Here is a 71,215-nt window from a genome sequence, read left to right as displayed (position 1 = left end):
CCTCTTAATTACTGCTTAATAACAAAAATATGTATGAGTGGGAAGAGAGTGACATTAATGATAGTCAATTTGCCCTATTGATTAAAAAGTTTGGGTTCGGCTTTTAAATAGAAAAGCCAGGGGTGAGACATGACAAAACCATGCAGTTTGTACCCGGCCGTCACAAAGACAAAGAAAACGTTTTCTGTGTCTGCTGAAAGTGTGGCAGCTCAAACAAACAAAGGTGAGCTGTCAAAAACATCTTCTCCAGCGGTAATGATAATTAAACTTTCTAGAAATGTGGAACTTTGCATAGCAGAAGTACTTAAGCCTATGGTAGGCAAATCACGGAATTTTCAGGTTGGAAGGGACCTCTAGAGATCATCTAGTCCAACTCCCCTGCTAAAGCAGGATTGCCTAGAGCACATTACTCAGGACTGCATCCAGGCGGGTCTTGAAAATCTCCAGAGAAGGGGACTCCACAGCCTCCCTGGGCAGCCTGTTCCAGTGCTCTGTCACCCTCACTGTAAAGAAGTGTTTCCGTGTATTTGAACGGAACTTCCTGTGTTCTAACTTGTGCCCATTACCCCTCGTCCTGTCACTGGGAACCATTGAAAAGAGCCTGGCTCCATCCTCCTTCAACCCACCCTTTAGATACTTGTAAGCATTAATAAGGTCTCCCCTCAGCCTTCTCTTTTCCAGGCTAAAGAGTCCCAGCTCTCTCAGCCTTTCCTCATAAAGGAGATGCTCCAATCCCTTAATCATCTTAGTTGCTCTTCGCTGGACTCACTCCAGCAGTTCCCTGTCCCTCTTGAACTGGGGAGCCCAAAACTGGACACAGTATTCCAATTGTGGCCTCACCAGTGCAGAGTAGAGGGGGAGAATGACCTCCTTCGACCTACTGGCCACACTCTTCCCTATGCAGCCCAGGATTCCATTGGCCTTTTTGGCAACAAGGGCACATTGCTGGGCCATGGATAATTTACTATCTACCACGACCCCCAGATCCTTCTCCTCCAAGCTACTTCCCAGCAGGTCCGCCCCTAACCTATACTGGTGCTTTATGTTCTTCCTCCCCAGGTGCAGGACCTTGCACTTGCTTTTGTTGAACCTCATTAGGTTCTTCTCTGCCCAGCTCTCCAGATCACGCTGGATGGCAGCACGGCTCTCTGGGGTGTCAGCCACCCCACCCAGTTTGGTATCATCAGCAAACTTGCTGAGGATACACTCTGCCCCCTCATCCAGGTCATTAATGAATATATTAAATGCCTGTTGGGAATGGTTTTATTGGAACTGACTCGCCTGATAGTGGGATGGGATAGGTTGCCTAACAAACTTCCTCCTCCTGTTTATCCTCTACTCTTGCAAAGATAACTTGGGCTTCATGGCCGCACAAGGGACAGCCCAATCTCAATAATATTTTATTTTTTTCTTTGGAAGAACTTGAATTCAAATTACCTAGCCTAAAATCATGGATTGAAAGAACACTGATCTTCAGCTTAGTCAAATGAAGGCTTCAACAGCTAGCATGCAGTCACCTGTCTGGTTGTGCCAGGTTGTTTTACAGACATGAGGTAGAGTTACTGTAAAGTGTGGTAGGAAAAATCCGGTTTTCACAGATAAAAATGGAGATACCAATTAGAGATTTATGACTTTGATAGAGAACAGACAGGGCTCTGGACAACCCCTGTAAGCCCTGTAAAGCCACGTGTCAGGAGAGGAAACGTGACTTAATCCTGTGCCTCTTAATTTTCTCACACATGCAGCCTCTTGAAATAAAAATGTATTCCAAACTATGTGATAGTTTTATTGAAAAGCGGGGACTTCTCAAGTTATAGTTGTACAATCATTCATCTGACTTGGTGTTTTAGAGGTTGTCACAAAACACTTGACTTTGTGAGATAAAGATGCGTGAAGAATGGTAATTGCAGTTGCCTTTGCTGTGTTCACGATGTAGTGTTCAAGGTTTTGCATTGTCCCTGATGGCTTTTGTTGACCTGCTGGAGGGGACACCTAGGGCTGGAAGTTAGGATTCAGCCCTATGGCCTCTCTAGCAGACCATGAACCAGTAATTTAATACAGCGTGTGCCTCAGATCCCCGTCTCTGTAATTGGGATAGTATTTCTTCTCAGGGAATGGGGACAATAAATCATTAAATCTCAAATGTTCACATGCCAGAGTGATTGAAATTTTCTCTACCCTTAAAAAGAACAGGATTCAGTTTACAGATCTCTTCAGCTCGCAGGCTAAAAGCTAACTCTTCAGAGAATTTTACTGGGTGTCTTCTACCTAAGAAGAGTCTAGATCAATATTTTCCAGGCAGAGAGGTGTGCATTTTCTCCTTTATTTACCACTTGAGAAAGAACTGAAGCTGCAGCAGTCTCTGCTTTGCCAAGACACCCTGCCATTAATCAGAAGTGGGATTATTAAAGCACTTTTCCCTGCTAGCAAAAAAAATCCACTTATAGAAATACAGTTTATAAAATACAATTTGTAACTGTCTCACCTAAACAGCTTTTTTGGAGACAAACATCATTAGTGCTGGAACTGCCTCACCGGTCGCTGGTGGTGACTCGATGCGATCTCAGCTCCAGATAACCCCCACAGCGCCTGTCCCTCGCCCGCCCCAGCTGGGGTGATGGGCTGAATGGGCTCAGAGGAACTGACTGCTTAGGAGATGGTGGTAAAAAGAGCAAGAAATTCTGAAGAGAAAATTGGGCTAAGGAATGAATGAAGAGAAGCGATGACAAATAGGCTGATAAACTGAAAGCCCTTCCTTTCCATGGCTTTCCCTTCGCACCTCAGCCTGTGTGAGATGCTTGAAAGAGAATGTAACGCTGCAGCTTTCTCCCAGAGATGACAGATCATGTGCAGTTTGGGCTTAGCCTGTCCAACTGCCTTTTCTGGGGACAGAGTTGGGTATAGGCTTAGGTTGGAGGAGAGAGCATATGCAGGGGAGGGAGTGCCCAGTGCAGGGTAAACGCTCCTCTGGGTACGGACATAACCTTCCAGTTTCTTATAAAGTGGAAGAAAGGTTCTAAGAAAAAAAATCCAGTCTTGAAGCAGGTGAGATTTGCTACCACGTTTAGGTCAAATTTACTAGAAGAGGGGAGGCAGCGGGCCTGTCTTGCTTTCCGCTTTACGCCGGAGACTGTACCTCCCGCAGGGTGCCCTGCTGCTGCCGGGGCCCTGCAGCTGCCTGTGCCTCTCCTCCTGTCGTGCTGACCCCGCACACCGCTGCCGCAAATGGTTTGCTGCCCGGCCTCTAGCTTTCGTTAAGGGCACGTGAGATATGTCGTTTCCCGGAAAAGTACTCAAAATACACTTGCTTGCAATCATTTGAGCCTTGATCCATAATTTCAGTTCATCAGTTAATTAATCACTTAATCAGTTAATAAGGATAATCACTCTTCTCTGGAAGATGTTCATGAGAACAGCCAGGATAAATTGCTCCCATCTGGTTTTCCGTTCTTGTCTCCCACTTCTCTGGTTTTGGGCTCCGTGCTGGTGTTAGTGGATCGTAAAAGAGGGGCTCGTTCCAGCACCATGGCTGTTCCAGTCCAAAACCTTCACCGCCATCAGCCTCCACCGCGGTCTGGGGCTTGTTGGAGAGCTGTCACTGGCTCTGTGTTGAGTGTGGACAATAGGCAGCTCAGGCAGTGTCACCAGGTGTTTGCTAGGTTAAAATGAAGGAAAGCGAATCCAAGCTCCCCACTCATCAGGGTCCTTTCCTAGAAAATAGATCACCTCTGCCTTGACTGAAGATGCCTTGGAAAGCCGTAAAGCAGGGGTTGCTTTCCAGCTTGCATGACTGTACTTCCACTCAAAGAGGCAGCTGAGGATTGGAAAACGAATGTTCCAATTAAAACACTGTTTTCCAGTAGTTCCTTTTCTCATTCTTATAACAAATGCATCAAAAATAGCCAGTTGGGTTCTTTTTCCTCACTAAACAACAGACACACTGTATGCCTGTGCCATATGCTTAGTCTCCACTGCCCTGTGCTTCTTGACAAACCCAGAAACCAAGGGAAATAGTTTTCAACCTCAAATCCTTCCACCTGCGGAGAAGCCTGACGTTTACACATCTCTGCAGTCAGACTCTTCTTCTGAAGAGATCGTCAGATCGTCAATGCCTTTAAAGCAGCAAAACTCACTGCTGGCCCCTGGGCTCTCATTGCAACTGACCTTGGCCATATATGAACTGGCTCCTGCCACAGGCCGGTGTTCACAGGCTGGGAAGCCCTCCGTCCTTCCGTGGCCTTCCTCTTCACATTCCATCTTTCCCATTGCACTTTTATCTGACATCTCGGTCTGCTGTTCTCCCAGGCCAGATTCTTTGCTGCAACGCGTGGCATCCTGTCCAGCACCTTCATCCCTCTCCCGGATACCCTGGAGGCTGAACTATAAACCTGCCCTCCTCGCGTGGCTGTTGCTCGCCAGCTTTGTCAGGGAAATGCTTCATTGGATTTTCAGGAACTCTGGAAAAACAGCCATAAAGCAACTTTACAGTGCACGTGCTGTGAATCTGATTTTTAATTTGCTGCCTGTGCGATCTAGCGGGTCTGGGAGCAGGTGGCACCTGGCAGATTTGCTGCGTGTGTCCAGACCAGACGTGTCCATACAGTAAGGTCCACGCAGGAAATGTGCTGAGTTTATTATTCTCGGTAGCAGATAGCGCTTTCACTGTGAGGCTTTCTCCCTCTTCCTCCTCCTGCCATGCCGAGCTCTCCCCGCGGCTGCTGGGCTGAAGCGTGTCGCCCTCAAGGACAGACAGGAACCTGGCAAGGGCGGGCTTCCCCTTCCTAAATCATGTTGCTTCTGTAGGCTGGGCTCAGAGCCTGGCCTTGCATTGTCTGCTCCTTCCATGCTACCAGGAAAAGCCACAAATTTATGGTGCACGCAAAAATTGTCTTTCTCTGAATTAGTGCTGTCTCTTGCCCGGCTTTGACCATTTTTATCACCAGTGTCAGATCTCTCCCAGGGCTTCTGTAGCTTTGACCATCAGGGCCTGGACCACATGTATCATGGAAGAGGCAGCATGTATCACGCTCTGTCCTCGTTCTCGGCTGCTGAACACTGTCCTTTCCGGAGCTGCAGAAGGAGCCTGGGTCCGGCTGTTTCCCCGCAAACTGTCAGCAAGATTGCCTCCTTTGATCTGCACTCAGTGCTGGATTTTATCCCAGCAGCCAACAGGCTAATTCCACAAGTTTATTCTACAAAGCTCAATTAGAGCAGCTGGCGCCGGCAGCGTCCCTGCTGGCTCCGAGCCTGCAGGAGGAGAGGAAGGCTGGTGCAGTGGCTGGGGTATGAGCTTGGGCGCCCGCAGGCTGAGCTCCAAAATCCCGCTCTGTGGCTGTCCTCCAGGCCACCCTGCTAAGCTTCACCAGTGGGAGCTTGGCACCTCCGTGACATGCAGGGAGGGACAGCATTTCCCCACCTCACAGGAGGAGAAATATATTTTAGATACAAGCTATCATGGTGATGGGGAACCGTGTCAACAGAGGCAGAAGCAGGTCATGGCTACTGCGTCTGGGAAAAACTGCGCAGACCCAGCCAGACCAACGGCGGGGAAAAGGATGTGGTCCCGGGTGATGGAGGGTGTGGGGCGCACTGTGCCTTTTCACCACTGAGTTGCCAGTTTGCCTTTCAGCTGTGGAAGCCTCACTCTGTGCCCTCCAGAGCCTGAGTTATATTCAGCACTGCCCTGAAAAGGATCCCGGTGCGTGTGAGCAGAACTACAGGTGACACGGGCTTTCCTTACCAGGGCCCTTGCCCTGCACAGAAGCGCCCACAGTTATTTCCTTCAACATCAGCAGCGTTACAGTAACCTCCATGAAAAATCAGAACTTTCTGGGGCTAACCATGCTCTGCAAATGCTCCTGCCTGGCTGCTCCGTCCCCTGGAAAGCTTACAGCCAGGCAAAGAGGTCTAAGCAGGACATCAGAAGGCAGAGAGTCCAAGTGATTTCTGCTAGGGAGCAGGGTCAAACCTTAGTTGCGCAAGACCTAGTTATCAAGGCATTAAGGAGTCAAATGCAGGTGCTTCCTATGTAGAACATGCTGTTCCCCTCCCAGGGACTCTCAGGAAAGTCCCCACAAAAGAGAGCAGGGGCAAGGGACAGGCAGCAGCCCAGTGAGCCCACAGTTGCCATTCCTTTCTTCCCTGCCCCTCAGTAAGTCAGAGATGGGGCTGGCCGACACGCTTGGATGGGGACAAATGTGCCTCTTGGGGTACAGGGAGTGCAGAGCCTCGGGGCTATTCCTTCCTCTCCTCTTGAGCAGATTTCAGCGCCATCTGCTCTCTTCTGTCTTTGGAGGAGTCAGCCGGGCGCTTTTGTCCCTTCTGGCAAAGCCGTGCTGCGTATGTCCCCCATCGGGCGTCAGGCACCCCGAGGCAGCCGGGAAGGATGTACGCACTCAGCCTTGCTCCAGAAATCTCCCACTGCAGCAGTCCAAGGTCTTTCTTTCTCTCCTCTTCCCTGTCCACAGCCTGTCCCTCTGGATGAGGCACTTTCCAAGGTCGCAGATGATTCCCAAGGTCAGGTCCAGTCTTTGCTGTGGCATTTGCAGGAGGGGCTGGGCAGGGACTGGGGCTGGGCAGGGACCTTCCCTGCACCGATCACTCCCCAAAGGGGCACATGAGCAGTGCGTGCCAAGCCCTCAGTGGAGAGCAGCAGGGGCAGGAGGAGACATGGGGCAGCCATGGGGCTCCCTGACCTGGGAACTGCTTGGTGGGATTGCTCTTTTCTCTGCACGCGTAAAGTACCTCCCCGCTAAACACTCCTGGATGATCCCTGGCTTGGCACCAGTTGGAGACCAGAGTAGCTGCAAAAATTAGGGGAGAAGAGGTGGGGAGGCTTGCTGATGGCTGGCATCTTGCTGGTACATGCTGCCTCAAACCTCACAGCCACACTAAGCTCAGGGTAAGAGCTTTGTGCCTGCCCTTCTCTCCTAAAATAATACCTGCCCCTGGGCTGGCCGGAGCCTCTTCTGAGTGGGAGTGAGCCGAACCCCCATGTCCAGATGAGTTATGTTGTTGGGTCCCCTCCGAGCTTTCCGGCTGGAAGGAGAGGGGGGACAAGCGGGAGCAGGCAGTGAGTAGCCCTGGCAGACTGGAGGCAGTCCTTGGCCGCCCGGTGCACCGGTGGGACACCAGGTAAGGGTCTCATCGCTGCATCTCCTGCGGGAGCTGTGCGGCTGCTCCGGCTCCTACACAGTGCGGCTTTGAGACTCTGCTGCTGTGCCGAGCTCATCCCACGGGATGGCACTGCCTGCTCAGGAACGGGCAGCCAAGCCAGCGCTCCTGGCAGGCATAAATTCAGCAAATTAAACGGTGGTGGCAGATTCTGATTGACAGGTCCCTAGAGAGCAAAGTCCCTTGTTTTCTCCATCCCCGAGGGCATCAGGAGCAGCAGGAGGAGTGGCAGCAGAGAAAACCTTTTCCCAAGCCCAGCACTTTGTCCTTGCGGATCTGTTTTTGGGACTCAGCCCATACCTGTATATCTTGACCCCTTTGCTGAAGCTGCCGTTGCTGGGCCAGCCAGCTCCTTCACTGCGGACTTTCAGCAATGTCAAGAGCTGACCACTGCGGAGGCCACCAGGGCCGCCTTGTCCGAGCCCTTGTTGCATACACGAGTTGTTGCACCCTTGTCGCTACATGCCCAGGGTGCAAGGCCCGGAGGTTTCAATAAAGGGCAAGTGAAATGAGGCCAGCAGGGTTTGGCGTCATTCGCACGTTACTCCTCTCCGCGGTGTAAAACTGGCACAAATGACAACGCTCTGCCAGAACGGTTCATGTCTGCGTTGGATCTGCCAGAGCCAGGTCAAAGCTGGGATTTGCAGCCCAGAAAGATGAGGGGTGGGCAAGCACCCAGCCGCCAGTCTCCTGCCTCTGCTGCTGCTCCCGTGGGAAGCGGCATGGCCCATTGGGGTCCTCTGGCAGGGTCCTCACTGCAGCTCCATGCCTGGCAGGTCCTCAGCACTCCACTACCAGCCGGTGGTTGACGGCTTTAGCATGGAGTATCCACTATGGACACTGGGACACCACAGATGTTTGCCTTACCCTTGTGGGCATAGATCCCCAGGAAAAGGTCTTTTTAGGATCCATCCCATGTCCTGGTGACAGGTCCCCGTCCCCTCTCCTGGGCTGGATGAGAGTTTCTCCTCTCTATGGGGCATTTTGGCTGCACAGTTGCTCTTGAGCTCTGCGCAGCCACCAAAATGTGGTTGTGGGTGCGCTCAGTTTGGTCAGGACTTCTTGTAAATGCCCCACCTGGGTGAGAAGCAGCATACTGGGCAGCAGCCCTCACAGGGTCCAGCTGCATGCTTCAGCTTAACCAGAGGGACGACTTGTTCCCCGCTCTTGGAGGGAAAACTCAGGCTGGTGGTGTTTAATTCATATGCCCTTAATCTGTATAGGTTTTTAGCTACTCTTAAAATTTACCCTCCCTTCGCTACCAAAAGTGTTGCCTCTTCTTTCTGTCTCTCTAGAGGGTGTCCAGAAGGGCCCGCGGAGAGGAGGGGAGAAGCCCCCAGCAGCTTGAAGGCAGCTGGCGAGGGGATGCCGAGTCACCAAAGGGCTACCTTTGCCCTCAGACAGACCTCCAGGACACTCAGGTAGCCTGCCCTTTACCAGCCTTGCTCATCTAGCGGCTTTCGTTAGGTTGACTGGAACTCCTCACAGACCCCCTTTCTCCAGATATGTGGCTGCCTTTGTCCCCCCCATTAGTCCTCACATGCCAGCAAGACAGTAGGATTGTGTGTCTGACGCTTGGCCTCTCTCTGTAGTCATTTGGCACTAAAAATTATCTGCAGTGAAAAGTACTGGGCTCCATACCTGGGTCTTAATTTCCTCCCTCACCAAACCATTATTACTAATTACCACTCCTAGGTGTTTAAACCATTTCAATGATGCTGTTAAATGCCCGGCGTTAATTTAATAGCCAAATATCTGGGTTTCCCCACATGAGGAGCTCTCAGAGTGTCTCCCACAGAAGCGAAACCCAGCCAGCCCTGGCTGTGGTCCATACAAGGGAGGCAGCAGAGAAGTGGTGAGCACACATTAATGACAAATCCACCAGCGCCAGGAGCCGGGTATTACTCAGCAGGAAGCGCTCTGTTGCCCCATACTGTCCACCAAAAGGGAACCCCCTCTTCAGCCACGCTACCTCCGCAGCAAGAGAAGACCTGGCACCACTGCCAGCGCCGGCCTTCATCCCTTGGGCAGAGCACGCCCTCTGGAGCTCAGATCTTTTGCCAGAGCCATCCTAGGGGATTGCTCCATCTGAGTGGGGCAGCACTCTTCCTGCCAGATGCCCCACCTGCCTTCCACCCATCCCTGGCCAGCATTTGAGAGTGTCCTCAGGTTTGGAGGGGAGGCTGTCAGAAATCAGCCCCATGCAGGGCTGGGCATTGCTTTCCTCTGGCACCTGAAAGCAAGGAATGGCCATTGCCCCCAGAGAGGTCCCAGGGCTGGGGCACAATGGGGACCTGACTGAAGGCATCAGATCAGACTTCACCTGCTGTATCTTCGCTCCTGCCGCATTGCAAAGGGCCTGCTGGCTCTCCTCCCCCACTGCTGGGGCTTGGGACTGGGGCAGGGGGACTTTTCCAACCCAAATATTTTAACTGACCTCTCAGTCATGAGTCTTTGTCAACTCCAGGACCTCAGCACCTCAATGCTGTGGAGAAGACCCTCGTGCCCTGCTCACCCCTGGTACACCCAGGGCCTGCTGGATCACACAGCCAGCACTGAGAGAGGCAAGCAAGTTTTTCACTTTGAGGGTGGTAAGGCACTGGAACAGGTTGCTCAGAGAGGTTGTTGAGGCCCCATCCCTGGAGGTGTTCAAGGCCAGGCTGGATGTGGTCTTGGGCAACCTAGTGAGAGGTATCCTTGCCTATGGCAGGGGGTTTGGAACTCAATGATCTTCAAGGTCCTTTCCAACCTAAAACATTCTATGATTCTATGATTCTATGGGGAGCACGGAGAACTGGGAGTGGCACAGGGCAACATTTTAGGGTCTCACACCTACCCAAGTGTTAATGCGCCCTGGGAGAGAGGGAGAATGAGGGCTCCTGCCCACACAAAAGCCCTTTGCTTTCGATGCTGCCCCTTTAAGACATCACTTAATATGACAGATTAATTAGTTAATGTTTTTGAACATGAAAAGCGCTGTGTAAGTGCTGAGTATTAGTATTAATTGTTATGGCACAGAGGCTGGCCCAGTCTGAGCAGCATTTCCCACGCCTAATTTCAGGCTGGTGTTGTTTCCCTGCCTCTTCCCCTCTGTTGCCCCATCCTGTAAAAGCCAGAAGGAGAAGGGGAGAAGCAGAGAGGAAAAAGTAAGACCAACTGCACCCTGTGAGGAAGGAGCACGTCATGGAGTCATGGAGGGGGACTGAGCTGTGCACCCCCTCTGCTCCACACACGGCATTGTGTGGGATGTGGAGCTGCATCTCCCAGTGCCTCACTGGTATGGGGGAGGACAACGAGGGAACCTGCTCTTGCCTGCAGCAGGTAGGGGGTTGGAAACATGGCAGGGAGGATGGAGAATGTGTGAGGGGGGTTTTCTGCAGCTCATCCCACCCATGCTTGGGTGGGGGCACCCAGCACTGGTGGCAGCTTCAGAGCCAGGCAAGGGGATGTGAGGGGGTGAGAAGGTTTTGGGGTCTGTGAGCTAGATGGGGCGGGGAGGGCAGCTGCATCCTAGACCTGCGTGTGGCGGGGCTGGGAGCTCCCCGGCGTACCCCCGGAGCCGGTCCCTGGCCTGTTTTGCTGCCTCTTCCCTCCTCGTGCCCTCCTTCTTGGCGAGGCTGCTCCAGGGAAGGGTCCCTGGAGGAGAAGCAGAAATGGGGCGCCGGGTGCCCCTAATTACTTCGGCGGTGAAGCATCCCGCCGGCTATCCTGTGAAATGTGTGTGCTGACAGGCACACTGGTGGGCATGGGGTGGGTGTGAGGTGCTACCTGGGATCCGGAGGAGAGGGGTGAGCTGGAGGAGGGTGGGCTGCAGGAGGGGGCCAGGGAAGGACAGAGTGGGGACCCACCTGTGCAAGGTGCATCAGGTTGGGGGGGACTGCGGCACTGTGATCGCACTGCAACCCATCAGTGTCTGCTGGGACATCAGTGTCTGCTCTTTCCTTTTTTGAGCCCTCGAACCTGTGCGAATTCTGAGCTTGCCGGTGGTTCATGGCTTGCCGCCACGAGAGCTGGTGTCTTCATGTGGGAGCTGGAGCATCATCCCTTGTGGTAACACCGCCCCAGGAGGAACGGGGCAGGATGGGTGATGCTGAGGGCTAAACGGGGGCCTGAGCAGGTGTTTTGCAGGGAAAGCCCACACGTGTGACTCGAGTTTACCCGCACTTACTTCAAAAAAAGTTGTGGCAAAGCCCTCTCCTCTCACCTTGTCCTTCCTCCTTGTGTCTTGAAGACCGGCTTGAGAAGAGCAGTTGAAACAAGACCATCTGCTGAATTGCCAAAAAGGACAAAACTGTCTGCAATAGTTGACTCTCTTGCTGGGTTTCCAGGTAGTCCTCCAGCACAGCGGGGTGATAAATCCCCCCCAATAAATCCACGTAAACGAGGACCAAGTTATAAAAAAAAAAATCTTTATTTCATGTACCAGGATTTTTTTTTTTTTGTCATTTTCTCTTTTTAAAATTTTTTTTCTTTTTAACAGTCTGAAAAAAACCCACGAAATAAAGAAAATGGAGGTTGGTTTCTTGTACTGGTTTGAGCTGGACATGAGCAACACCCTTGGGAAAATGTCCTCCCCCACCCTCACCAGCCCCCGACTCCCACACGCACTCTCCCCTTCCCACCGGCCCTGGGGGCATGCTCGGCCCTGTGAATGCTCCCAAGCTCCGGGCGGCATCGGGCGTGCAAGGGCGGATGGGGATGGAAACCCCAATGCTGCCCTCCATCTGCGCTGGGGTCTGGGAAAACAGCTTTAACTTATTCCTTGGGGGGCATCGTGGGGGAGGCGATGGGGGGTTTGTGGTGTTCCCTGTGAATCTTTTTTAAAGGGCTGGGGGGTGACGGGAGGGGATTTAAGCGGTGTGGGGTGGGGTGTCTGGACACCCAGCCAAGCCACTGGCATCCTCTTCTTGCCCTGTGATGCTGTTTTTGGGGGTGACCCCCTCCGTCCCATTGCTGGCCCCTGCCCTGCCCTGTAGTGGGGAGGGGAGGTTAAAGCAGCGAAGTGGGGGGGTGGTGCAGAGGGTGCAGGGAGGATCAGGCTGCTTTTAAGCAGAAACCCCGCTGGGAGCCGAAGCGGGGGACTGCGCGGCTCCTAAAACTGGAGCAGCAGGAACCGGGACAGAAAAAAAAATAAATAACCAAAGCTGAAAAGTGGGTCTGAGCTGCCGAAGGGCTCAGCGGCCCCATCCTGCAGACCCTCGGCCTCCCGCCTGCCCAGGGGCCCCTGCTGCTTTTGGGGAGCAGCCCCAAAAAAGGGGGCCCGTCCTTGCCCCAGGCTGGACAGCGGCTCACGGGGTGTCACAGGGGACCCCGCATTCCCCTGCCACCACCTCCCCTGCCGCCTGTATCCCCCCATCCTGGGGGGAGCTGGATTAAAAGCAGTTCCTGGCACCCCCGGTGCCCTGTTCCCCCGGCATGGCAGGGAGGGAGGGGGCTGTGGTGAGGCCGGGGGTCCCACGGCAGGGTGGCGGGGGCTCAGCTCTCCTCACCGCTGTGGATGAGACCCCCTGGCAAGGGAGGGACAAGGACAAAACCCAGTGGGTGTGGAGATGCCTGACGGCGTCGCACTTCTGGCTGGCATGGCTGCCGGGACTCAGGGGGCTCAGGCCCGGAGTGGGGGCCTCCCTGGGATGGGGGCCAGAGGGGGGTGCATGTGTCAAGGCCAAGTAGCCAGTGGCCAGCTTTGGGTCATGTCAGGCTGGCTGGGCTTTGCCATGCCCCCACATGGCTGCAGACCCATTGGCAGGACCTAAGGAGGGGACTGGGCAGATTTGGGGGACACCCGGCTGCCCAGGGGAGCCTGCAGAGCATTCACAGGAGAGCGGGTGCACGCCTGGGCACATGTGTGTGTGAGCAAGGGCATGTGTGCACACCGATGCCGGCCCCGCTGTTGGCACTCTGCCCTCGGCTTTGGCCTCTGGTCCCCACCCCCACCGCAGCAGCAGCATCCTGAAGGGATGGGGGCCCCAGTGCCCTGCTGCCAGCCCCCCACCCTCTGCCTGCGCCTCCCACCCCGCTCCCCACTGCCTTTTTTCTTTTTCTTTTTGTCTTTTCTTTTTTTTTTTTTTCACAGTTTAAAGCTGGAGAAAACAAAAATGAAAAGAAAAAAATACTATCCATTTTTCTTGCAAGTAAATCCACTTATTATATTTACATTTATTTATAGCTGTTGTTTTATTAAAAAAATTGCCACTTTTTTTTTTGTTAAGAAACCTTTTTTTGTCCTTTTTTTTGTCTGTGTATGTCTTTATTTACTGTGTCTGTTTGCTTTTTGCACTGTCACCGTTAACCCCAGGGTCCCCAGGGCCGGGGAAGCGGGGACCCCCCCCTGGGGACACTGCGGAGGGGTGACTGCATTGGCTCCCTAGGGACAGGAGTCACCCTTAACCCCCACAGACCTGCGGGGATGAGCAGATCGCCACGGATCCTGGGGGAATGGAGCGGGTTGCGGTTGACCCCAGCACCCCGGGATCCTCCGGAATCGGCCCAAAGACACCGAAGTCGCTGCCGGCCGAACCCCCATCCCCTGTGCCCCGAGGAGCCCGTGCTGAGTTAAAGGTAAGTGGGAAACAAACCGTAAAATTAAACAATAAAACCCCCCAATATACGAAGAGCTGCCTCTTCCTCCTCCTCCCACTTGATTTATTGTCATTTGTTATTTCTTGGTTCCCTTTTATTTTTTTTTAAGTCTGTTTTTATTAAATGTTAAAATAATGGTACATGGGAAATCATGCATTTCTTTTAAATTTATTTCTATTTTTTAAATCTCTTTCTCTCAGTTTTAAAGTTTTTCTTTTTTTTCCTTTTTTCTTTTTCTTTTTTTTTTAAAGAATTTTTTCACTGTTGTCTCTTTCCTTGTGTTTCCTTTTCATTTGTTTGTTTTTTTTTTGTTCGCTCGCTTGTTTGTCTGCTTATCTGCTTGTTCGTTGGTTGTTTTTTTGTTGTTTTTTTTTGTTTGTTTGTTTTTGTTGTTTTTTTGTGGATTTTTTTTTTTTTTTGCGTTGGGAAGGTCCCCACCCCCCCAAGGGGCGCTCCACATCCTCCTTCCCACCCCCGTGCTGCCACCTGCCCCCTTCCACCCTCCCCACCCTGCAGCCCACCCCGTCTCCTCCTGCCTGCTCCTGCCCCATTTTCAGCTCCTGGCGACGGCTTCATACCGGGGTGGTCCGGCGGTTGGCTGTGTTGGTGTGGATAGAGTCCTTGTTCTCTTTCTGGATACAGTTGTGAACCTGGAGGAAACTGTTATCCCTGTCGGAGTTGTAGGTGGCGGTGGGGGTAGTGGTTGCCTTCAGCGGGTCCCTGGTCAGGGTGTACATCGAGATCTCTGTTGATGGGAGGGTGTTGAACCCTTTGATCCCGACAGGAGAGGCATCCCTGGAGTGTGAAGGCTCGGTGGAGCGGGAGCTGGAGCGGCTGCGTCTCTGATAGCGGTACCGGTAGCTGGGGATGCGGGTGATGGCGGAGGACTGGAGGTAGTCCGTGGCACGAGCATTGGCGCGCAGCTGTTTGTGCCGGTCTATGAACATGTGGACGGCCAGCACTCCCACCATCTCGGCTATAATGAAGGACAGGGCCCCAAAATAGAAGGACCAGCCGTAGGAGTAGCTGTTCTTCTTGGAGTCACTCTTGGAGGGGTCTCCAGCATTGGCTGATATGTATACGATGATGCCAATTATATTACTCAGACCTGCCAGCCAGATGGTGGGGGAGAGAGAGGGAGACAATCAGGAGGGTCAGACGTGGTGGTGGTGGGGGCCATGGGGTTGAGCCCCAGCACTTGGGAGGTGGGGATGGGAGGGCCCCCAGCCACCCATCCCCTCCTGGTGGGCAGCTTTCCTTGGGAAACCCAGGCAAGATCCTCCTTGCGTGACTGCAGCATCCTTGGACTGCACTCCTGGCTGGTCCCTGAGAGATGCTGGCTGGGAAACCCTCTCCCTCCAGCAGCTCCCAAGCAGCAGGAAAGCCCCTGCCTGCAGGGTGCTGCTGCCTGCCTTTGCCAGGCAAACAGGAAGGGCAGAGAGGCATCCTTGGGAGGCTGCTTTCACCCCGAATAAGGCTCATCAGGGCTGGGAAACACACGCGCTCCTGCCTAGGCAACCCTGACCCTGCAGGATGCCCCAGCTGGGCTGCCCCCCCCAAACCCCACCCCCCAGAGCCCATCTCCGGGGCGTCAGGCCCTGTGCATCCCTTTACCTGCGGACACGAAGAAGATGCCGGCACTAAGGATGATGTTGTGTCGGGTTTTGTAGAACTCGCTGGCTGCAATGCAGAGTCCACCCATGAAAAGCAGAATCACACTCAGGATCGGGAAAATACTAGAGGCTCTAACAGCCCCTGCGGAGGAGAGAGGGAGAGGGGTAGAAAGAACAGCGCAGGTGTGAGAGAGAGGAAAAAGGGGCACGGAAATGGCACCGGGGAGAGGGGAAGGTGGGATGCAAGCACATTTCATTGGTGGGGGCGAAGGGGGGAGATGGAGGGCAACGTGTTGGGGAGGGAGTAATTCAAGGAGGGATAAAGGCATCGGGAGATGGAGGGAGGGAGAGAGAAACAAAGTGTGTCAGAAAAAGAGATCGGTCCGAAGCAGCTCTCCCGCACCCTGACTGCTGCTGTGAAGCCGGTGGCCCAACGTGGGCAGGAGGGGGCTGTGGGGCTGGTGGCTGAGCTGGGAGCCTGCCTCGTGCTGCCTGTCCCCCCCTCACGCTGTCTTTTCCTCCGCTTTTGGGGGGACTACAGGCTGGAGGGGGTGCACCGGCACCATCCGGCTTCTCCTGTGGAGCACTACCACTCGAGCCCACTCTTCAAAGAGCAGCAACCCAAATGCTTCCCACACAATCTCGAATCCTCCTGAAAGGGCACGAGCATCTCAAGGAGAGATTTTTCTTTTTTTTTTTTTTAGGGCTGGGAAGGAGCTCCTGGTGCTGTGCACTGCTCTGCAGCTGCAGTGAGGACTCAGAAGCGAAAGTCTCAGCCCTGCGTGCTGAAACACAGGGTTTATCCTAGTGATTAAACGACTGGGCTCCTTCCAGAGGGCAGTGATGGGTTCGGATGTGCCAGCTCCCACACACGCACGCTCTCCAGCGATCGATATGGGAAGAGCTCAGCCAGCAGAGGGCAATGGCATAGATGCATGTATATGCTCATACGCACAAGTAAAACATACCCCAAAGCTTCTGGGGGGACTCTCTTGTGTTCACGCAGCAAGAGGCCGGGACTGTGTATACGCACACCCGTGCACACATTCATGCATGCTCACACTGCTTGTGGGCCATTCAGTGGCTACCAACGGTCTGCCTGAGTTTGTGTTGCCAATATTCATATTTTTTAACTAGGAAGGCCTTCCCCCGTCCCTTTCCAAGAGAAAATAAGCTGTTAAAGTGTGAAATGAAGCCTTGCTTGATAAAGAAAGGTATCAGATGGGCTGGTGCAATTCTGCTCATGGAGCAAAGATCTGGAAGGGGGGATGAAAGCTAATCACTCCTTGCCTGCAAGAATGAACCCCACTGAATCAAGTGCAGGACTTTTTCCTAAGTGAGCCGAGACGATGCTTCAAAGACCCTGTTGGCATTGGGATCCTACCAGGCACAAGCAATCAGCTCTTTGAGGTGGGCCCTAGCCCATTGCCTGCGCATGGGGAATGCAAAAGGCAGGGAGAAACCTCTCCCGCTTGCTTTTTAGTTCTGCCTGGCTGTTTTTCAGGGAACAGGATAGTGATAATAACCATCTTAATAGCTTCTGGAAAGCAAGGCGGGATTTGACAATGTGAAGCTTAAATGGCAGTAAGCAAACATCAAGCAGACATCCACTGTTCAAAGGGTTTCTAGAGGGATGCTTGGTCAGTCCTGCAGCCTGGCCCTGACCACATCGGTTTTATCTGGGTCTTAATTCTGAAATTCACGTCTGTTGGGAGAACACAAAGTTGCTGTCTGACATGGGGAGCTGCAGGCGTTATGTGATGGGAGAGGACAGCAGCCTCACTCAGCCCCTGCTTTCTGCCCCTCAGGAGGACCATGCCAGCAAGAGAGGGATGGAATTTCATCCAGTCTTCCTGAGTCCAGAGCCTTTGGTCTAAAGAGAAGGGAACTCATGATGATGCTCGGGTGCTCCCTCGTATCATCTGCTCTTGAACTTGAGTGTCTTCTAGAAAAGAAATGCAGGGAGGCTTCTTCTTCCTCTCTGACAACAGGCATTTGATTTCAAAAAGCCTAAGACACCTTATGTGGACGGCTGGCAGAAATAAAGTCTAAGCCCTCCTAAGCTATGGACACTGCCCCACAATCGTCCTGGTCCCCTGAATGAGGGAATCACCTAGTCTGATTCTAATAAACAACTTCCTAGCTGTTCCTGCCAGTACTGCCAGGCATTGCCCATGCAGAGCACCCAGGGACTCTGGTTTGGCAGAAGCCCTGGGAAGAAGCTGTTCAGTGGGGTCCCTCTCCAGTCAGCAGAAATCCCACTTCCCTCAGGAGTGACCCAAATAGTCCTTTATTGACTTGTCAAATCCCTCTATGAACCTGGTTCTTTCTTAAAAAAGGGCTCTACCCTTGGGACGCGATCAGTTCCTGACATTGGGCCAGTTTTTGTCAGCAGATCTTGTTCCCTCTGAGGGAACAGATCCATCCTTCTTGAGACGTTCACCCCCTTCCCCCGGCTCTTCTTTCTGAAGTGCAGCTGATGCTGCAAGCGGCTTCCTCACTCCCAAACAACTCTGCAAGAGCTGGTTTGCCCTCAGAGGCAGCCTGCACAGGCATTGTGCCAAACCGGATCAAACCCCAGTCTTCAGCTCTGCTGTTCAGGGGCCACGCAGCGATTAAGAGACTGATGCTGCAGAAAGGCATCTGAAAGAAGCAATCTCCCTGGGTTATTTACAATTTACAGTGGATGAAGTACTGTTTGAGAAACCAAGAGGAAGCAGCATCAGATCTGCCTCTTTTCACATACAAATGAGCCTCACAGAGCCTAAATTATCTCTCATCCCTGCCGCAGGGCTGGGTCTCCACATCTGGCTTGGAGCACGCCCAGATGACAAGGAGCTATTCTGAAAGACTCCCGGCCTTTGGAGAAACTCCGATGCTTAACCTTGGGAGGTCAAAAGCTCTTATCGCAGATTTCTGAAGGGAGAAGATCTCTTCTCCTAATGTCAAAAGGCATTGGGCTTGTGGAGGGAGGGCAGGATAACAAGGTGGGGACCTAAGAGGAGGAGTGATCCCTGTTCGGCTGTGCTAAAGGAAGAGCAAGCTCCTGCTTCTGGGGCAGGTGGAAATGCTGACTTGTGATCAGGGAGGGATGATGTGGATCTGCCCTGCTGGCCTGGCTGCCTTCCCTGTCCCCATGCACAAAGTGGTGCGAGCTTCGTCTGCGCCTCCCAGGCTGCACTCGGATCTCAGGTTAGGTTTCCTTACGGAGATGCCATGTGCCTGGGGTACAGCACCTCTACTGGGGGCTCTGGGTGAGCACCAGGTCTTCTATTCAAAGGGCTCTGACTGTCTTTATTCCTACTTCCCGTTCCCATCACTAAAATCACTAAAACCAGCAAAGATCACGTCTGCAGCCTCTGTAGGCAAGTGGTGTTTGGGGAAACATGAAGACAGAAATAGGTGCTCCTCGGACACAGTCCCACTAATTTCTTACATCTGAGACACCTGGAGTATCAGGTAAGGAAATATAAACTTCCTCTGCTTCAGGAGGACACACACACACACTCATGCACACTCACACTGCCCCAGTTAGCCCAGTCCTGACTTTATGCCCACTCAGCAGCTCTCCAATGGATTTCAATTAAGACTCTGATTTATATTGTAATTAATTGCCGTTAATAAAAAATGCCACTGATTGTTACTGTGAGTTTGAAACTTGCACTGTCTCGTGGGCAAGGTCCCAGGAAGGTGAGAATAGAACTGTTTTTGAGGGGTGGCAAGGCTCTGGGGTCACCTCCTCTGGCCTGCTGAGCCTCACAGGTCACAGCATCTCCACCACTCTATCTTCAGAAACCAAAAGGCACCCGACGCTGGCACCTACGAGCCATTGCAAGAAGAGCCTGCGGACTTACGGAGGAAATATTCTGCTGTATCGGCTTCATAATCTGCATCCTCAGGGAAGTGATCGATTTGCTTACACAGACCTTTAAAATTCCCTAGGGAACAAAAGAAAAAAAGAACAAATGAGAACACCAAAACCTGCCTCGCAGGAACAGCTGCCCTCTGCATAGCCCTTTGTGCCCACCCTGCCTTCCTCCCAGGCAGCACGCCCGCTCCTGTATGGACGCCCATTAAATGCCCAAGTACTCTCCTCGCACACTCGCACACGTATCTCCCTCTTATTTGCACAGGAACATGGGATTCACCATCTGGATCCAGCTTGACGTCCACCTAGGCCAGCGCCCCTTGCTCAGCGGTGGAGAGCACCAGAGACTTTGGCCGGCGGGTATGACTCCTGCTGCAGATGGACGGGAGAGCACTGCCGGCATCCGAGGGAGGTGGGATGGGAAGAGGAGCCAGAGACTGGGTCATGCTGCGAAGCACAAGGGTCAGGGTCCCTTCCCTCAGTACCAACCAGAGTAACTGTGGGTGTTTGTATTTCACCTGGCATGGCCTCGGTGGATCCCAGCAGTGCTGTGTACGGCGAGGTGATCAGGTTTGGGTGGAAAAGCGTTTCTTTCTCTCAGCTGTGAATTTGCTGCCTATTCATTTCATGGGCAGGATACGTGCCGTTGGTCTGGTGCAGTATGAGAAGAACAAAAGCTCTTAATCTACTTTCTCTGTGTGACTGCTTGCTTTTGCATACCTTTATCAGGTCACCTCTTGTGTCCTCTCACAGACTAAGGCTACAAGAAGCTTGGTGCAAGTGTGTGTATGCGGCTTAGCAGCAAAACACCCTTCCCACTGGGGGAGCAAAATCTTCTGCCATAAGTGAGGGAAGCTGGGCTGGTCACCCTTAGTTTTATCAGGCTGGTTTACACACAGCACCTTCTGTTAGCTTTAGTCATGGGGCATACTTTTTCACACATTCCATGACCAGCAAAGCGATTCCAGGAGGAGGCCAGTGACATCTTCCCAGTCTTTTGTCATCTGGGATGTCTATCAGGCTCTTATTTTCATCATTCATGCCTCTCTCCTCTTGAAATCAGGAATACTACTCCAGAGATCCATGTCATCATCATCACCACTGGTTGATTAGTATCTCAAAGAATCAGTTTGTTCATGCTTGTACAGGGGTGACCATGTGGAAGGCAATTTCATTATACCTCCTGGGGTTCTCCCAACCTTTTTCTCCCACATTCCCTTACGTTTACCACTGGACTCCTGCACTGGCTGGCCATTAACACAGAACAGATGTACATAATCTGTTCAGAAAGGAGGAATGCAATGTCCACATGAGGTGCATGGATAGGCATAGTGATCCCATGGGCTCTCTCACCAGACGTCTGCCACCAAAGTGGCTCAGCCTGACTGATCCCTCAGCAGAAGCATTTGAAGCCTGAGTCTGGAGAGTGACAAACGCTGTGGCAGCCTGGGAAAGCTGGCTGCCATCCTAGTCCCGAGTCCAGCTGCTGGACCAGCTGGGTGTGCAGGGCAAGGGGACAATGAAGCCACCAGACTTGTGACTGTTGCCTCTGAGAGGGATTGCTTGTGAGGAACCCAGAGGTCTTCCAGGCCAACCTTACCCAGGCTGAGAGCTGCAGGGACCATGTCAGGCCCCTGAGTCGTGTCTTGGAAGGTTTATTCCAGATGAATTCCAATAATCTTTCAGGTATTTGGGAATAGCTGGAAGAAGGACCAAGCTCAAAGAATTCCCCCTGAATTTCTTCTAGAGTTCAAGCCTTGATGGAGCAAGGTTTGGGATGCTTTGGGAGGCAATGCTGAGCAAATAGCTGTAGAAAGCAGGCAGGTGGGTTCCTCTAGGTCAGCCCCCAAGCTCGTCTCCTTTTGCATCCAGTCGGCTTGAGTCTGATGCTTCTGAGATACCTATTGCCTTTAACTACTAGTTCAAAGAGCTTCCTTGAAGAGGCTAGAGACAGCAGAGAGGAGTGTGTGTGTATGTAAGAGGTAAGTAATAGGAGAAGAAAGTAGGAACAAAGCCTCTCCGTGAAGTGTTGTTCCCACATTGAAACTGTGGGTTATGAAAGGAGGTTATTAATCACCCATCCCCAATCAAGTTACCCCGTTCAAGAAGTGTCTGCTTCTTAGCCGTGGCTCCTCTGGAAGGAAAGCTTCATAGCCAAGCAAATTCCCCTGCCACACTCCCACCCTGCTACTTGCCCACTTAAATACCTGTGAGGAAGGCAGATACAGCATGAAGGGGGCCCTTTCCCTTGCTTGCCCCTGACTTCCTGGGGCCGTCTGCCCACAAAGGATGAGCAGCTCATCACCCTGGTCCTTTGGCTGCAGCCACTGCTGTAGAGTGCATGTGAACACTACCACTCTGCAAGGCACGGGGGAAGTCTCCAGCCTCAGATTTCAGCTCCTTGTCCAGCAGATCCTGAATGTTGAGTACCTCCTGCCCCTACATGCTAGGGGGCAGGCAGAGCCTGTGTGCATGTCCCTGGTGAGGGTCCCGGTGCACAGCCAGAGCCCCCCAGTTGGAATTAACCAGGGAGAGAAGAGGCACTGCATCTGGAAACCCTCTCACTCTGTGACATCCTTTCCCTGCTTCCTCTCTTCTCCCTCTCCCTCGTTCCGTTTCTTGCTGTATTTGAGCCTGTTTAATTCCTATGTGAAGAATCAAGCTGCTTGAGAAAGATGCTGCATCTTGTGCGGGGTGGCTTTTATATGGACTTGTGTGGGATGGCTAGTTAGAGGTTCAGCCGCTTAGGCAGGGTGAGGGGACATGCAGGCTCTTTGATAATCTGCTTCTGGTGCTGGGTGTCCAAAAGGCCTTGCTGATCCAGCTCAGTGGGGTGCTTGGTCATCAGGGTGTCCAGCCTTGGCTCGCTTAAAATGCTATGGCATTGAGGAGAGCCCCTTCACCACAGGCTGGTACGCCATGCCAGGCTGATCCCCCTCCCTGGCTCAACTTTGCTGGGCTTCGTCAGGGCAGGGCGGCCATCCTTGGTCCCTCTTCAGCCCCTGCTTTGCCTGTGCTCGGGACAGAGCGCCACAGCGCTGGATGCTGACTATTCGCCTGTGCTACTGCACCCTCTCCTCCAGTGCCTCCTAGCTCCTCTGGACGATGGATGGGGAAAGGATGCAGAATTTAGGTCATTAATGTTCTAACTGGGAATAGAAGAGAACGAGATTCAGTTTTTGCTCTGCCACAGGCGTGCTGTTAAAACCACATCTTCTCTCCGCCTCGGCAAAATGGGGGTGCCTGCACACCTCTGCCTCGTGCCGCACGGGGACATGTTAAAGAGGGCATGGTGTGGGTGCGCTGGCGCTAGTGGCGCTGCAAGCCCACGGCGTCGGTGAGCGGCGGATGGCGGCGGTTCAGCAACCCGCTCGGTGTGGGGAAGGCCTCAAAGCCGCTCCTGGCGCCAAGGTCACTCGGCAATTCTCTGACGGACATCTGCGGCCTGCTGAAACGGCGCAGCAGCCTCCTCGGCACCTGTGCCGGTGGAAGTGCGGCAGCCGCCTGCCGGAGGGGGGAAGAGGGGGATGGAGCAGCTCAGCCGCGCTGCTGAGGTTTGACACAATGGCCTTTGCCCGCGCTGCACGTGGGGTTTGCGGAGCCGGGGAGGGAAGAGCCATGTGTCACCCCATAGTTAATACTCCTGAATGCCTGAGCAAGAGCGAATCATTCTTTGGGAGGGTGTGTAGAGCTCTGAGACCCCCTCAAGGGAGTAAGAGCGATGCCTCCTCTGTACTTGTATCCCTTTGCCCTTCCCGTTCTTCCCGACTTGAGCGGTTTCATGCTGCGAACCCTGAAGCAGGCAGGTGTTGAGCTCTCTGGCTTCTCCTGCATGCCTCTCTGAGAAACTTAAGCCATGTGCTTCCACCTCCTCCCTGCAGCTCTCCCAGTGCAGTTTGGTTCCCCTCCTCATCCGCTTTCTCATGCTCACCCACCAGTTCTTCCTCCTGTTTCTCAGTCTCTCTCATTCATCGCAGCCACTTCCCTCTCCCCGGCGTATCGGTGTGGGCATCCTCCGAGCAGGCTGCTTTGGGATGTGCAGGCTGCAAAGGAGGCAGGGAGGAGCTCTCAGACTTGTCTCGGGACAGAAAGGCTGGGGAGGCCCAGGTCTGCGGAAAATCACAGAGCAGCCCTCAGGTCCTCTGAGTATTACTGGGAGTCCTTGGATGAGATCCCCGGCATTTGCTTGTCGCCTGCCCAAGCTTTGGAAGCTGGAGGAGCTAGGATTGGTGCAAAGTGCACTTCTCCCATTGCCTGGACCGGGACAGAAGTTGCCCAACTGGGGCATTAAGAGCAGGGACAACCTGCCATACTGCCAAGAGAGACTGAAAGTCTAAGATGCATGAAAATTGATGTTAACTGCGCATTCAGCCCTCAGAGAGACCTCCTCCAATGCGGCTGGGTCATTGTTTGGGTACACGCTGTCTATCCAGGACAGCTGGCAGCCGTCAGCTCTGCTGCAGCGAGAGTCAGACCGAGTTACCCCCGATGAGAACCTGGCTCAGTATTGTTGGTGATATGGTTTATTTTTGTGCCGCTTTGTGCAGCCCTGTCTCTTTCAGAAGTCTCGCTTGCCTGCAGAGTGCAATCCATCGCAAAATAGTAAGTTCCAAAGAATGAAAAGCTACTCCCTTCCTGCGGGGTAGGAACACTTTTAAATGGTCAGGACTGCACATCTGAAAACTGGGAGCCAGAGGCACAGGAAAAGGCATCCAAAAGGAGAGAAGCAGACAAAGAGGGACAAGAACAGAAAGACCTGTTTTCCCAGAATGATTTGTGATATTTCCATTTATGGAAAAAAGCAATCCACTGAAAGCTTTCCTTCAGTCTCACTCTCTAATTTAGCAGAGGTTTTGGCATGATAGCTTCTAGAGAAATAAATAAAGGGGGCTGGATATAGCTGTTGTCTCTAAAAGCTCAGAAAGATGGCTTGGTGTTGGCCAAGGATTCAGTACCTCTTTCTGCCACACGCTCCCTGTATCATTTTAGGCAAGTCATTTAACCCCCTTCTTCATTCACTCAAAATGGGAATAACGGTATTTCCCTGCCTCAGGGAAATATCCTGAGGGTATTCATATTAAAAACGTGATCAGACACTAGATCATCTGGGCCAGATAATTCTCCCCACCTTCTAGTTCAAACGTAACGTGCTCATCTTTGATGTGACCTTCTCCCGAATGAATGTGAAGGCTGTGCACATGTGAAAGCTCTCTCAAAGTCACACTTGTGATTCCTGCCTTACAAGTAATCTTCGTCTCAGATTAATATTTGCTGTCTACCCATGAAAGAAATGTGAGAAACGGCACACAAAGGGCGGGTAGTGGGACACAAACGCAAACATTTCTTTCTCCTCCAGGACCCTGTTTCTGAGCTGTTTGGTAGCAGGTGGTGAAGTGGGGCTCAGAGCCAGCCTCTGGGCTGGAAAGACAAATTCCACAGCTACGTGGCAAACTGTTGGCGTGTCTTTCTCACATGTATTGGCAAAGGGCTTCCAAACCAGGAGAGCAGGTCTGCCATCCCTGTCAAAAAATGACACTAGTGGCACTCAGTTGTTAATGCCCAACCTGACAGGATTTCAAGAGGAAGGAATGAGGTTTCATGATGTGCCAAGGGAAGCACAGGAAAAGCCCTTCGAAGGCATTTCGATTGCTCTCCACCCTTCCAAGAATGAAGCACTCAAGAGTACTCATCATTTTGGGGGATTTGGAGCTGATGAAGAGTACAGTGGCAGGGAGCATAGACAGTGCTTGCAGGCGTCTGCTTTTACCCACCTGTGCTGACATGCTCAAAAGAAAGCATGGTTCTTCAAAGAGCTCAAGATCCCTCTCGGGGATTCTCTCCTTAGATAGCACCTTACAAAAATTAGGCCATCTTTTTACATGCCTCAGTATGCATTTAAAGGCCTTGGGGTTATACCAGCAAATGTAGCCACTGTGCCACAAGGGATGGTAATTTTGGGGCTTGAGCAGGTGGTGCTCCAGCAGCTCTGACGGTGCATAGCAGCAGGGGATGCTGTGCTAGTGGCAATACTTCTTGTCTCCAGTGGGTAATTTTAAGACCAGAGAGTCCACAGCTCTCCTTAGGGACAGAGGAACTTTCCACTACAAGATGAAGTTCAATGGGGCAACAAATGGGGTCCGTGGGGGTGAGCCTGGGATAATAGCAGAAATCCCATGGGAACAAAGGACTATCAGTGATCTCGCCACCTTCCCGTCCCAATGCAATGTGCCTGCTTTGATGTGGTCTTCTCCAACATAAACATGCAGCAGTGCATAAGTTAAAAAACCCAAACAAAACCCTAGCAACATAACCAGTATGTTGCATACATAATTCTCTCCCTGGGGAGAGGATAAAAGAACAAACCACATGTGACTGATATCAAGCCCCATCACTTAATGTGCCACTGGAAATCATTCAGAGATTGTGGTGAAGAAGCCTGTAAAAGAACTGATGCAAAATAGAAATTGATCTTATAGTTATGAAAGAATATCCCCCCTGCCTACAAGGTAGAACCATTATACCAGCTCTCCTCACCTTATTATTAATAATCATGTTTATTACAGCTGTTGCCACGGTTCAGATGATAAAGGGAGTTTACTGCAGTAAAAATGGTACAACCACTGCCTTACAGATGATTGCTGCCTTGATGAGCACAAAGGAAGGGGTATATCACAGCGCATTAGCAATGACCAAAACTACAGCAGTAAAATGGTCTGATAATACCAGTCCTGGGGATGTCAGTTTAATCAGGAGATGGTTAATAAATAGAAAAAGAAATGCAGACATAGATGAGCAGGGGAGAAAAAAGGGGGAGAAGCCAGTATGGGGTAGCACTGAGGAGGAGTTGGTGAGGTGGAAGGAGAGAGCTAGAGTGAACAGCCACCGAGCGAGGGTGAAAGGAGTCCCATCCAAGCCAGTACCAGGCTCCTGTTCTGCCTTTTTCAGCTCTTACTCCTCGCTTGCTCTCTGTAGCACTCCCTGACAGCCACCCAGTGAAGGAGAGGGGGCTAATGACAGGAGAAGACACCACGTGTGCCGCTGGAGGCAGCTTGGGTCCCCCCGGGTAGAGCCTCGGCAGTGTGGGAGTGCAGAAGATCCCCATCACGTTCCGGCGTTACCCGCATGGTCCCCCTGCAGCGCTCCGCCTGCCTGGCGCTGCAGCTGCGGCGGACGGGGATCGCGCTGCATTACGGCCGGACCCTGCGCCTGCTCTCAGCCTTGAATTGCTTTGCGTTTTTCCTCGGAGGTGGCAGCCTCCTCGCCTTCCCACCCGGCTCCGTAACGCTGCTGCGTGTGGCTAAGTAGCCGATAGACTCTGCCTCAGCGCTGGCTATAGCTGTTCCTTGTTCGTGGGTGGAGATGCAGTGGTAGGAAAACCTATTATTAAGATTATATGAAGATTTCCATTTATAAACACCCTCTTTTTACAGGGTTGTAACTTTCAAAAATATCCTCACTGTGGCTTGAAATTTCCCATGCTTTGTCACAGGCAGAGAGTGAGATTGGCCAGGAAAATTGGGCAAAGGCTTTTGAACACGTTTTGGTGCAACCACAAATCCAGCACGTTTGAGCTTTACAAGCTGAAACATTGCGGGTGGCTGGTTTTCAGGGACTGCTAGACATCTGTCCAAGTTTCGAATGAAAAACCTCAACACAGCAGTAATAAAAATCATTCAAAAAATCCTTTTTGCGTACATCCAGTGCAAACATCTCACCCGGTAAACAATCGCTTCTCTTTTCTAGACTTTGCCAGAATCAAACTTGAACTGAAATTCTTCTGAAAATAGTACTAAACACAGAAATGTATTAGGCTTATCTAAATCATCTAAAGCTGTGGATAATTTTGCTCCTCCTAATGTTGTATTTCTCTGCCTGCTGTGCTGGCATTCTGAAATTAAAAATAGTTTTATATATACATATTTAACAAATGCTTGTTATGATTTCATATATATGTCAATGAAATAATTTTGCTTTTCTAACTGATATTTTCCTATGTGATTCAGTGAATATGTAAATCATTGACAATACCTCTGATACCTCAGCAGAGAGGTTAGAAACTAATTCTACAGTTGTTAGAGTGACTAGTGTCACTCTAGGTAAGAAAAACATATGAACTTTCTGGCTTATGAGCCCTTCTCCAGAGTTTTCAAGGTATAACAGCTGAGTTGGGAAAAGCTATTGCCATTGCCTTGGAAGAAGAGGCAGAACTGGTCTTTAAATGAGACGGGAACCAGAAAAAGAATTGAGAAAGCTGTGCTCAGATGTTATAGCATGTTGTTGGGTTTTAAATTCCAGGAGCTGCAAGGGTGTAAGATGGAAAAGTGAGGCAGAAGTTGATCAGGACATGGAGGGAAGTCCAAGGAAAACAGAAAGGGCGAGTGAAAGAAATCAAGATATTACAGAGGATTAAAAAAAAATATCTGGCAATTTGTAGAAAGAACATTTGTGTGTGTGTGTAACGAGTCAAATGTGACACTACAACTGTGAGCCAAGTGACAGGAAGGGTGATGCAATTATCTGCAGTGAGAGAGAAATGATGTGCATAAGGTGTGGGAGGAAAGGAGGTGCTCCATAGCTACCACAGGCAATCCCAATCCACAGCTGCACATCCAGATGTCAGAGGAAGGGAGATGCTAATGTAAGCTCGGAGGGAAAGGGGTGGATGGGCTGAAGGGAGTATTTAAGGGCTGTTGCTTCTCTTTTCTCTTTTGTTTTTTTTTTTTTTTTTTTCTCCTATCACAGCAACAATACTGTAACTAGGACAGGTTTTGCATACAGGGTTACAACAACAAACTCTTAGAAATCAGAGCATCCTAGCTGGATGAGGACATAAGCATTGAACCATCTCGAGCTTGAACTCAAAGACCCAGAGCTCAGGCGGGTTAGTCTCTCCGCAGAAGCATGCAGAGGAAATCCATGGGCCAGAGAATTTATAATACAGCTTATATGCATCGGGTTGCATTTTTCTCCTCAGATACAACTGCGTTGCTAATCTGTGAGCGTGCATCAGAAGCCAGAGCCAGGCTCTGTCAGGCTACTGTACAGTAGGTCATGTTTTGGGTCAGAGGTGATTGGAACTTACCACGCACAGGCACGGATTTACCAGGCAAGAAGAGAGGGAAAAACAGTCCCCCTTACACCGTGAAAAGTGGCCTGTGCAGCCATGAGCTGTACAGTGCCTTGGTTCAGATGCAGGCTGAGCCTCTTCCCCAGTGAGAATTTGGGCTTGGCTCCACCTGGAGTACTGCATCCAGCTCTGGAGCCCTCAGCACGGGAAACACATGGACCTGTTGGAGCAGGTCCAGAGGAGGGCCACAAAAATGATCAGAGGGCTGGAGCAGCTCTCCTATGAGGACAGGCTGAGAGAGTTGGGGTTGCTCAGCCTGGAGAAGAAAAGGCTGTGGGGACACCTTATTGTGGCCCCTCAGTACTTAAAGGGGGTCTACAAGAAGGATGGGGCCTGTAGCAATAGGACAAGTGGTAATGTTTTTAAACTAAAATAGGGTTGATTTAGATTAGTTATAAGGAAGAATTGTTTTATAATAAGGGTGGTGGGACACTGACACAGGCTGCCCGAAGAGGTGGTAGGTGCTCCATCCCTGGAAACATTCAAGGTCAGGTTGGACGGGGCTCTGAGCAACCTGATCTAGTTGAATACATCCCTGCTCATTGCAGGGTGAGTTGGACTAGATGACCTTTAAAGGTCCCTTCCAACCCAAACGGTTCTAGGACTCTATGGTTCTACGATTCTATGGTTCTATTCCCAAACTCCAAATCTTGAATCTTGAAACTGTAATGCTGTGTTCACAAGACTTTTTGAATGCAATTTACTTAGTCATTTTTAAATTACGAAGGAGGAGGAAAGGCAATTCAAATCTTTCATCTCCAACTCCACACTGCATTTGTCTCTGACATACCCAGCCGGATCTATAGGGAAACGTTGTCCTCAGTTAAACTGGTGTAAATCTAGTGTGACTCTGAGCTGCTCCTTCAGCAGATATGGTCACAACCGAGAGAGGAATTAGGCTTGCAGCTGGTAATTAGCTTATGAAGTATGCGGTGTGCTTTAGGGTCCTTCAGGATGCAAAGCACTATATAAAACTTATTATTAGTTATTAATAATAAAAATACCCAAGAACCCCAGGGAAATAATCCAAAGAATGGAGTAAGTCAATGACAGAGGCAGCTTTCAATCAGTTCTCCCTTTTCTGCGCCACTTAAACTCTCCTCCTCCCTCCCCTCCAAGGCTTAGACACATGGAGGAAGGGAGAGACCCCCATTGCACATGCTTAGCAATTTGGCAGTCTCAGCAAGTCTCCTGTGTTCTCCCACACAACATTGTCAGCCTGTGGTAGGAATTGTCAAATCTGTAACATAATTGACAGCCAGCAGTAGAAATTTTGGGGAATAACAGGGCGTGGGAATCCCTCAGCTTGCTTCCCATAGGAAAATAGGAACCCTGCCCTGGTGGTCCTCAGGGCCTGTCATCTCATTGCCCTCCCTGCCCCTGGGAAAAGGACTGGGCAGGTAGGCACTGCTTTCTTTCTTTAATGATCTCTGAGTGAGAATTGGAGGTCTGACTGCGGTCGCCTGTGTCGGGGTGAGCGGCTCCACTGGGGATGCACAACCTGTTTTGTCTATTCCAGCCCAGCAGATGAGTGTGATGCTTATTTTAGGTGAGGAAATAGAACAAGAGAAGGGCTGGGTTTTCTCTAGCACTTTTTATACCTCAGGGAACCCAAAGCCCTTCATGCAACACTGAGAAAGATCCCCCAGTGTGGTGGCTCTGCAGAACGAGCATGGCAGCCATTACGCGCTCACTGAGCTCGCACACGCTTGCCCTCGGAGAGCGGAGGCGGCTTTACCCAGGCAGGGAATATGCGTTATTCCTTACTCCGTTCAGAAAGCGCGCTGGGATTTTTGCTGTCCCTTCAGGCAGCCCACCAGAGATGGCCAGGAGGGAACTCGGCGTAGGGTTTCCTTGGCAGAAAGCCCTGCTGGCTGCAGCGCTTCGGGTTGAGCTGCAAATGTGCAGGGCCGCGCACTCGCGGAGCTTTTCTGCCCTGTGCCCTTTATACCCTGAAATGTACCACCTACAATCAGAAAATGAAAACCCCAAGGAAGAGGTCAAGGCTTCCTAATTGTGCAATTTCCTCTAGCAGTCGCTACGTCTCGCCCTGCAGCATTGGAGTTTCAGGAGAAGCCCAACCCGGAGCAGGTCCCCAGCCAGGCCGGGGCTACTCAGTACTGTGCTCTGGGGGGCAACCTGGGATGAGGGGAACGTGAATCTGCCCAACATCCTCTTTAGGATGCTCACCCCTTGTAAATCCACTCCTGACCTGGACATCACTCACAAAACAATCCAAAGCCTCCCAAATGCTCCTAAAGCAGTAAAGAATAAGAAACTGGAGGGAAGGCGGGGCGAGAAGAGTGGAGGGCTGACCTCATGTACAGCAAATCCCTCCTTACAGACATCTGGGGGAGAATCCACTGGTGCCCCCAGCTATCCCAGAAATGGGAGCTCCCTGCCTTGGCAACGTCCCCAGGGTGGGGACAGCCTCCACTGCAGACCCTTCCCAATCAGCCTTAACACTGAACCCAAACGTGGCTTAATATTTTTTCTTGCATTTCCCAGCTATGCTGAGATTCAGGATTTGAAGCGTTACGTGGGTTGTGTATACAGGTCCCAAACAATTTTAAGCTCTTACTCCCCTGGGATTTTTTTGGTGCAATTGCTGGCAGGGCAAATATCTGGAGGAACAACCAGACTGGTCTGCGAAAGCTGTAGGAAAGCAGTGCCCTCTGTGCTAAAACAGCCAGGACACAGAGTTTGCTTTGGTACCCACGAAACAAACATCATGCTTCATTTTGACTTGGGTTCAGAAAGTGTTGGTAAACACTGTCTACATCCCACAGGGCCGAACAGGGTAGCTGGCCCGTGTGAATCTGATCAAATTGCGTTAGCACAGCTATGCTGTGGGTCTCAATGTCTTCAGACGAGCTGCTGCTGTTCCAACTTGCTGCTTTACTCATAATCCACATCAAACATTGGGTGTTAAAGTAGATATTGCGCAGATTTGATTTTAGGTCCCTTTTTATGCAGCTGAGCAAAAACCAAATGCCAAGCCTTGCGAGTGGTGTTAGCTTTTAGAGGCTGCTATTAGAACATTAATAATTTTATTATTGTTATTTCCTCTGGGTTGCAGGTCCCCCAGTGATTTAAAAGGAAACAAAGTGACTTGGCCCTCTCCTGAAGCGCTTACAACAAAAGTTAAACTTAAGTACAGTGCTGGGTTTATTTAACAAGTAAACAGTGCCAGCAGGGTGTTCGGAAGAGGGAGGTTTATAGCAGCACAGGATCACGAGACATTTACGGTTGTGTGTGTGTGTGTATCCTGTTAGTTTATGCTGGCTTTTAGAAAGAAAACCATGGAAGGGAAAAGTGTGCTAGATCTAGAGACGATGGCTACAAGAAAGGTGAGCAGAGGTCAGGGAGGGAAGGATGATTTGGAAAGGGGAGGCTGAAGGGGTGGCTGCGAAGGAGGAGTGTGAAACTACCTGTGGCAGAGCCAGAGAAGGCATACAGGGAAGCAAGTACTGCTGCTCAGTCATAATAACCCCTTTGAAGCTTGACTGCAAGCCGTGCTGCTTCACCAACATTTTTTTCATCCATTGAGCACGCTAATTTATTACAGAAGAGCCCGTAGGTGTGAGCTATGTGCTAGGGCTAATCTCTGAAGCGTTTTCAGCTACTCTACACATAACATTACTCTTGCGTCCTGGGGAGGAGGCTATTCATAATGGGATAAAATTTACTCACAATACTAGACTAGGGAATATTATTTCTAATGTGATCTGGTCCAGTTACACTCGGTTAGAAACCTGAAAGGCCGTTTCAGGGTTTTGAATCATGTCCAAGCCAGGTACCAAGCCGCCTTCTGTGGCCAGGATTGTATCATCTGGAGACCCACCAGAGCTTCTTACACCAAACTGTACCTCCCCACCTACCCCACACGCAGAGTAATGTAGGTCTCAGAACTGAAACTTCCCTGCTTTAAAGTCTGTAAAACAAGAACTTCCCTCCTAAAGACTGCCAAAACCCAAATTCCTTCCAGATTTGCCCACTTTTCCTTGGAAAAAATCAGCAGTTCTCCACTGGAATCACCTCTCTGAAATTCCAGGCCCTTCCCTAGTTTGTAATTTACTGCTATAGCTACAGCCGTTTGTTGAGCAATAACAAATGTCGTGCTGCACCTTAGATCTTAACCTCATTATCTTACCTTCGAACTGGAGTTGCCAGTCAGGAAACATGCCGGGATCAAAGAACGGCAGCATTTCAGTCTCACTGTGTGTTTGTCTCGCCACGAGTAAATCCCTTTTTTTTGCCCATGCTACAGCCACTGCCAAAAGTCTTTCTCTCTTGAAGCTGGTCAGAGTTTTTCAATGAAAATTTCTCAGAGGGATACAGAGACTTTGACCTGATCACCCAAATCCCAGGTGAATAAGGTGAATACCTGAACTATTGGTTTACTGACAATTTCAGTGCACCTAACTCATGGTTTTGGTCTACAAAAAAGCCTTTAAAACCCATCCTTTACCCACCCCAGTGTAGAACAGGAAGCTTTATGATGTCAAAGTTTTGTGGCTCAGGAAAATAGTTCTCCATGTTTTTCCAGCCCGGTCTCTGCATCTACCTGACTTCATGTCAGCTACCATGCACCTTGCTTAGCAGCTTCTCTTTGGGTTCTGCTGGGACAGCTGTGGCTGCTGAAGGCACAGTTGGCCAGTTATTCCTTGGGGATCGCTTGTCCACTTAACTCTACCCACAGTTGCCACATCTCAGTCTCTCAGTTTGTTTCTTCAGAACTGACCTCTGAGACACATTGTGCGCCAAGACCTTGTCCTTTTGGCCCTCTTGATCAGCACAGCCTTGGAAGGCTGTGACCTAGGTTTTGCCAAACCAACATCAGAGTCATGTCAACCTCAGACACGAAATTCAGCCTATGCATTAGTTTCTGGTCCGAACTGTCTCTCCTGGAGCCTCTTTTAGTGAACACCAAAATGAATTTTGGCCAAGCTAGGACCAAAACCGTGCGGGTTTTCCTCTTGCTTCCTCTGTGACCTGACATAGCAAACTCATTGTGTACATGCCTCTTCAGGGCTGCCCTCCATTCCTGCTGAAGGGCTCCTCTTTTCCTGTAGTGCACTCCACGGTGTGCTGTGGAGCAGAGGCGGTTAATACATCAGAGCAAGAATGAATGAGTTGGCCTAACCACCGGGGTCCTGTAACAACCCCGGCACTTGGAGATTCCCCTGTGGGGGGGAGAAGAGAGAGCATTTCTTGACTAGCTGGAAGCCCTGTGTACAGAATACCTGTGGAGACTGGCAGGGAAAGCGAGTGAGCTGGGACTGGATGCCTTCCAAGCATCAGAGCAAAACTGAGTCTCTCAGTGGAGGATGCTAAATTTTGACAACGGGAAAGAAACAGATAGACAAAGGGTGAGTGGGAGGGGAAAGTCTTTCCCTGCTAATGCTGTCTGCTCGTAGTGTTAAGCATTATTATGTCTTTCCACATGCCATCATGTGTACAGGGCGTTTTACCGGCAGGTAAAAAGGCAGAACCTTGCCCCCGGGATTTCACAGGGCAAAGATCCCAGCCTTTGGGGCACCAGCAAGTGAGGATGCTCAGCTCCTCAGAAGAGGCTCTCAGCAGCTGTTAAGCAGCAACTATGGGGCCTGGATCCTGCTTCTGGTGAGGTCAGTGGGAAAACAGTGGGGACAAGATTAGGCCTGAGATGTGCAGGCTGGAATGAGGGAAGGAAGTGCCTGAGAAAGGTCACAAGCTGAGCTATGGCATGTTCATGTCTTGTTTGCTCCTGGCTTTGGCTGGGTATCTCTGAATCATTCCTCATTCTAAAGATGTAATATAGTAAACAAAGTTAATAGTCAGAAGGGGCAAAGCTTGCCAAGGGCGTAGGAGAAGTGGAAGTCGTTAACGCAGGAAGACTAGCTGCAGTAAATGAGTCTTGAGTGCAGGCACAAGGGAGGTGAATAAGGTTGTGCAATGAAAGGAGGGGAGACGGGAGCAGGAGAGCAGGAGCAGAGTCATTGGTGCAGGGAGATGGAGGGGGGCCGGGGAGGGGGAGAGGTGTGAAGTGAGCACCGAGTAGGGTGGGAGAGGAAGGGGGGAGCAAGCTCCGACGGAGCCACGTGAGGCCTTGAAGATGAAATGAGGAACTGAACTTTGATGTAGAAGGAGACTAGAAGTCAGCACGAGGATCCGAGAAGAGAGAGTGACACAAGTGGAACAGCAGGTAGGGAAAAGATAATGTAGCTGCTGCACGCTGGGTGTTTTAGTGTGAGTATTAAGCCTCCCCTGTAGTCCTGCTGGGCCTCTCCGGCTCTGAGAATTGAGTGGGTTTGTGCTTTCGTGCTCTGGTCTAAATAGCTTGGTAAAGCGTTGTCTCTATATTGCTTTTGCCTAATCAATCAGCCACACATCAGGAGTGTTGATTGGTAAGGGGAGGCTGTCGCAGGGAAAGGGCTGTCTATGAGCAGTGGGATGGGTGCCATCACAGCAGCAGAACAACATGACACTGAGGGGCTGAGGATCTCCCATCCCTCCCCACAGGTTGTAGGGTGTAGAACATTTCTATAGAGAGGACAGCAGTGGGATCGCCTCCAACCTCAGGACCTCCCCAAAAGGCGGCCAAGGGGATAATCCCAGCAGTAGAGCATTTCCCACACTCTGCAGTTTCCCGAGGAGATCAATACTGCTGTCTCTGTTGTTTATTGCAGCTTCCCTAGATCATGTCCTTCCAAGGGTAGTTCCTGCAGGACAGAACTGCCAGCACGAGCAAGAAACATTCTCCTGGGAGAAGCCCCATCTCCCATCACTGAAACTCTGAGTAGCTCTTACATCTTTTTTTTTTTTTTTAAATAGCTCATCTGTCCTCTCACTCCTGAAGCAATTTTCTGCATATGAATTTCTTCTTTTTTCTTACCTTCCATGATCTCTCAGATTTGTTACAGCCTTTGCTTTATTACTCCAACTGTGGTGCCTCTTCATGCTGCCCCTTCCTCTTTCTTCTCCTTTTTTCCCAACTATTGGCATGCAGTTTCTCACCTTCAGCTTCCGGATCTCTGAGACTCTGTCCTAATGAGCCCAACTTTTCCCTCCCTACCCAGTGCTGCCTTGCTTAATTTGCATCAGTCCCTGTTGTCTCTTCATCTCAGGGTTACACTTAACCTTTGATTCCCTTCAAGCATTCTCCCCACATGCTTTTAGTGTTCGTCTGCAGTTTGACTGGCTCCCTCCTTTCCTCTCTCAGTCCATTACAGCAATACCTGCAGTGTTGTTTTAATCTCCATTTCTGTCCAACACCATCTGCATTAAAACCCAAAACCAAACCCGAGCAAAATTCATCATTTCAAGATTGTCTTCAGGATATTTTGTCCAGTCTTTGATTTTCAATCATTTAGGTTATACTTTCAGAAACAACAGTAGAAATCCCTGCTCCCTATCCAGCAGTTTATTACAGATAGTCTTGCTCCTATTCCTTCTTCATTTCTCAAGCTGTTATTAGCCCTTCCTCCCCATTTCTCTGACACCGGTATTCTTCCCAGCACACCCATGTTGTTCTCACCTCCTAGCCCTTTTCCAGACAAGTACAATATACGTTTTTTCATCTTTCAATCACAGATTGCCCTGATTTGTCTCACTTAGACTTGACACCACCCCTTTCCTGAGCCTTTCTCATGCCTCTCCTCCTACTCTCTTTGCAGCCCTGGAAACATCTGACATAATTCAGTCGCTCAAGAAAACAACTACTTCTCTTGACCCTCGTACCTCTCATCATTTAGGCCTATCTCCTTACTCCGACTTTTTACTTTACTCCTGTTTCCAGTAATTCCTTAGCTTCTGGTACTCTGCTCAGCTCTTTGAAAATAAGCCATTATCTGCTGTGTCCTCAGGCTCCTCCACCGACACTGCCGTTCCATTTAACAAGCACCCAGAGCCTCCTTATTCTTCATAGAGCGCTTAAGAGAGTCACTCCCTCTTATCTCTCCTACATGACTGTCCTCGTCCATTTTTGCTGTAGGTTCATGCAGACCGTAGTGCAGAAATCTAATGATCTCCTTTCTGCTAATGACGCCTGGTCCCATTTCTTTTTTACCTTGTGGCAGCCTTGTGAAATGGTTGCCCACTCCATCCGTCTCGGGGTATTCATTGCAATGGAGGTACTCTGGTTTCTTAGCAACTGCTCAACTTTCAAGCAGTTCTTTGGACAGGGATGCCTCTTCTGTGCTGGGATCCCTTCTCCAGGGATAAATGATCCTTTAAATCTTTTTCTAATAAAAATTATAATCATACTTAACATTCATACTGCTTTTCATGCGTAGAGCTCACAGCATTTTGCAAAATCAGTAAGCATCGTTTTCTCCATTGTAGAGACGGAAAAGCTGAGTCACAGAGATATTAGGGCCAATATTTTCATGTGTTCATTCATTTTATGCATCTCCATTTCTGGGAACCCAGTCTGAAATAACTTAACCTAATTGCTTTGCCGTAGGACTTAAAAGGGAGCAGTAGGTCTTCAGCACCTTTGAACAATACAGAATAGAACAGTAGGTGCAAAATATCTCAGATGAGGCACTGAGAAATGAGTACCTATGAAAATGTAGTTGTATACCATGTGATCAAGACCACACAGGGCTCAGTTACTTCTGGCATCAGAGCCAGAGACCTCCATTCATGAAGATACTGCTGCTTCAGGGTCTTCTTTCTGCCTTAAGTGGTGGAGAGATGTGTTGGTGCAGAGCATCAGGGTATTTTAGAAGTTTCAGAATAAATCTTCAGTGTGTACTGACATATCCATACCTCCTCAGTTGTTTTTTTTTTTCTTGTGAGGAAGGGAGAAAGTAACCCTGCTCTAGAAGAACTAGTGATCTAGCAGCTAGGCTTAGTATTGAAATGGTGGAAACTGGTTCAAAATTCTTCTTCTCACCTAGCAAAGACTTCACCCGGATTTCCTGTATTCTAGATGACTTAATTAATTATTTGGCTCTTCCAGCTGCCTCTTCTCTTTCTCTCCTTCTGACTAATGATCCCATCTCACATCTAAGCAACCTTTTCCGCTGAGACTAGAAAGTATGTTCCTGCAGACTGTCAGCTTCAACAAACTGACATTCACAGACAAAAAATGTGTTTCAGTAAAAGATTCCTGTGAGCTCTACCAGCCACCTTAATGTCAATAGTACTCAAATACACATACCTTTTATAACAGCACTGGCTCTTCCCTGTTTACCTGCAGCCTCTCTTGCCTAAGAAAGCTTCTGTATTTGTGTCAGCTTTTCTCAGTTAACTTGTTCACAGATAGAACATTTCCCCTTAATCTAAAATATTGCAAATAATCCCTATTTCTTTCCTGTCCCTCTTTGAAACCTGTTCTGCATATGCTAGGCATAACCTGGGCATTTTTGTGAATTCCTAACTGATCTTCTCTAATGAGGTATGTCACAACAGCGAACCTACCAGTCATAATGTCCACAGCATGGTCTGACCTTTGAAATGTTCTTACTCAGGGCTTTTCCAAATTTCTGTGTACAACTAAACACAACTGGTATTACATCTTTGCCTTTTAACCTCAAACTCTTGGTTTCCCATTTGTTTTGAAGCAAATTTTCAAATTTCTCTCCTTTCTTTTCCAAGCTGATTTGCTCCATTCTGTGCCATTACTCACATTTCCCTGCTAGCCCCAGCTTCCTCCATGTTCCACAGCTCCAGCTGTTGACATATCTTTTTCCAGTACTGCTTCTTTCGTCTGGACTAACGATTCTGTCCCTCTGCTTTTTGGGCTCTCTCTCTCTCTTTCCCCTCTGTCTTGATTTCAATTGATCTCAGATTTGTTTTCAATTGTTTTTTTTTTAAACTTTAGTCTTGTATTTTTCCACTGTGAACCCAGGCCAGCCTGCATTCTTCTAGCACAAAGTGGAAACGTTACAAAAGATGGGATTGCAAAGCAATGTAAAAGTACAATTCCATGCATGATCAACAGAAAGCCCTTCTCTCTTTTGAAGAGCCTGGGAGATATCCACTCCCACAAAACTATCAACCCTCACTCCCATCTGTTTTCAAATAATTCTTGGAAGAAAATAATCATTTCCATTATTTATTTTGTTTGTTGATTGGCATTTTTTGAAAACACAAGGGCAATTCAACCTCTGATTTGTTTGCTAATCCATTTCTGCCAGCGCTGCTTTAAGTATATGAGATGTGAAATTCAGTTCTTTTCTGACTGGACACATATACTAAATGACTTTTATCCTATGCCATCCGCTGGAAACGGAAAAGATTTTTGTTTCCATTGCCACCCCAAAAGGAAGAACATATAAAAATATGCCCGGAAAAACAGATACTTTCTCAGATCTTGTCATTGTGTGTAAACTCTAAGTTTCCCTCAGACAAAAATTTCCAGTAACTATTTGGTAGTGGCTTTAACCCATTAATAGTAGTGTCTTATCAGAGTGAATACTTTTTGATTATAGATTCAACATTTGTTTTCTACAAACACGTTCACTTAAATGTTGCTGTTTGAGTAAAATCCGTGCCAGTAAATATGTTGCTGGAACAGTCACAGAAGGCAGACAAATGGAGTGGGAACACAATTGAAGCAAATTTGTTTAAAGTAAACTGAATGATCACACACAAATATTTTATGTGATATTTACTAAAACCTATCTCCCTGCCCATCTGATAACCACCGCATAATTTTTGCAAAGTAAGATACAACATCCTGACAACAGGCCCATCAAAGCGTAACCCGTCCCTTCAAACGGTAGGAGTTTACCAACAGTGGGAGATGTAGCGTGCTGAGTTTTCATTAAAAGGGTAGTCTTAGCAGTTAGTCTAAAATTCAGGTCACATACACTTTTTGCTGCAAATGCACGAATACGTTCAGTCCCGGTTTGACTGCAACCGCAGAATCCCTCCTTGATGAAATAAGCCATTTAACAAAGAAAATGTGACTGGAGAATCAATACTTAAGTATAATGATAGGTAGAGGGTATGAATTGCTACCTTCTCCTGGTGGAAATATATCAGCTTTCTCAATTACTGGTCTGTCCAGCTATGTTTCTTTTCTTGGCTGCTCCAGGAACGCTGCTGTTGGAGTACAGGGTAGGCTTACAGGTGCTATTAGGAGCACCACATCACTATCCTTTTTATTGGGCAGCAAGGGACAAGTGCGGGGGAGTCCTGCGGTAGTTAAGATAGTTTAAGTTGTGTGAGTTATGTGCTGGCAGGACAGAGAAAATGACACATTACAGCGGCTCGCACTGCCTCCAATTCACTCAGCTCAAGCTGTGAATGCAGCTAAATGTATACGATTTGCTGGCATTTTTATTAGTTATAAACTTCCATCTTCTCCATCCGAGCCAGTGAAACCGCTCTTGCAGCTCGCTGGATGAAAGGTCTTTGCTCCTGAGTGGAGAAGTCCTGAAATTAAATCCCAGATGTTGTGTGCAGCGAAATGGCTGCAGTGCAAAGTAATGGCTGTGGGTAAATAAAGTTGCTATTGGAAACTTACATTGCAAACATCTGATGAACTGTTTAAAAGAGAGATGACAGAGATGACAGGGTCACCACGTCTAGCTCTGGATCAATCATGCTACTGTACGCCATTACATGCCTAACATATAGATTATAGGCCAGCTATAAAACCGATAAGCAGCCCTGGGAATCACACACATTTCAAAACCAACAAAACACCAAGTGCTCATCTACCATACGTAGCGCAGTGACACTCTGTGCCATGGGGCGTACTAGTGAATACGTTTGCAAAGCAATTTGACTGGGTTCCTCTGGCTGCACGGCATTAGGTTTGGAGCACAGTATCTCTCTCTCTCTCTCACATAGCCCCATTTCCTAGCTGGCCTGGGCTGTCAGCTCTGGGAAAGTGGGATTAACAGTAACCGATATGTGTGCGTGCAAGGAATTACCGAAGGTGACAGTAAAGAGGAGATGCCTATGACCAATGCAGCTGCTGCTACAGCAAAGGGGGAAGCTTCTGACCACAGAAGAGGCCCAGGCTGTTACCAGGGGTCTGCATAAAGCTGTTTGCCACCCTAACGCAGGTGTCTCTAGAGCATCAGTGGGCAGTACCACCCAGAGGTGCAGCCTCTCCTGGGAACCTGGATTTTGGAAAGGCTCCTCTGGCTGCAGGTTCAACTGCCCTGTCTGGACCAGCCCCAGTGGGCCAGCCTCAAGCCTTTTTTTGTGTGTTTGTCTAGCATGTATCACAGTAGGAGAGCCTAAAGCCTTTTTTGTGTGCTTATCTGACATGTATCACAGTAGGAGATACTGCTTTATGAAATACTTACTAATTACAACCCAGGGTTTTCCAGAATGGTGGCATCGGCTGACAGAGACATTCACGTGGTCTCAGATTGCCTTTTACTGTGTTTCTCATCCTCTCATTTGTCCGATAGACCATTGAACTATTGAGCAGCCCTGGCTGACACAGTTTTGCAGCTCTGAGACCTGCAGCAGCAGTTCCTCAGCACATGAGGCCTATTATCCCTTGTCACGTTTAGGAAAAAAAGTAGTTTTTATCTGAAACAGATAAATTGGTTGGTGACGCTGTTAAAACTTTCCTGTCCACTTTGCACTGTATGATGAGAGTAGTACAATCTCCTGAATAAGGAGCCAAATAAATGGGATTCCAGAAGGATATTTTTCTCCTTGTCCCTCCTGACAGGGCATTATACCTTGGTGTAGGAATCCAAATCCAGTAGCATCCATGCTGACCAGAGACAACTTCGCTGGATTCATATACCTTTCCCTGCTCCCACGACTCTGAGGATGGCCCGCATGGGTTATGATATGGTGAGTTCCCCAACCTAACCCTTTGCCAACAGAAACACACAAATTCTTGTTACGTGCACAGAAACCTGTAAGAGGTGGCTCACAAAGAGGAGTCCTGGACAGGGGGGAGCCCCGTGTGCATCTGACTGCAAGGCTAGAAATAGGGCGTGTGGGATTTCACCTACTGGTGCAGTGAGGTATCAGAGATGTTCCCATGGGTTCACAGCCTCCGACGTGCACACAGTGAGCTCCCAAGGAGCTTGATACTGCAGATCACGTTTTCCTACATCTCTTACTCTCTGGCTGCTCTGTAGTTACTGTGGTAAGGTACAGGAAGCATTGCTTTCTCTCTGCTTGTGTGCACCACCTAGGAAAAGTCATACAAAATGCTTCCTTTGGCTTTCTTACAAGTGTATGGCCCAAGCAGGGCTTACATCTGATATTGATTTGAGATCTAAGATGGGCTACTTTCAGTACTTGATCAGCACATAACGAGGACTGCTAGAGTGAGGAGCTGGAATAAGTTTCAAAGGTGTGATGTACAAACCACTAAGACCAAAGTATTAATTTTTAAAAAGCCGCATGCTTCTGGAAGTCGGGGCGTGGCTGTTCTTCAGCGATATACCACACTCATTTGAAGTTCTGCTGGGATATGATATCAGACCTAGCCCTGGCTGGATGAAGCCCTGAGCAAACTGGCCTGGCCTCATCCCCGACCTTGCTTTGAGCAGTAGTTTGGACTAGAGACTTTGTGACGTCCCTTCCCACCTGAATACTTCAGTTATCCTGTGATTCAGACTTAACTAATACAACTGTCTGACCGATCTTTTCTTTACCAACACCCCCTGCCCTGTGATTGGAGGGTGTATACAAACAAGCACGACTGGAGGTGAAAGTCAGTGCTATGTCATTGCAAAGCCTGGCAAGCTGGTGCTAAAATACATACACTGTGTGATAATGACCAGACTATAAATACCTATGGAGCAACTGTAAAATTTCTTTCTACCACAGGATCCAGCTGCTGAAACTTGTGTTATAACTGGAACTTACAAGGAGAAAAGGAATCAGACCGAAAAAACATGTATAGGCAAAAACAGACTTTCCCAGACTGGCAACATATTGACAGACTTCTGTCAGTGCATCATATACTAGAGTAAAAGAAAATTCCATGCTAGTCTAAACATAGGAAAAGGATGAGTGCTCCAGCGGATCCACCCCATTGGCTGGTCACCATGTTCTTCATAACTAGTAAGCCTCTGAGAACAGTTTTGGATGGAAACCCAGACTTCCTCTAAGGTTTATGATGCATTATTATTTCCATTATGAAACTGAATCAGAGAAAAAGGACTGAAACTAAACTCTAACTCAGCCCAGGGGTGTTTTATTTGGCTTGGGGTGACCGTGGGTCCCACCACATTTGAGAATTGTTGTGCACAGAGCAGGAAAATTGGAATCCTGAAATCCCAATGAAGCAGTCTCAAGAGTCAAAAAGCAATGCACTTCACTGGATGTTGCTGCATTCTGGTGGAAAGTAAAAAGTCAGCTTGTAGTTCACAAGAAATTGCAGCAAGAATCAAAAATCCCCTGACTCTTAAAACCACCAGTAAACCCCAGTTCCTTCCCTCTCCAGCCCTGGGCATAAGGATAAGGTTTCCTCAGAGGCATGCCAGGTCATTTCTGGGCATGTACTTGGCCTAGAAGAGGGGATCGGGATTATTAGTTTTGTCCCTTCTCCAGTGGGGCTTGTACAAGTTCATTCCATTACTGCACTGATGAGACTGGTGCAGACAATGAGGTCGTGACTGCAGTTACCTTGGACCTTCAAGGGTCTCTGGGGAATTGTAGCCCTTTTCTCTAGGAATGCAGCTGTACGCTTTCAACCTGCATTTATCTTACAAAGCAGTGTGTCTTGAATCGAAGTTTTGCACAACAGGATTCTTCATAATGGACTTGACAAATCTGGGGCAGTGCATGGAAAATCTTTCTGCGAGGGAGCAGGTTCAGGTGCACCGACACCAATTTTCACTCTTCAGCAGATGGAAGGCTATTTAGAGGTGGAACACTGAAGATGGTGTTATTGCCAAGACTTGCACCCTGGGGTTGAAGGGAACGGGGCTGTCAAGCAGAGAGGTTATGCTGGTAACCTCAAACTCCCAGACCACCCCAATTCCATTGCAGCAGGAGGACTGAATGATCAGTGACCTTGAGAAGACACTTCTTTTATGAGGGTAGAGGGCTTCATAAAGAATTGTCCCTGTGGAATGTGTCCAAGGAGAGATATGAGATATCTTGAGGAAAGAATCTAAGATGAAACAAGAAGCATGCAGGCTTCCAAGCAGATGGAAAGTGGTAGCGCTGACTGGCCTGACAGACTTGTTTGTATGTGCATGGTGAAGCCTGGAGATGAGCTGCCAGGGATGGCTGAGCACGTTCTCTCCCTGAGGACTTCTGGATGGGATCCTTAGACTGGGATCTCCCTGCAGACTCAGTGAAGCATACACCAGTTCCAGGCTGCGTTGCCATGCTCAATAGCTTGTGGGAGAGGGGTAGTGTAAAGACAGCCTTCCCACTCTGAACTTCAGAGGTTACTCTGGTGAAGGTCACGATCTTCAGCCTTCTGCTGTAATGAAGGAAATGTCCCAGGCTGGAATAGAGTCCCAGGGGTCACAGAGAACAAAGCTAAGACGAGCATGCTTCAGCTTCTGATGAATGGCAAAAGGAGAGGGATGACCAGGCTTTTCCTTTTGTTGCCCCATTCTGCCAGTAGCTATTGGATTCTGTAAGGCTGCTGAGGTATTGCTAACTCACTGTGTTAAAATCTGCTTGTTAACTCCCCATGGATATAAGAGAGGAGTGAGGGCTCATTTGGGAAAAGGCAGAAAGAGAGGGAGTATGGAAAAGATCTTGGAAGGAAAGCCAAGGACAATCAGATATAGTCATGATGCTTTGGCTGGGATGTATATTGAATAATACTTCCGAGTTGCCCATAAAGTGAAGATCCTGGCAGAGGATGGGTCTGGATGCTAACTCAGCATTTGTGTGCTATGGCGAGAATACCGTGGGGACTCAGTCCATTTACCTCATTGAAATTATCAATTCAAGTGAATCAACTTAGTTTCCACCTCACCCAACCTAGATCATCCTTTGAAGTTCTCCTTCCTCTTTCATGCTATCTTTGTGCCCTATATATAAAATCCAATGTGTCTCAAAGGCAGCTGGAGTAGAAACCATAGAAGGGACACAGAGGCCTTTTATCGAAACCGGACCAACACAGAAATTAATCCCATTTTTGGACACTGTAACAGCTCTCAGATTAGAGACATGGAAGAAGGTAGCACGGCTGGACTGCTGACTATACCTCTGATTGCTGCCCTTGAAAGGGACTGATTCAGGGGACTTTGCTCACCCACACTGAAATACTTGGTGAGTTAGAGGAAGGTGGAAGGTGGAAAACCTTGTCCTGATGTTACATAAGCACATCATGTAACTTAAACTGAGGGATCAGTTCAACTCTGTAACTGTGAGTAGGCATAACTGTAGTGAAGTAAAATTGTTATAAAAAGAAGTGAGAAGGGGTTTAGGGACTGATTTTTCTGTCATATCTCTCAGGGAGAAAATCTCAATGAAAGCCACCAGTATTAATGAAAGCCAATTGGAACTTGATAGGAATTATTTTGCTATTTTGTCAGCGTTGGTTGGAACACAGGGATTTAGGAAGATTTCCTTTGTAGAAGCACATCTAGGAACACTGCGCTGTCTCCTCTGAGCTGTGAGATGCACAAGCCTTTGGGAATTTGTATTTCTCTCAGGATCTGGTTTGTATTCAGTTTTTCAGATGTTTATGGGAAACCAACAAACCCACTTTACTGGCACCCGTTAGCTGAACACACCAGCACAAACACAAATCCTACCTATGTGCTGTAAGGGAACCAGAAGGATGGAAGGGAAATTCCGGTTGCCAGCTCTAATCACTGCACCTCTTCTAAAAATCACCTCCATGAGCTAAAGAGAGGAGAGCCAGGATAGATAAACAAATACCTTTTCACAGTGGGGTAAACTGCCAAGTCCCAAAGAATGTGTTTCAGGAAAGTCCCTCTCAAATCATTAAACAGGTCATACCAAAGAAATAGCACATGAGAAAGTGGCCTCTGTTGCCCGCTGTCATGACGGGTCCGGGAACTGGAGAGGGAAGGGGACACAGTAAGTGGGGACCAGCACAGCATGTAGGGATCCCAGAGAAAGGTGCATGCTACAGCTGAGACATTTCCTAACTGCATTTGCTGCTACAGTACTTGGCTCTGACCAGAGCCATTCGTTGCTCTTTCTCAGGAGCATGCAAACATTCCCTCCCATTTAAAAGGAAGGAGAAGGAAGAGCTCAGCTGCAGGGGAGAATAGAGAAATCAGAGAGCGAGGGAGGGAGCAGCGAAGGGAAGAGCAGGTATAATGCAAGTCCGATGATGTCCATCTGTTCCTCATTAACCAGATGTCCCCCACCCACCTCCTGAAGTGCCATTGACTGTATATTGTCAGGACAAGAAGGGGATAACAATGCCACCATGGCGCAGACATTCATACACCAACAGGAGTCCTGCCATGCAGCCATCCCTCCCTCTACTACCCTTCCAGATTGGATGCCAAGTCCCTCTTTTTCCTAATCAGCTTTTAAACAGTTACATCCTCATAAAGCTTCTTGCATTATAATTGCCATGTGTTTCATCCTGCTCTGAAAATGGCAAGTTATTTCAGTCCAGTTTACCAGAATCAGACCTTACTTCCTGTAAGTGTGTCACCACTTCCTGCAGTATTTAAATGAGAGAAAAGTGAATCCTTGATTTAAAGTTGATTTCTGCTTGCCAGACTTCATCATTTTAAGAGTCAGAGAGTCCTTGGATTCACACCTGTATCCAAAGAACAGCAATAGATTTATGGACAATTCAACCTACTAAAGATTATTCAGAAATGCGGGAAGAGCCATAAATTACTTTTTCTATGTTGTTAGCCAAGGATCATTTATAATAAGAGCCCATCGAGTCATCCTTACTCCAGGGGTGATCTGTGCATTGGTCTGTGTGTGGGCATGTCAGTGTAGGAAGACTCTGTCTCATACCCTCAGCTGTATTCACAGCCTGTTCACGGGAAGCCTTCCCTTACCTCCATGTCCCCGACGAAACCAAAGCACTCTCTCCTCTATCCTCTAAATCATACCGCGGCACGGCTCATAAATTGTAGTGTGCAAACAGAGCATCTGCTGAGCTGCAGCCACAGATAACGTGATGCTTCCGCCTATTCCCCTGTATAAAAACATGCAGGTTATGCTGTGCACTGGGTCCCTGACTCATGTAACAACGAGAAGATAACTTGTGTCCTCATCTTGTCTTTTTGCTCTGAGGTCCTGCACAGGGAACTTGAATAGGTGGAGGAGATCCAGGTGGGCAGGTGTCCTCTGGAACCAGCAGCTCTGAACACTTGCCAGATGAGCAGCTGAAAGCCCCAATTGCTTGTTGAGATAAATAGCTCTCCCTCTTTCAAAGTCATTGTACTTATTGAGCCTGCAACACTACTGGAATAGGTTTAAATGCCTCTTCCCTGGGTGCCAGCTCTTGAACAACTGGTCCTGAGCCTCATGTTGATGCGGGACCTCTGCATGAGTTGTGTTCTCTCCTTGATGTCACGGTGTTATTACATTGCTGTAACTGTGTGAGTAGCTTCAGTGGGGATGCCTGCTCACTATCAGGCAGAAGTGTCCTTCGTACATCATTGACAGTGATTGGTCCTTGAACCCTGGTGGGTGGTGACTGAAACTGAACACAGAGGTGGTGGCATTGCTGAGCCCTATGCACATTACAGAAAGCTGAACAAAGCCAGGTAAGGACGGAAAGGATTAAAGAAAGACTCAGGCGAGGAACAAAACAGAAAACTTCATCAAGAGACAGGAGAGGATGGGTGGCAGAGAGGGGAGGGAATGGTTTTTGAAATAAAAAAGCCTAATTTAGTGAAGGAAATAACCACGTTCAGAAAATACAAATTATGAGCTGGCAATCTGAAGGCAGCAGATCCCCCACTGAGTCAAAGGGAGAGGGAGCAGTGGGTTGGGACGTTGTTTCTTGTTTTTTCATTATCTCTATTTTCTGAGAGATTCTGGGCTCAGCCATTATGTGCAAAGTCCATCTTTATCACACATGTGTTACATCTAGCAGTGCCTGATGAATTAAAGTGTAAGCCAGAAGGCTCATGCCTCATGATAGGATTCTGTGAAAGGCTGCACTTAATCTACCTGGGGAAGTTGGGAGAGCCTGAGGGGAGAGGCAACTGCAGTAGGAGGTCAAGTTCTCAGGGAGGGATGGTCGATAGAGGCTCTGTGCCCCTCAAACATCCCTGGAGATGCCCAGTGCGGTATAGTGCTTTTGTCTCTCTTTACGCTCCAGAGGCTAAAAGCATGCTGGAAACTCAGCAGCTGGATTCTGCGGCAGCAATCTGATGAGTGTCCAACAAATGGCTCCCAGCCAGGTTTGTGACAACCTGATCAATCAAATTCAGAAAAACCCTTTTTAGCTCCACAGCTGACATTGGAAAAGATCTGGGAACATGTTTGGGAATTGAAGGCACCTGCTGAACATGAATGAGAAAGAAAAAAAGCCACAGACAAGCAGGTGGAGAAAGATATGAATGGATGATGGTGAGATGATTCCCTGTGCTGGTGTGTGGAAGAAAGCAAGCAATGTGAGGTGCCAAACTGTCTTTGCCTGCATCACGTAGCACACACGAGGCTGCGCTGCAGTGGCAAGTTAATGTGGATGCATTTCCACGTCTTGCTTTTGCAGCAGAAAAACACACCTGAAAATGTCTCCAGGTGAGTTACAACTGACATGGAAAACCTGAGGAGAAAGCTGGAATCCAGCGAGACATGGAAAGGCACACCCACAGTGACTGTTGTTGCTATTAAACACCATCTGTCGCAGATGTACACAGGAACTCAGTATTGGATTCTTCTTACATCACAAAGGTTAAATGAGATAATCTGCGTCTTAGCCTCACACACACCATCACTGAACATAAGAATCAGTGGTTTATGCTCACTTGTAGTAGCTGTGAATTTGACCCAATATGTCAACTTCAGGCCTTACTTCCCCGACACTGCCCAAGACTTCAACAGCGTGGATTTTCTTTCTCTTGTTTCCTTTGCTGTTTTCTTCTTCTCACTCAAAGCATTGTAGAGTTGGCTTGTTTTTCAATAAAATCTTTCTTAGGTACCAAGTAAGTCTGCGATTGCAGCAAGAACAATACCCCAGTGTTCTCTCTTTCCCCTTTGGTTCTAACAACCTCTGAGTATCAAACGGGCTTTGCTTTGGAGAGAAAAAAGATAATAATGAATGACTTAAAATAGCTCTGCTGAGGAAAATATGAGTTTGATTTCAATTGCAGAGGGAATAACTTCTTTCCTGGCTCACTCGCTGACTCCAATAGAAGACCAGCAAGATCTGATGTGGCTCCTGCAGAGACCTCCCATGTTCAAAGAATCTGGGAGCTTGCAGGAAGTACTGTAGAGCTTGAATCTGCTCTAGTATGTTACTGATTGCAATCCGTGACATTTCCGTGGTGCTTTAGAGATCATCTATGTCCTTCACAGTTAGGAAACCAGCAATACTCTTCTGTGGTGTGACAGGCAGCGGGGCCAGGTTAAGAGCACTCTGAAAAGATGGTGGAGTGATCTGGATATGCACGTAAGACTTGGCGAAAAGTGAGTTCAGCTCTGCTGCAGTCTTTGTGTATACTTGGCTAACCTCTTAACCTTCACGTGTCCAAAATTTTCCACATACATAATGGGCATGGGAGCATTTTCTTGTGCTCCAGGGACACTGGGTGATGAAATGCATCAAGGAGTGAAAACCCGTGCATTAGCAGAATGACTTCTATTGCTGTGAGCAGAGGACAGCAATGGCATGCATAGAAAGCACAAGTTGAAACCTCACCAGCAGGGTTGTTTTTGCAGATGAGAAATGGGACATTTCCTTCAGTAAATCATCTGTTAGTCTTTGTTTACCTGACCGGGAATGGCACTAGTGGGTTGGGAATGTCATCCTGATTGGTACCAGTAAAACTTCCATACCACAATCTGCCACTCTCTATTCTGGAGGTGCCATGTGTGTCATGGAAAATAAATTTATTTTGAGACGTTTAAAAATGTTATTGAGTCAATTCTTATGTTCCTTCTCTGTGAAAGCAAGCATCAGCTACTACTCAACCAACCTCATAGACCTCACAGGAGGCCATAATGATCTTTAAAAAAATCCTCGAATAGTCTTTCTATGCATAAAAATGTCAACATTTTAAACTGTTGCCATTGAAAGTGACTTCTGTAGGGAAGCTGTAGATTTCCAGCTTTCTCAGTGGTATCTGAAACAGGATGGATGGTGTAGGGGTTAAAGGTGGCTTTGTGCTGCGTTTGTATTTTTCTGACCATCAGACCAGAAGAGATTGGCTTAGTCTCTGATGCAAGTTAGAGTCACCTCAGGGCTGTACTAACATATACCTGACCAAATCATAACTCAAAACAAGGTACCACTAAAGTAGCCGGCTCCTGGAACACGGTGCCTTGTTACTTGTACTATTCGTCCTTTGGCCACATCCCCCAGTCGAGGAGAGGTTTATAAATTTCTTGGCTATTTGGGGGTTTCCCTGTGACAGGAAACTTAAACCAGCAATGTGCAGCAATGTTAGCAGAGGGCAGGATCTCTTTCTGACTCTATGGAGTCAGGCAGCAATATAATTAACTGAAATAGCATGATGTCTTCTGTTCCGAAAAAAAGAAGTCACTGTTTTCGGCCTTGGGCAGGTGTTGTTTTGGAGGGGACAAATCACAAAAGTCACAATGTCTGTTTAAACTAATAAATGAGACAAACACACATTTGCCAGGGAAGAGGTACTTCAGCTATGAGAAGAGGCCATAACCAGGTACGCTAGAAGGCTACACAGCAAACCCTTCTCATCGTTGCCCTGGTGTACTCCAGCAGGGCTCCTGGTGAGTTCAAGAGATGGTATCTGAGGAACCCAGCATAACCCCGTGACCCAGCAAAAACCTGTATGACACAGCAGTACCTGATACAACCAGTGCAAAATCACCACGATAACCTAGCATGACCCACAAGATTGACCCTGTGACAACATTTGATTTATTACAAATGACATGGATTTAATCACTCACCGGAGAATGCCGAATGACGCAGCACAGCGTTGCTCACTGTGGCTCTACTGAACTGGCACGTTCTGATTGGCTTCAGGAACACACCCATTGGGTGATTCATCCAATTAAAGAGTGGCCAATCCCCCCAACGCTAATGAAATAAATCTCTATTTTACTTGTAGCACTTTCTAGCAACCCATTTAGGCTTTTCTGCTGCTCTCATCACCCTAAGGTATGAGCATGGATTGTAATTGACGGACAGCTGGTTTGCAGTTGAGGTTTAAACGAAAACCTGGCTCCTAACAGGATAAAGTTGAGTAATTTGCGAGTTTATAATCAGAAGACAAATGTTCAGTCATCTAATTAATTACTATAGTGGTTTAGCACAGGTTGGATGGTGTCCCCCACCCATCAACATCAACAGGGGACTGTTAAGGACTGTGTGTACTAAGCAAACCAGTGTTAAAACATTGTTGTAAAGTGTGTAAACTATATCTCAAATATGGTGTGAGATTTTCTGCAGACCATGAAAAAGATACTGTAGTTCTTCTCCACTGGAAAGAAAAGCAAAGATAGCTTCAAGGTGCATAGCAAACTGCTCACTGAGATCACTAATGTATTAGCATAAGTCAGCCAGAGCATAGATATAGGGCTCAGCCCTCAAATTCATTCCGGTAGTTTCACCCCATTTAATAGCACAAAACCGGTAAGAAGTGTGCTTAAATTCCATCTGAAGACATTCTGTATGTAGGGAAAATCCTGGATGACATAAGTTCAGGGACATGTGAATGTGATGGCAATTTAAGACTTTTCTCCTCCTCTGTCATTCTGGACGGAGTATAATCCAGACACGGTGGAAGATCTAGTCCACGTGTGAAGGACAGCCAATAGGGTCTGTCATGAATTAATCTGGTTCAACAGTATTGTCTCAACCCTCATAATAGACCTTTTTTTTCCTATTAAAGCCTCAGTTTCCCTTACTCCTTTTGCCTGTCCCTTGGTCTAACAACCACAAGGTCCCAGCTCACTTCCTTCCCTGCATGAAAATGAAATCTCCCCTCAGCTGTAGGCTCTACCCTCATTCCCCACTGATTTTGCTGCTGTGCAACTAAATACCAGATTCTCCCTCATTCGCTCTCACCATCCTCCTAATCTAATGCCCTGGTGTTATTCTCATGACAGCATGTAGAGATGTGAACTGATCTGCCTCCCATCTTGTCATCTTCTCTCACATAACCGACCCAGTTCCCAGGGTCTGATTTTGTACAACTATGAACATTTATTCTTGAAAATTGATCACTGGCCTAGAGGCTAAATGTTTGTTATCCGGAAAAAAAGACGACATTACAATTATTCTTATTTTAGGTCCTGAAAAGGGCAGGAAGTCCTACTACATTAGCAGTGAAAGGAACAAGGGTGGCTCAAGAGGGTCTTGGCAGGTTCACAAAGTCACAACATTTGAAAGAAAAGTCCACATTTGATCACCTATCAACAATTTATCAATAGCTCAGTGATGAAAAACAAAGCTCTTTCACTTCATTAAACACATTCAGTGCCATTTGCTCTACATTCCAAATGGCTGAACTGATGTTCCAATGCAGCCTATTTTTAGTATTTCTGATTAGTTCATTATTTGGGAAAAGCTACTGACTGTGTATCTGTTGCAGAGATCTAATTCTTCACGTGGCTCCCAATGAAGAGCAGGGCTTCAGATAGGTCTTAAGAAGTTGTTTGGACATGGGTTCAACCTCTGTCCCTGCTGTGGTACAGCTCAGTGAAGTGATGGCCATGGAGCTTTCCTCTCCTTGAGTTCTTTCCTTTGTTTTTATTATGGGGAAGAAGCCATGTAACATATTACACCTTTTTTTCCAAGAAAACTAAGATCAAGAATGACAGAAAACTAGCAGTCTCAGTGAGAATTAAACACGATACTCAAAATAAGTGATCTCTTGGGTGTCTGAGTAAATTACCACCTCCAGATCAGATTTTATTTATTTTCAGAACAAACTACTTCTTTGCTGGTAAATCCTGCAGTTTTGTCATGAATCCAATGAATTTTCACTGGTAAGTGACAACCCTAGAGACGGAAGTGGACGTATATCCCCAGGGCAGATACCACATGGGCAAAAGCATTCCAGCATTGCCTCTTCAGCAAGCTTCAGCCCTCATGTGAAAGGACAGGATCTGCAGGTCACATGGAGATTAGTCTCTGTGTCCTTCAGCCCTGCCTGCTAAAACTGCAAAGGAGAAATCCAGCTGTGATGGCATCTTCTGACTCCAGATTTCTCAAGCGCTAGGAGAAACGTCTGGTGCCAACCTCCCTTTCAGAACCCCAAATAATACAGTACCCCACCCATAGGAACAGAATGAGATGTGGTCATTTATTCCTTTCAGACCACCTGTGCTTACCAAGTATGGGGAAAAACCTCCTCCAACCACATAGGCATGCCCGTATGGGGGTACGGGACTTAGATTTGGCTTGAGAGCTGAGAGAGGCTCTTACTATAAGTCTCCATGGCACAATGTAATGTGACCTCGCACGGGTCTTGGAAGCAGCACACCTGAGTAAGTGCTGCATCCTGACAGCTCTCAGACACACTGCTAATTTGCCTGTGCAGGGCACCATGCTTGAGTAGCCATTAGGGCTTGAAATACCTAAGCTAGCTTGCTTCGAGTTATTCAGGTATCTCCTTCTGGCACTGCCTGGTGCTGGGCAGATGTGGCCTACTCTGCATTCTGCTCTGTCTGGGGAAGGAGATGAAGTCAGTTCTAGGTGTAATACCCTCTTACTGATGTCAGAAGCAACAATGCAGAAACAAGTTCTACACGTCTGCTGTCTTCTGCTTTGCTGCCTTTCATATGTCATTTGTCATCTTAGAGTGTCACTTCTTTGATGTAGGGACAACAGCTTTTGTGTATGCACAGTGTCTAGCATAAAGGTGTTCCCACCCTACGTGAAGCACTGGTGCAGCCGCAATGGCGCAATGGCGCAATGGCAATAAAAGGTGAAATACTCAGAAACCCTCTGCTGAAGAGCAGCAGCCAGAGAGGAAGATTAAGTTTTGTTTCCCCTGCTTTACCAAAGATAATCTGGCCAAATCATGGGTTCTCTGTCATGAAAACCTCCAGAAGGACAAATTTGTGTGCTCACAGATGTGAAACCAGCAGAGAGCCTCAGTGTAGGAGGTGGCCATGTCTGCCTTAAGTTGCTTACATAGATAAATCTCTTGGCATCACCAAGCTGGGACAAAACTCCAGTTCCTTTGATTCTTTCTCTCCGCAAATTTCCTTTGTCAGACTTCACTGCATGGAGCTGCAACCACTGGTCACACTTTCCAAACTGCTGCAGGTCCATGGTTGGTTGGTCTGTGTGATTGATCCTGCCCGGTCTATATGTGTCTGAACCCTTCTTTCTCCCATGGGCTGCAGCAGAGGGGAGAGGGAGAAAAGGGCTTTAGGGGTGGCAGATACTGGCATTGGACAGGAGGAAACTGTCCCATTCCACAAGACAGAGAAGATGGATGAGGCCTGTTTCTCCATCCATCGGCTCCAGCTGATATTCCTGCTTCTCTCAGCAATTCAAGTCTCTCCTACCTCCGAATCCCAGGGTTTCTCCTGACTCACCCTCCTCTTTCAGACCATATTTCTCAATTATCTCCTTCCAGCACTCACACTGTATTCCTATTACCACCTCCCCATGCCATGCCGCGGCCAAGTCCTGGGTCCCCTCTTGCTTAGTATTTCCTTCTGGCCAGCTGTGCTTCCAGCTGCCACAAACTTGTAACCGTTCCTCTGTTTCCAGCACGCAGAGACACTTTTCTCCACAGCTGAGTCAGTCTACTCCCAGAAACAACCCATCCCTTCAGTTTCTGCAGAAGAGTATAAATCCTCCCTGGCCCTGGTGCCTTTACATCCTCACAGTGCTCTTTCTCGCAGTCTTGATTTCCTCTGAATGCTTTCCCCCTCGTTGTTCCTGTAAATGTGGGCCAAGCTGTAATGATGCAGCACACAGAAAAACACCTTTCTCCTGTGATCTTAGACAGCCCCTGGAATTAATTCCTGGAAAGCCATGCTTGGCCTTTCTGAGTTATACTTTCCTGCGAACACACGGACAAAGTGATGACTGAAGAGGGGAATAGTGGAGCGATGATTGGGGAAGAGTGGTGCAATGATTAGGTGGTCACCTGAAATTTAGGAAAATTGTCGATCCCATGCTTTTCCTGTGTGCTGTGCTGCTGTTTGCATTGCAGTTCACTCAGCAGGCTAGACATATTAGTTTCTCTGTTGCTCCCTTTCCCAACAGCAAAAGAGCTGCACTGCTCTGCTCTTGGCAGTTGTTTCCTTCGAGACTACTGAGCAAAGTTGCAATGGAGGCGTCTCAGCTAGAGGATGCCATGCAACCTTCAGTTCCAATTAATGTCCAACACCAAGCCTGTTCACAGCTGCTGTGTTACCCCAAACCCTTGCACAACATGATATACCCTGTCATCCTCCCCGTTTTCCCCCCAAACCTCCTGTTGAACTTTTCTGTGAATTTTCTCTTCCTTGAAAACAACACATGGCTCCTACTTTTGGAGACACAAGGGGAACAAGAGAGATTTAAACAATTCAATGATTGGAAGACTTAGGGGTCTAGCCCGCTGTGCAACCCCTTCCAGCCTGGAAGATATGGTGGAACGCAGGCCTGGTTATTTCTTGAGGGAGCAGCTACATGTCTCCAATTCTGTTGTTTTACAGGTCAACTTACAATTTCTCTTTGTGCTGCATACACTGAGATGATAGGGCTCCAGGCAGGAAAATTATTTGGGGACTATCTGGGACACAGGCTTCTACACCAAACTGTAGCACCCCCTCATCCCAAAAGCACACAGTGCAGGGGTCCCTTGAAGGAAGTTGGAGGAGATAGGAGCCTGGAGATAGCTGTTCCTGGACTTTTCCTCTCCCTCAGCTGCATTTCCACAGTGTGTTGGGGATCTCTGTCTTTCACTCAGTTGTTTCCTCTGGATGCCAGCCCCTCTTGCTGTCCCCCAAATACTTGAAAGCAGTTCTTCACCCTGCCTACAACGTTCCCACTCTCTGTGGCCAAATATGAACTCCCAAATGCCAGGAAACCATCCATCCTGTGGTCATGTCATTTAGCAAAGCTTCATAGTTGCTTCGACCTTGTCCCTGTACTTTATTTCACCTCTCAACCATCGTTCCTTAGTCTCTGAATATTTCATTTGTCTCCCTCCCCCTCCCCCCCTTCACGCAGGATGACATTCTTTTCTTCTTGAGTCCTTTCAGGCGCTACTGATCTTGAAGCTCCCCAATTACAACCACTTTTCTTGTGATGGTGACACCTTAAGAGACAACAGCAGCTGCCTATAAAGGGCCTCTGCCATCTGTTTCCTCTGCCACTTCTTTGAGACAGCCCTAGCTATATACAGAAAAATATTTATCACAGTTCATTCACTCTCTCGCTCAAAAATGAGCAAGAGAAAAATGTCTTCTTTCATGATTCTGCCACTGCCCTTCAAAAACCCGTGACCCTCAGCCTAAGGAAAAGGGCAGTGCTTGAATCTAAAAGGAAGCAGCAGAAATTCTTGATGATTGATCCCTTGAGACCCTGTATTCTGAAGGCAATTCTGGGGGGCATCTGCATTTGGAAATGATTCCTCATGGCTGTCTGAAAGGCAAAAGTCAGAGCCAGGCTACTTCATCTCAGCCACCAAGCTTTCATACCAACCCTGTCTGAAAGGAGATGCGCATATGCACATGTGCACATACACACACATATGAACACACTTAGTCGTCAATCCTTTTCCACTACCTCTCCATAGAGGCTGAACGGGATGGGATCAAGGGGAGTAGTTCCTACCTAGGAGGACTACGGGCTAGAAACGTGAAGGGAAGAGAAGAAAGGTCAGCAGAGGTGAGGGCTGGGGGAGAAAATGGCAGACATGAGAGATGATGTGGAGAAAAAGGGAAGAAAAGAAGAAACAGTGAATTCTGAAGGGGATTGATGGAGAGAATGAAGAAAAATTGAAACGAAGAATGAAAAACAAAATTGAAACTAAGAAAGAAAAGTATTAGGCAATGTGTTCAGGAGGAAATAAAGCTCCAGGAACAGGTTCTCAGAAATTTACTGGTTACAACGGACAGGTCACAGTAAGGTTGCAGGAGTCAGCAAATAGGGTTGGGTCAAAAGTGGTTTGATTCACAGTGCTCGGTCTATGATACTGAATGAACATGACCATAAACTTGGGAAATATGCAGTGTTCAAGTGTGATCCATCGCACTGCAGCTACATTGGTGGTATAAACAAGACCTGAAGAAAGAGAGCAGTTCTCTGAGCGACAGCAAATTTAAGAATGAAATGTAGTTATGAAGCAGTGGGAGGAGAAAAATAAAACAGACACTAAAAAAAAATCATGTTCAGGAGGAGAATGAAAACTGAGAAATAGGAAGAGAAAAATCAGAAAGGGATAGAAAATCCAGGGGACGGAGGTGGATGGTGTTATTCTTTATTTGACAGAATGTATACTTTATACAACAAGCTAAATCAGAAATTTATAGTTGTTTGCTTCTAGCAAAAACACACATTGGAAAAATTCCTACCCATGGATAGGACGGCACTGCATTCTCAAGTTTTTGTATACCATCCTCATTTTCTGTTTTTCACATCTAGCAGGTAGGAGTATATGCTCTGGGGGAATAGGAGATGGAGGATAAAGTCCATATGCTTCTCTGGGGAGTTACAGATTTGATAGGAAGCTAGTATAAAAACCTCGGCAGCCTGTGCCACAGAAACAGAAGTGGATTTCACCTATCCTGCAGGACTTGTTATGAAAACTCTGATTGTATAGTTTGGAATTTTATGGGAGAGCTTTTCTGTAACACAAATAAATGGGGTTGGGAGAGAGAAAGCTGTCAGTAAATAAAAGAGATTCAATGAAAGACAGACATGCAGAAAGAAGAAAAAGAGCAAGGTGAATGCCAGGGGGTTCATGGTCACCTCTGCCATTTTACATGCTCACCGATCCAAGGTGAGGAGACTGTAACAGGTTTTTTGCCCCGCAGGGAGGGCAGCCGGGTTGAATTTTTCTAATGAGAGTGAAAGACAACGAAAATGGAAATAGTTAAAAAAGGAACTGCTGGACTGGGTGAACAGCTGGCATAAATAAGTGCAGAATCTCATGAACTTTGGGGCTGTCGCACCCACTCATACTGGCAGTAAATTTAACCCCTGGTTTGTCGGGTCCGGTGCTGGCAAAGCCGGGACACGCAGTGACCTTGGGGGCATGGCTGTTTAAAGCACGCACAGCCCTTCCTCAGCCTCATTCTCCCCTTGCCTACATGGACAGGGTAAGCAGCGTGGCTCCATTCAAGTCAGTGAGGTTGCATCAGTGCAAACGAGGGGAGAATTGGGCCTTCATCTCTTGTGCATAGAAACACTACAGTATTGTACGTCATCAGATGCCAGTTCAGTAATCATTTCCACAGATACAAGAGAAAAGAGACAACCTCGTTTCTAATTTAGTCATGATAGCATCAAAGAGACCCAAAGCCTACTGCTTTCTGGGAAGCAGGGACTTCAACAATAATAATTCTTCGCACATATATAGCACCTTCATTGCTAACTACTTGCTTTATACCCTGGGGTGTGAAGAAAAAGGACTCCACTTAATTCCGTATGCTCTTAATTGCTCTCTATCCCAGATCCTTCCTAGAAAAATATGATAGAAATACTTAAACTCGCTGTTAATTTGTCAAATTAGGGCAGTCATTGACACCAGCAGAAAGGCAGGCCTAGTTTGCATCTTATATTGCAACTGCACAGCATAGCATCCAGAAACAAAAGAAATGCCAGACTAAGTAAATCTGAGCTCCGTTTAATCCGTGACAAATGTTTCAGGGAAGAGGCAAGAAGCACATGGCAGTCAGATAGGGAATAAACTGCCCTTGTGAAATGTTATCCTAGTTTTTATGGCGACTGGCTTAATTGCTGAATTACGAAACACCCAAAATGCTGTTCATATCCATTAGGAGGACGCTTAATTTTTGTGAACTCTGTCGTAAATGCCCACTTGCTTGCTAAATGTTGTTAAAATCTTGGCCACGGGAGCTCGGGTGGCAATGAGCTCCACAGCCCTGATACGCATCAAATGAGAAAGCTTTAACTGGGTCTCCGGTGACTCACGTCAGGTCCTCTTGTCTGTGTGTTACAAAATGGGGAAATCAAGAGCTACTGATCCATCTTCTCTAGCCCATTCATTATTCAATACAATCCAATCGCTTCCCCTCTCATTCACCTCATTTTTCCAGGCAAACACTCTAGTCTTGCAGGCTGCCTTCGTACACACGGTCTTTCCTACTCCTCCTTTTCCCTGTCTCCCTTTTATGAACCCTTTTCTGACTTTGCAGCCCCCCTGCCTTGGATGGCCCTTGCTCCTGCACTCTCTGCTATGCCCCCTGCTCTACTCCTTATGCCTGGGGACTTGGTGGTGGTGGGTTTTCCGACTACAGCCAGGTGATGCACTGGGTCTCTGACAGCAATATCCCTGTTTCTGGCACCCAGTGAGCTGCTGTGGCTCATCTAGAGCCCTGCACGGTATGCAGCCCCCTTTTCCCACCAGCCAGCGGTACCCTCTGACCTGACTCACTGACATTCTTTCAGCCGATCATCGATATCCACTGGGCCTGGAGACCTCAGCCCCATTCATCTCACCCCCCTTCGTCGTTCCTGAGAATCTCAGAGAAAATCATCCCCCTGTAAACAGCTTGAAAAGGACGAGTGCTTGCTGAGACACTTCTTCCTGACAACTGGAGATCCTTCACTGTAGTGCACAACAACTGCCCCAGGGTTATGGCTACAGAGACCCTTATTTTCCATTTGGATCCTGGCCTGATCCATGTCTGAGGGTTGCCAGGGAGGGTATTTAGGGCTGCTGTGAGCTCCTTCCAGCCCAGTTGCTGGCTGCATGCAGATGAGCCAGCTCATCAGCTGAGCTGCCAGTGAGCCCTCCGGCCACGAGAGGTTGGAGGCAGCAAAGTGGAGGGATGTTGGCTTGACCACAGGCAACGAGTATGAGGGGAGCGGAAGGAGGGGCTTGGGTGTCACCCCCCTCAGAGGTAGCTGGGCTGCCCAGGGGGCCAGAGAAGACAGTGACAGCAACTGGTGTCATACACTGCTTCGAGGAGGGGGGACACTGGCCAGAAAAAGGAGAAGGGGGAAAGCTGGAGAGGGGTTGGAAAAGAGTTGCTTTAGAGCGTAGAGGCCGAAAGGATGGGGTCCTTCAGCTAGGAGGAATGGCTGTATGTGAGACGGGAGAAAGCCAGTGGGAAATGATGGCAGAGAGAAGAGGAAAGAGGGCAGAGAGAACAGGAAAGAGGACAGAGAGATGAGACGGCAGGAGCAAAGGGGACAGAGGAGAGTGAGGACAAGATAATGTAACAGAGGAAAGAGCAAGGGGGATGGGTCTCAGAGAACTTGAAGAGAAACAGGGAGAAATAATGAAAGAGAAGCTGCTTTTGAGAGAAAGCACAGAAGAGACATGAAGATGAAAGAGAAAAATAAAGAGGAGAAACAGGAGAGGGAAACGAGAACAAATTAAAATGGAGATGGATAGAATGAGTCAAAGATGGAGGGCGAGGATAAAGCTGGGGTCATACAGGCAAGGGAAAAATAACTTTTAGGTGTATTGTATTTACAATACGTTCTGCGTATGCCTGACCTGTTCTGTGCTCTGTTTTTCCCCTACTGGGTAGCTGTCGCTCTGGGATGGGGACTGCGAGGGGAGGAGATGGAGAGGGAACTCCGCTGTTAACCCATTCTCCCAGCAGCAGCCCCTTTCGTTCCCCGAGAGCCCCCTGCAAGGGGGAAGGTTTTGTGGCCATGAAAGGCAGCAGCACATCCCCTGACAACGAGTGCAATATGGAAGGGAGAAGCGGCACAGAATGGAGCAGCGAGGGCTCCCCCTGGGATAAACTGGGTATGCTTGATTGGGAATCTGCTCTTAAAACAGGGGCAGGGGGCAGAGCCATCTGAGAGCCTGAAATGTTCCCTACTCCCCGCGGCAACCCCTTCACTACTGCTTTTAAATTAAATAAATATGGAGATTCTGCTGTCAGACCTCAGCAGCCCTCCTCCCCCGAAACTCTTGCTTAGGTCGTACCAAACCGCAGCGAAGTGAGACGGGGGCTCAAAGGACTGTATGGGGAAAGGGACGGGTTAAAAGGGAAACACTGGATAGGAATAGCTCCTGGTCTCCCTGGCAAAGAGACATTTGTTCTATCTCTGTGTAATTTCTTTATACATTACTGCTGCCACACTGCATCTCCATGTCCCTCCCACTGCATTTCACTCTCACTCTCTTCAGCAAGGCAATTTCTGGTGCATCTCAGGACAATATTAACCCATTCCTCTTTCTCTGTCAGTAGGAAGATTCACAATTTAAAAGCAAATTAAAAGTCAGTTCTAGCAACTCACTGGTGAGGAACAGTATTTCCTTGTTAAATCTTACAAAGGAGTCGAGCATGCAAGTCTCAACCCCTCAAATCCCTACCTTCTCGGTCACTTACAGTTAGGTGTGAATTGAAGCTGATAGGAGAACCAACCCCACCCAAGCCTGGGATCCCAAGTAACTGTCCCTCACCACCTGACACCCCACTTTTTAAAATCCTTTGTCTTCCTCTTCATCCAAGGCCTGTCCAGCTCTGCCTCCTCCTTCTCCCCGGCAGATGCAATGCCAGCAGCAATCAGCCGGGCCATTGCCTCCTGCTGCATCTCCGGGCTGTGCTAGGCTGCTCCTGATCTGAACCACGAAGACATGGAGACCCTGACTTAATCTACTGCTATTTTCACTGCATGTTCGGAAAAGATCCTGGATGAGGATGGCAAGAGTCAGAGAAAAGGACCCTAGTAGATTTGTGGCTCCTTGGAAGTGGGATGGCAGGTGATTCTGCAGCGCAAAACTAGGGATGCTGGCAGAAATGGAGGGTAAAAGAAAGGAAATCGGGAAAGGTAAGAGGGAAGATAAGGGAAAAAAACCCACTCATAAGAGGAGCGCAAAAGGAAAGAAGTGGCCCAGGAGCAAACAGCAGTGGGAGAAGGCAGCACAAGGAAGCGACGCAGCGCCAGAACTGTCTGGCAGAAGCTTGCCCACTGCCTGTGCCCTGCCTCACTTTGCTGTCAGCTCTTCATTTTTGCAAACACTGAAACTGCACTTAACTCTCATGCGCTGTTCAGCTATAACAAGCTGGAAAGGGAACAGATCAGCTCATTAATTTTCCTTGGGAAGGGTCTCTAGGCAGGAATTATTTTCTGCACCAACATCCATTCAATTACTTGCCTTCACACCAGTCAGATCTACAGGGATGTCTAACCCCATGCGCATCACTCATGCCTGCCTGCCCTGGACTCTTCTCTCCCTCCTTCTCAGTATAAAAGCCTCCCAGACCTATCCCTTTCCTAATAATAATGACAACATGACAAAACCAATAACCTACAGATATAAAATACATTTCATTTGCTTGCTTCATAAGACCCTGATAAGGCATCCTCGCTCACTTTTTGAGATCCTGTAGGAGATCTACAGGAGCTAATGAAAGAATTAGACAAGGCATCACTCATAATAAAAAGTGGTTTTAAAGCATTCTCTGCCAAGAAGGAATTAGGCTGGAAGATCCGCAGCCATTTCAAAGTTGTAAGAGGTGCAGTGTCCATGTGTGGCATGAGCTTGCAGATCTCGATTTCTTGGTGTATGCGTGTGTTTTGATCCTACACAGTTAAAGGGCTGAGAAAGGCCATTTTTCTTGAAGGGCAAAGATTTTTAAATGTCCTGGGGACACTCTTGGGCAACCCCAAAGTCTGAGAAAGAATTATCTCAAGGAAGATTAGGACAGAAAAAATGGAAGTGTGATCTGCAGTAATGTGAACCACTTTTCTGCTTTAGTCCCACCATGGATCAGGGGCTCACTGTAGGACACAAGGAAGGGGGTAAAGAAATCCTGATAGAGGAGGAACATCCCAAATGACGCTCCTCTTTGGAGCAATACAAAGATCTGAAAATGCTGAATGAAAGTCCACTGTGGGGAACAGAATGACTGAAGAGAGGGGAACCTGAAAATTAACCCAATTCTCCAAGAGGAACTTGCAATTCTGACTGCAGCGTATCTGTGTGTACAGCCCGAGACTGATCCCCAGGTCCAATTTTGCTACTGGATATCTTGTCCAAGAAGAGAAAAGATAATTTTGCACAATATTTTGAAAATGAGGAGTCCACCATCTCTGACAGCCTACAGTGTTGACTAATGCCAGCGTTCCCCCACATCCTCAGAAATGAAGGCAACCTCATCAGAGGTTTCCTACCAGTAGCAGGAAGCAGTTTGGGCTCCTTTGATCATTTTCTTGTTACAAAGCCTCCTGCCTTCCTCTTTGCTACTTCCCCTCACCCTATAGACCTGCCCTGAAACTCACCCAGGCAGCAGAAGCGTCTCTGTCCCACACCTTTTGTCAGGTGCCTTTGCCACACCGCAGGCAGGGTCTGAGCAGAGTCCAAGGGTTTTGCCCTTTTTATAGCTCCCTGTGACCAAGCCCTTCCCTCCACAAATCTGACCACCCTCTGCATCATGGGGGAAATGAGCCTTTACTGCACCCTTCTCCCTCCCGCTCACCAGCAGGCAGCTTTCACTAGGGAGAGCGAGTCAACCAGGGACACCTTTCTGATTCCTTCTGCTGAGAAAGACGATAACCCCCGTAAGGTAATCAGACGTGACAGTAAGAGACCTGCCGTCCAGGGGCTGGGTGGGGATGTTTGGCTGTGCTGTCCTGGGAGCAAGAGAGTGCCAGCCACCAGCCCGTACAGGCTGTGCGGCTGCGGGAAGCCAAGCAGAGGCATCCCAGCAGAGGCAGTGCCAGACCTGTGCTGTGCCACCCCATGAGACAAACCCGTGCCCGGGCCCTGCTCAGCATGTGGCCGTAGGGCTGGTTTTGCCTGCTGCTGAGATGCTCTCGCTATCGAGCCTTTATCCAAGTTCTGGTGCAACCTGTGCCCTCAGGCTAAGGACTCGGAGCTGGACTCAGCTCCTGTGTGGTGCATTGCACCCTCCTACCCTGCTTGCCACTTCTGCCCAGAGTCCAAGGGCTGGGGGAAACGGGCCAGCCCAACCCTCGCACGGCTGGGGCGAGTGAGACCACCCTGCCAAGAGCCATGTCGCTTGCGCTCAGGCTGCTTTTCGCACCCTTCTTGCCGGGCTGCAGCTTGAGCCCGCTGGAAGAGCATCGGCAAGGAGGGCAGGGGGACTGGGCTGCCAGCGCAGCACTGGTGGGGCTGGGGGCACTTCGGAGCTTTTAATTGGAAGCATCCTGGCACTTTCTTTTGCCATGCAAGCCACTTCTCCACGGTGCCTGTGGGGTCCTGTCAGATGTAAAGGAGAAGGAGCCCCGAGCTCCTCCGATCTGACAAACCTCACCCGCCCCTTCCTCCTCCCCCTCAGACCGCGTCCCTCTGGGTACAGCTCTGTGGGCAGATAGACATGATCTGAATTCACTGTCTCTCCTGGCCGGGGTCCTCATACCTCCTGTCTCCACCCCAGCCTCCCTCCACCCTCCAGCTTGGGGACACGGCTCAGGAAGGGAGTTCTTCCCCGCAGCCTCCCTTCCCCACATGGCTTTGCATTTAGGCTTCCCTTTTTTTTTTTTTTTTCCCTTCCCTCACTCATTAATTTTTAATTAAGGAGATGTCTCCTTCCCTAGTTGTAATGAATAGCTCTGTGAAAGGTTTTTCATTTTTTATTAATATATACCTCTATATATTTATCTATTTGGAGGAAATGCGTGCTTGTGTGTGAGCGAGTGTGTTTAAAACATCCCCCATTAATTTAGTGCTATTGATTTTCTGGCGTGGAGACAGCATATAGTATTCAGCATAGAGCTCCTCTGCAGGATATGTTAAAAGGCAGCAGTTTGGGTTGACAAAGGGCACTAAATGCAGTATGCGTCAAATAGACCATCGCTCAATGAAGTCACTTAGCTATTCAAAACATGTCCAGCCATCACTCAACCGTTTGCACCAAGAACGGGGGGGAAATTCGCGCTTCTTCCCGGACACAACCATTTCCAAACAGCAGCTTTAGCTTGCTGTGGTGAGAGACATCAGGACATACATAGTTTATTCCCCCCTCCCCCCTGCCTTCCATCTCCCAGTGCCGGTCTTAGAAAATCAGTTCTGCGGTACCCACTCCCCGTTCTCTCCCATCGGGGAGCTCCAGGCACACCCAGCTTTGGTGGACACCAACAAACACAGACATTATCCCTGGATGTCCATAGACGCCCGGCAGCCCACCCTCCAGCTGGGAGCTGATTCATAAACAGGGCTTTTTACAATGGGTTGTAATGTGCGCTCTTGTGCTCTCGCCCTCTCCTTCTCGCTACGTGTGTAACATAAACCACGCAGTTACATCGGTTGCCCCTATCCCTCCAGCACAGGCTGAAGACCACCTCCCCAGCCCACACGTACACCAATAGCAGTACTGAGCAACACATATTTAAAAGCGAATCACTGGCCCCTCTTTTCTTTCCCCCTCCCTTAGGAACGTCTGATTCCAGAAGTTGGCTGCGGCGGTGTCTCTTCTGCCATCAGACATGTCACTGAGTTCAGTTTCACCACATCAGACTTAGGCTGATTTTTCCATTCAGAGTTTTGTTTATTTTTAGCCTTTACCATTAAACCTTATTAAAAAAAAAAAAAGGCAAAAAAAAAAAGCCCCAAACAAAAACCCACCCCCCAACAACAAACAAACAGGGGAAAAATCTCAGCCCCAAACCAAACCAATCAGCCACCAACTAGACCCCTCTGCACCCAGTGCAGTGAGATGTGGTTGCTTACAGACATTATGAAATGCTCTGAACTCTGCTCAAGATGACTGGAATTGTTAGATTCACTGTACGAGGCATTTTGGACATAACCGGGTTGCTTCCCTTTCTCTCTTTTTCCCTCCTAAAGTGAACTACTAACTGCATCCAAAGTGCTTTCCAGTCACCCCCCCTCCCCACATCGCCCCTCACTCCCAGTCTTGTCTTTGCAAATAAGCCATTTGCAAAGAGAGCAATTATTTCACTCTGTGGTTACAGCCGGAGCACGGCAATAATTCAGCATTTTGACATTGCTTTCCCAGGCAATACAAACAAGCTGAAGACAGGCAGACCGCACAGTTGCTTTTTGAAAGGGTCTCTAGGTGTTTTTGCAACACACACATTTTTCTGGTTGGAGGGGATAAGTGAATTTTTGGGGAAGGGGAGGGGGAGGCAGGGGAAGAGGAAGGAAGAAGGGAATGGAGCAGAGAATGTTTTGCCTGTCTTCTTGCCTCTGTGCCCTGAGTAACCGAGCCCACAGCTCTCGATCCACGGTGAAAGGAATGAAGTGAGAAAATGGTGGAATGTGGAGGGATTTATTTGGAGGGGGGAGAAACATGGGGTGGTGGGAGAGGAAAGGAGGGGTGTGTGGAGATCCAGAATCAAATACCTTCCAGGCAGCAGGTTCTCCATAATCCAGAATGGGTCATGACTTCCTCGTTCTTTTTGCTGGTTTCGTTCTCACTGACAGTTTTAGTCTTGCAAACCCCTCTGGAGTAAAGCCAGTAGTCGGTCCCCACAGCTATGGTCATCAGGCTGAAGGCAGCGAAAGCACCAACGGTGGTTAAAAGCATCTGAACACCTCTGTCAAAGAGCCCCATAATTCTTCATTATACAAATACCCAACCGCCTTCTGATTCTTGGGGTGTGTGTGTTTAATAAAATAAAAGAATAATAATTCCGACTAATAATATAATGGGTATATATAGAGAGATAGATATCAAAAAAGGGAGGTAAGAAAGCCCACGGAAAAGAGTGTAAATTAGAAAGACCACACGGGAAGAGGCTTGCCTTTTAAATCGGAAACGTTCTGGTCGAAATATAAAAAAAGGAAAAAGGAAAAAGAAAAAAAAAGAGAGAAAAGAACCAAGAAAAACCAAACAAATAAAGAGAGAACCCCCCCCAAAACGAGACGCCTTAATCCCTTTTTCTAAAATTCTGGTCTCCAGTTTCCATATGTAATGGCTAATTTGGAGATGGCTTCCACAGTGAACAGGGGAGCAGCAGCAGCATCCTCAACACAATCTCTCATTATCTGGACCTAGACAGTTAGAGACTGTAAGAGCAGAGATGCAACCTTCAGTCTTCTTGCTTAGCTCTGCAGCCTGCGCCATGAAAATCCTTTTCCTTCCCAGTTATCTTCCTTGGGTTTTTATTTTTTTTCCCCGGCAGCGGCAGTCGCTCCAATCCTCTCTCACTTTTTCTTGCTTGCTTCTCCTTCCTTTCGCTCGCTCCTACCACCAAGCCAGGCTGCCCAGTATACTGTAAGCCCTTGATTTCAGCTGAACAGGTGCCGAGGTCTTGCCTCCCATGGCTTTTCCGCACAGCCGCGGCGCTCGCTCCCGGCGGAGGTGGGCGAGGAGAGAGGGGGGCTCCTGAGGGGGAGGAGGGCAAAGGGGGTGGGGGGGGAAGGAGAGGGGGAGGAGGAGGAGGAGGGGGAAAGGCGCGGCGCCCCTCCCGGGCTGAGGAGCGCGGAGCGGAGCCCGGCTGCGGCACCCCCTGCCCCGCGGTGGCCCCCGGCGACTCCCGGGCCCCGCTACTGCATCAGGGCGGCGGCGGCGCGGTGCTGGAGGGCTCCCCTGCGGCGGCGGCGGTGGCCGGTGGTGCTGAAGGACAGCTCCCCGGGCGGCGGCGGTGGCGGTGGTGCGGGAGGAGCGCTGCCGGGCCCCCGGTGCTGAAGGACAGCTCCCGGGCCGGCGGCAGCGGCGGCGGCGGCGGCAGCAGCGGCGGCGGCGGTGCGGGAGGAGCGCTCGGTGGCCCGCCGCGCTGAAGGACAGGTCCCCTGCCCGCGCCGTCCGCCCTGCCCGCGCCGCCCGCGCCCCAGCATCCGCGGGCGGCAGCCGCCCTCCTCCGCTCTGCGCGGGCAGGCAGGCAGGCAGGCAGGGAGGGGCAGAGGGGGCAGCCTCTCTCCCCCCCCCTCCCCCCCGCCCGCCGCTGCCAGCCCCGGGAAAAGGGTCGCTCCCCGCCCCCCCCCCCCCCCCCCCAACCTCACACCCCCCCGCCGAGGCTGCCGCGGAGCCCAGAGGAAGGCGTAGCTGGGGATCTCTCCCTCTTTCTCGCTTTCTGCCTTTCTCCCCCCACCTCCGCACCCCAGATCAGCCCCCCCCCCCCCCTCCTCCCCCCCCGCATCCCCGCCGTACGCGCCCAGAGCCGCGAGTGCAGCCCCGCACACCACAGTCAGCCCCGCACAAAACTTCAGTCAGCTGTTTCGTTCCCCAGGAGGTGGGTGAAATGTAGCATGGAAGGATAATTTAAAAATAAGCATTTATTACTGTTATTATTGCCATTGTTATGATTTTTAAGTGCTTGCTCCTCACTCTTCTCGGGTTCGTTGCAAGTTGCATATGTTTTGGTGTTGCTCGTTTTCCGTCCCTCTGTCTCCCCCTGACCAGTGTTGTGTGAATCCCTGCGTTCTGACTTTTGTCTTTACAGCTTTCTGTGAAATCCCAATGCCTGCTCCAAGAAGCAGACATTTTGGGAAGATTCTTCATGAGAAAGAACAATTTATAATTTTTACTATTATTTTGCTAAGGAAAGGAACCACCAAAATTGAATCCCTTCCCTCCCCCAACCCTCGGAAAGCAATCCACCTTTCACATCCTCGTTTTACGCAGAAAGATGCATGAGCTGAACGGATGCAGACCGAAATCTATCACTGGTTAAGTTTCCTGTGTCAGACACAACCCGATAGTACTGGGAACATATACAAAATTGTGCAATACTGACATCTAAGTATGTCATAATCCTCTCTCTCTTCCTTAGCAGTATCATTACACCAGGTTAATTACATTAGTCACCTCCTGGTTCTATACATGTAGCTGCTCATTAATGCAACAATCATAAAGAAAAGAAATAATCTAATTCTCGATGCTACCGATTTTGTTTCTCTCTGATCGGATTCATTGTTCAGTGAAAAAGAGAGCAGAAGAGCTGCTTTAGGTTCACTGCTGTTCTATGCGGGGGAGCGGGGCTGAGGGAAGGGGGTGCTGGGAAGTTGAACCAGTTGGAGTGCTTAAGCCACATTGCAGTTTCTTAATTCCTATCCTCTCTTCTCCCTCTCTGGGTGCAGACCGGTGCTGCCCTTTCAGGACAATCTACCCCAGGACTGTTGGACGTGAAGGGCTTCATAGCAAGTAGTGGGGGGTGGGGCATTGACTGCCCACTGATCGTTTCTTCAATTTAGAGGGCACAGACCAGGCTGCCCCAGCAGCTGAGACTGAGGTAGAGGTGTTTACCAGCAAGCGCTCATCGTGTCTGTCATCAGCCATGTGCAGATCACCACCGGCAGGCAGGAAAGGCCCTGAGAGAGGCAGAAGAAGGGATGGAGGGAGCAAGGGGTGGTAGGTGACTGTGCAGGTTGAGACCACTGACTCATTTTGGGGGGACAGACACATCCCCGAGCCTCATCTGGGGGAATCCTGGCCTTGCCCTTAGCCACAGGAGCTGAGGAGTCTCTTTCTGCACTCATGGAGCTGCCAAATAGCTGAGGATGGGCAAGGGTGGAGGTGGCCCCAACGCAGCTTTAGCACTCTGAGCACAACCTGCTGCAAGAGTGTGGAGGATGGCAGCTGCGTACAGGCTCTCTGAGCTGTTGTCCTTGGTTCAAAGGGATTTGAGAGGCAGAGAGATGTAAAGAACACACCTAAGCCGGTGGGAGATTATGGTTATACGGGGATAGTCTGTGTTAAGGAGGAGGCTCTGAGACTCTTAGCTGGGGAAGCTAGAGAAGACCTCTCCTCCACTTCTGAGACATTTCCACTGAAAGAAGGAAGGGACATTGAAGAGGAATAAGTAATTCTTGTTACTCTAAACGATTTTCTTTTACTGTTGGTGGTCATTCCCCTCCAACCCCACCCCAGTATTCAAGTCTTCTCATTCTTCAAAGGAGGGTAAAAAAGCTGGGTCAGGAGCCTGAAAAACTCTAAAGAGGAAAAAACTTCAGCTGGCTATTCTGGCATTCAAATCCATCAGGCACCAGCATTGCATGTGTGGAAGGGAAAGGCACTCTGGAAATCTGTGGAACTCATAGCTCCAAAGAAGGTGAGCTGCTCCATTACTCTGTACTCTGAAAAAAATGTAATACAGCTTTTCTAGCACACAAGTGGCCTGGCTGGAGTGAGTGGAAGCAAGAAGGGCTTAGACCTTCTGAAAGCTCACCTATCCTTACACACCAGGGTCACTCAAAGAGGGGAGGGAGAGAAGGGGTGATGCTACATGTTTTCACTTAGGGCTCACCTGTGTAGTCCATATGGTTAAATGTTTATTTTACAGTTACAAATGGGAGTGCTGCTTTGGGTCAGGGTATGCTGGGCTGCACAGACAGGGGCTGCCTCTGGGCTGAGGAGCTTGCTGCTGTCTGTACCTGAGTCTAGTGAGACTAGTAGGGCAAGCAGTCATTGCAGAGGTTGTGGGTTTGGGCTTGCAGGGATCTCAACACTGAGAAACTACAGAGTTCATCTATGACAAGAAAAAATATTGCTGAAATGTCAGGATTACACATCTTTACATTTAATGAATCCCGTCAGATGCAGAGGATGACGCAGCAGCTGGGCCAAACCAGAGACCCTCAAACCAATCCAGAACTGTTGCCTTTATTGCATGTTTCTACAGCTTTTGTGAGTTTGCTTTCAAGTGACTACAGCAACAGGAGAGGGGCACATTGTCCTGAAAGAAATTGCCAGTGTAAGAAGGCCATGTTTGCAGGGTGGTGAGTTCTTTAATCTCTGGCTAAGAGGAGTGAGACCTATGAGGGCTCAGCACATCTCAGGATCAGGACTAAACACAGCTTCCTGCCTCACACTTCCCAATTTTCAGAAATAATTCTCTTCCTGCTACCCTACTTATATACTCTTAGGCCATTCACAATAATCCCTCTACAGTTCTAAATGCCACAGGAGAAGAATGGAACAAAGACAATGCAAATGCCAGAATGTCCTGTGTGACTGCTTGTGCTGTGGCGAGATGCTGTGCTGAGATTTTATCTTTCCTACAAAGAATCATTAAAAATGATAATACAAAACAAGAATACAGAATAAAAACACTGTGGCAGACTTTTACAACAGTCGCGTCTTACTGAATAGCGCAACACAGAATGACATCTATAGAAGAGTAAGGAGAGAGAAATTAATAGTCTGGAGGAAATAGAGAGATTTTAAATTACATTTTAAATTACTTGAAATGAGAAGCTGATGAGACAGAGAGCCGCAGGAAGTCTGCTTCCAATGGCAAACCAAGAGTGCTGCTATTTGTGGAGAGAAGGGGCAGTGCTGTAGGAAAAAAAGGGGCACAAGAAAGATGCAGGAACGGAGATGAAGGGCACGAAGTCGGAAGCAACTCCGTGGGATGGTAATGGAACTGAATAGAGTGTTTGTGGATTGAGTGCTGCAGCGGAGCTTTTCGGCACATAGGAGAAAATCAGACAGCAATTGTATATGAAAACTGGTATCTAGGAATCTTCATCCTGGGAAGGCCAGCTCAGAAGGAGCTTCTGTAATGAGATGTAAAAGAGATGGAGTTGATACAGCCGTACTCGCAGGCAGAGCAGAGGTGTTAATAGACAGATGCACACCAGCAGAGGAGATGTTAGGAAAAATAAATTGGGGTTAGGGTGATGATTATAGAACTGGAAGCCAATGGGGCAGAGAAGACAACAGTGAGATATGATGCCAAAAAAGAACTAAAATTTAAGAGTGTTCACCAGAGAAAGTTGAAAAAAGTCACATATCTGTATGGTTAGACAAGCAGAGGGGGTGATCAGAGCGGTCATTACTATTATCCAAAGCTGAGGGTCCCAAAACACTTAAGAAACATTCACATCA

At 48.8% G+C, this 71,215-nt stretch overlaps 1 protein-coding gene across 1 annotated transcript; it reads right to left on the bottom strand.

Moving 5' to 3' along the window:
• Window positions 1-14,324: 14,324 nt before the first annotated feature.
• CACNG2 (calcium voltage-gated channel auxiliary subunit gamma 2) lies at window positions 14,325-65,998 on the bottom strand (the record flags this gene model as incomplete). The annotated part of the gene is made up of 4 exons (XM_082498225.1): window positions 14,325-14,860; window positions 15,367-15,507; window positions 19,220-19,303; window positions 65,788-65,998. 4 exons carry the CDS (start codon window positions 65,996-65,998, stop codon window positions 14,325-14,327), a joined length of 972 nt encoding a protein of 323 aa, XP_082354351.1.
• Between the last annotated feature and the right edge of the window lie 5,217 nt (window positions 65,999-71,215).

The sequence above is a fragment of the Vanellus vanellus genome, assembly GCF_965231255.1.
Source record: "Vanellus vanellus genome assembly, chromosome: 1".
Lineage (NCBI taxonomy): Eukaryota > Metazoa > Chordata > Aves > Charadriiformes > Charadriidae > Vanellus > Vanellus vanellus.
The sequence above is the reverse complement of the archived record's forward strand: the minus strand, read 5'-3'. Positions and strand labels throughout refer to the sequence as shown.